General features: G+C 41.6%; 1 protein-coding gene across 2 annotated transcripts; it reads left to right on the top strand.

Moving 5' to 3' along the window:
* The first annotated feature begins 859 nt into the window (after window positions 1-859).
* On the top strand, window positions 860-37,786 carry PANK1 (pantothenate kinase 1). 2 transcript variants are annotated; one of them, XM_039481548.1, is made up of 7 exons: window positions 860-1,163; window positions 15,376-15,728; window positions 26,485-26,738; window positions 30,481-30,657; window positions 31,286-31,409; window positions 35,577-35,702; window positions 36,437-37,786. In XM_039481548.1, the coding sequence occupies exons 1-7, from the start codon at window positions 980-982 to the stop codon at window positions 36,494-36,496; spliced, it is 1,278 nt and encodes a 425-aa protein (XP_039337482.1). In that variant the 5' UTR covers window positions 860-979; the 3' UTR covers window positions 36,497-37,786. The 2 variants fall into 2 exon arrangements, with proteins under 2 accessions (XP_039337482.1, XP_039337483.1); XM_039481549.1 differs by lacking the exon at window positions 860-1,163 and adding an exon at window positions 1,768-1,958.
* Window positions 37,787-57,858: the final 20,072 nt, after the last annotated feature.

The raw sequence follows: 57,858 nt of genomic DNA on the forward strand, positions 1-57,858 counted from the left end.
TGGGGGGCGCGGGGGCTGGTGCCGGTGTAGCGGCACAAACAGCAGTGAGCAGCCTGGCCCCAGCCTGCCACTCCTTTCCCCAAGCCTTCCCGGTTTCTGCCTCCTCCCCCAAGCAACGCCGGGAGGTGACAAGGTGGAGTGGGGCAGGCTGGGGCCAGGTCGCTAGGCGTGAGGCCCCCTGCTAACCCTCCAGGCCACCCTGGACACCCCCCCCCCATCCTCCTGAAGCGCGGGGCCTGGGCGGTTGCCCTGGTCCTTCCTATGGATTGGATGGCTCTGCTTGGACCCCACATCTCCCTGAACTGCGGGGTCCCCCAAAGCACAGGGCCCGGGGCGGTTGCCCCAGACCGGATGGCTCTGCTTGGACCCGGTCTGGGCACCACCAAAAGCTATACCAACCTGGCACCCATGCGCTACACGCACCCTGGACAGCAGGCGCCAGAGAAACAGCGTGGTGCACAGAGCCCACAGCACGTGCCCAGAAGCAAGGCCAGACAAGCAGCGCACGGCAAACACGCCCGGACAGCTGAGGGCTGAGACACCCAGCGTCCAGACACGCCGCACAGCCCCGAGGTGCCGCCACAGGCCGGGCCGGGCGCTCATCCCGCCCCGGCACATCCCCAGCCAGGCAGGCCCCCGACACCCCACGCGAACGCGGCGCCGGGCTGGGCGCACACAGGGCCCCGGCTCCGGCCCCCTCCGCCCCGGGAACGCGCACGGCAGCGGCGGCTCCGATCCCGGGACGCTCAGTCCCCGCAGCGGGCGCCTCCACGCTGCCGCCGCTCCCACCCCCCCTCCGCAGCGGGCAGGACGCCTGCGCCGTGCGCTGCCGGCAGGAGCTCCGGCAGCGGCGCCGCATCCAGAGCAGGTTGCGGCGGGGACGGGAACAGCATGAGCTGCGGGCGCTGAGGCTCCGCCGCCCAGCCCGGCCCAACCCGCTGCGCGGAGACAAAGGAGCGAGGCCGCTGCCGCCGCCGCCATGGGGGAGCGGCCCCGAGCCCAGCCTGGCGCCCCGCCGGCTGCAGCCGCCCCCTCCGGCTCGCTGCTCAACGGGCTGCTGCACAACGGCTTCCACCCGCCGCCGCCGGTGCCCGGCCACGGCTCCCCGGCCAAGAAATGCAGGCTGCGGAGACGGCGGGACTCGGGCAGGCGGAACAGGCCGCGTAAGTGATGCACGCGCTGGGCTCAGGCTTGCGCCGCCCTCCGCACACCCCGCAGTGCTGCCTCGCCAGCTCCACCGGCGCGGGGAGAAGGGCTTGTTACACAGCGGTGCCAGCCCGGCTCCTGGGCGGGCACCCACAAGCCCTAGCCTCGCCGACTTCAGTTCCTTTATTGCCTGCCCCCGAGGTCCCCAGGCTCCTGTTAGTCTTTTAGGGGGAAAGGGATCCCTTGTGACCTCCTCCTGGAGAACAAGGACTTTGCCTATAAATGAGTCCAAGTCCTCTGTATCTGTTTCACTGTTTGAGGTCAGTGATTTTCTAAGGCCAGCTACGGGGGGGATGCCCATTCTTCCCCCTTTCGCCAGCTTGGTGAGTGTGCTGAGGATTTCTGCAGTGTGACTGACAGCCCCCTCCCCCCCATACCGCAAAATCAGTTCATTAATACCCATCTTATTTCAGCCAATAAAACTGTGTTTTGGGGACACACCTACTGATACCATGTGGGCTGGGTCAGCGATTGACCAATGAGGAGGCTGGAAGGTGGTGGGTTTGTGGATTGGTTTCTTAATTGCTGTGTCTGAAAGCTAAAATGAGAGATTTCCTAATTTACAGCTGGCATAAATGTGACCTTGTTAAAAAAGGCTTACAGTTCCGATACCTTGGGATGTAAATTTGTAGATGATATAGCCTCGGATTTTCAGTAGACACACCTTGAATCAGTTATTAATTTAGCTGCCTTTGACATGGTCCTCTGTGACTTAGACATTCCAATGAAGCTCATAATTGCTAAGAACCATTGTAAGTAAATGAGACGGGTATGAATTAAGGTCATTAGTAGACTTGTTAATGTTTTATTGCTGTTTTTACGTATTTCATTACTGAACAAAAAAGGAAACGCAAACCACTTTTGCATAGGAATAATATTGTACTTGTATATGTTCACCTGTAAAATGAAGAATAGTTAATCTGGAAATTAAATGTTTGATTAATCTGCTTTATTGGAAGCATTTTTATTTATACTGTTGATACAATCTGAAATTTGTATGTAAAGTGTATTCTTTGTGATTATTGCCTATTTTTTGTTGTTGTTTGGTTTTTTAAGGACTGGTAAATTGACTGCCCACTTAACATATTTTTTTTAAAGCTGCAAGTCCAAGTGTCTTCAAAATATTTGTACTATTTATGTGTTTCTTCATTACTGATAACATACTCTATTTGACAGGTTTCAGAGGAGAAGCAGTGTTAGCCTGTATCCGCAAAAAGAACAGGAGTACAAGTACTCCTATACTCTATTTGCTTAGTAATGGATGACTTTTAATACCTAGGTTCAATTATGAAAGAAAGCTATTTAATTCCAAAACTTTATATGTAAATCCAATTGTGAATTGACATTAGGAAACAAACAGCTCTACTCTTTGCTGCATGCTTGCTGTAGTGGTTGGAACTGAGATTTATTGACCTCATTCACTTTCTCCTTTGTATAGGGTTTTTAAGTTCAGCATATTCTGAGCAAGTAATCAGAAATAGTTAGAACCATAAGTACCCTATGCCAAAACATAATGTAGTTTAAACTAAGTACAAAATAGTTTGTGTGTAGATAGATATCTTGGATTTCTTCTGGATTCCATGAGATGTATTGTTTTGACAGTAGATGACTTCTCCAGTGGAATTTTTTGGCGTTAAAGTAAAGTTTCTTTCTCACCAAATGTGTAAAAAGACTTGTTAGAGATAAAGCTAAACCAACACTTTCAAAGATAACCTTGTTCATTTTAATACAGGCTTACTGGACTGGAGTTTGTTTGTTGTTGTTTTTTTGGTAGGTTAAAAAACCTGGTAGTTAATAAGGTGCAACAAAAACTTCTTGTTTATATCCTTGGTGGTGGTGGTGGTTCACCTCCTTGACTTGCCCAGTGATAATAGCTTATAGTGAAAAGATTTAAAAACAAGAAAACCCCTTCCTCTCAAACTAACTATAGGAACAGAACTGTTTTATTTTTAAAAATAACCTGTGTGTTGAGCTGTAATTTTCATAGGGCTACTTATTAAGAACCTTTTTTCACATATATGGTTTATTTTAACTTTAATATCTAAGTGTCACCACTCAATATCTTTTTGTTTTGTTTTGTTTTTGTTTTTGTTTAAGTATAAACAGTATGTCTGCATTGAATAGTCATTTAACCTCTGCAGTACCTGTACACATTCTACTCTGCATTTGGTAGAAGGAAGAGTTGAATGACAACAGACTAATTCTTATTTGCAAAATGATTGTGATATCTACTTTAAAAACTACAAGAATAATAATTAAGCCTAGAATGCATATTTGAGGTGCAATAAAACAAAACCACAGATTAGCATACTTGCTTGGTAGTTTTGATTATATATTATTAAGCTTGGTCTGCACTATTGTGTCAAAGTTTAAAAATATAATTCTGAGTGTTATGAAGAAACCGGAAGGATAAGATTTCTATGGAGTCACATAATCTCTTAAATAAGAGGGAATAAGGCATTTCATTCCTTCAAATCTTTTTCTGAAAAGACCAGAAGCATGGTAAACAATCCAGTAGTAAAGATTATAAAATTATTGGTCTGCAGTGTCCTACTGAAGACACCAGTTGATGGTGAAACAAACACCCAGTAGACTCAGTTCAGGCTCAAGGGAGTAGATGAGTTTCTTTAATAACATCGTTAATAACATCTCTAATAAATTTGGGGGTTTTATAGCTGTCTTGTACATAAGTATATTTACAGCTATGTATTACACTTCCAGGAGAATAGTATATTCTGGCACTTATTTTAACATGTTTCATATTGTTCACCAGAGAGCAAAGGTATAGAAAATAGTGTAAGATTGACAGGATCTGAATAGAGCACAACAATGAACAATCCTGTTTTTCTGGTTTTGTATGATGTTTAACATTGGTGCTTGGATATGTATGTGTGTTAAAGGGCACATTGCAAAATGCATGTGGTAACTGCACTAAGTCTTCTAGTATTGACCACTATTCTTGCCAATTTTCTTTCACAATGTGCAAAGCATTTCCTAGTATACCAACAAGAAAAAGTTGTCAAACTGAAGGTATAATTGCATTCTAAATCCACATAAGTGAAACATTTATTATGTATTGATTGGTATGGAGTCTGCCAGAACATGACAGACAGGAATAAAGACTGGAAATACAGGATTTTGGGAGGGGAACATTCTCACTTGAAACCAAAACTGTTTGCTAGTTAGGATATGGTATCTACTTTTCTGAAGCTCTTGAATTGATTCTATCATTGTTTGGGGATCCCCTCCCAGCCACTCCAAAAGGATAGTTTTATTTTAGCTTGCACTGAATGATCTGTTGGTGACCTATTGTATGAATTTCTTTTTTTTTGGATCACTTGTGCATATATCTAGCTAGCTTAGGCCCCAGCCTCACAGCTCTTTACAGAAAGGTTTCATTTACATGGAATAACCATGTTAAGTTTTTGTAACTATTTTAAAGCATCCACTTGATGAGCCTGTTCAGATGTGCTTTGGAGTGCAAGGAATTATGACACCCAGAAAGACAAGATGATGATCATCAGGGATAGTCTTCATAGCTAACTTTCTGTGTCAATTCCCATCAAATAGTGGTGTAGCCACATAGGTCGCCTCTTGTACACCTCAGCTAGCTAAATCATGCTTCAAGGTATTACCCTGCATACACTAGGAAAAAGGTCAAATTAGGTCAAGGTTAACCAGCATGTGCTAAACTTAACCACTTCTAGTCAAGACAGACCTTTTAAGGGTACTGATCAGAAACAGTACCTGAAAATCAATTGGAATCTCCTCTCCTGTCACAGAGAATGTGTGCTCCTGGCAAGCAGCATTACTTAATAGGAGAGCACCTGCAATATGCACTAGCTGTAATTTCTAAATGTTTCAAGCTGTAGCATCATATAGCATATATTGTTTTTGAGCCAGCTTGTAGTTAGATTGTTGCAATCATTCACATACAAGGTACACGTGCACACAGCATAGATTTTTATAGCGCTTTTACTCCCAAATGCTTTGCTGCCTGAAAAACACAGGGCTTATTCACCCACAGTGACATGCAGGCATCTGTAGGGTGGAAAGTTGCAACTATGTTCTTTGCCAGCAATACTGTATAAGTTTGTTTGTCTCCAACTGAAACTGCAGGGAGAACTTAAAGTAAGCAGGACAGAATTACTCACTGGATGTCACTCAGGACATTAGCGCTCCATCCTTTACACCAAAATGCTATTGGATCTTCTAATGATCAGGACCTCTTTTCTACATCTCATCGGAAGAAAACACCTCTGGCAGCACAGTGTCCCCTGACAGCATGCTGAAGAATTGTTTCAATATTCAGAGGAAAGAGTGGTGTCAAGCAAATAAGTGTGGCTGTAAGCAAATTCAAAGCAAGTGGTGCTTTGGGGCTCTGCATCCTGTGAGATGAAAAGATGCCATATCTCCTTCTGCAGCAGTAGAATCGCACATACTCATGCATTTCAGCAACAACACTGGAAAGTTAGAGAAATCGTGACCTGGCTTGATCCTCCTCACTTCCAGAAGCTTGCTTAATCACAAATCCTAAGACTGGGCCTCCTATTAAATCATCACTTCTTGCAGCATCTGTGTTTTCCATGGAGGTACCTTGCTCAAGAAATGACCCAGTCTGACTCTGCTTATCTTTTAAAATTACATTTTTAGGTAATCAGTCTACAGTATGTTTGGGGTAACACACCCAAATAAACATACCTGTCCTCACATTTATGTGAATAGGCGATCATACTAAACATCTATATGTGTTTTCCCCCCAATAGGCAGTAGGCACTCAATAAGCACCTACCATGTTAATGCCATTTTGTTTATTCTAAGATTATGTAACAGGATGGACTCATTGTAGTTCTTCAATGCGCCCGGGACACTCTGAACTAAGCAGCATTTGAGATGCTCACTATCCACACCCAGCAGAAACAGGATGTAAGGTTGGGGTCCTGGTGACAGATAAGCAGGTAGGCTTTACTTGACACAAAGCAAAACAAATATTTCACTTTGATTCAGTAATTGTTTTAAATTTAAGCATTTATGCAGTGCTCAAGAAATAATCAGTAAAATAAGAATGATTATTGCATCTAGATTCTTCGTAAGACCCAAGGCAGATATTTCACAGGAAGCATTTGGCAGAAATGAGGACGATGCCATCCACCTTTATTTTCTCCAATTGACGAGGAAGTAGTAGTTAGTAGTAAGCAGTAGTTAAATCTCACACAGCTACACTAGAAGTGCTCTATGCCAATGGGAGAGCGCTCTCCTGTCGGCATAATAAAACCATCTCTGCAAGAGGTGGAAACTATGTTGGTGGGACATAGCGCTGTCCATACCAGTGCTTAAGTCAGTGTAACTTACGTTGCCTGGTTATTTACAGGGTTATTTTCATCCCTGAGAGACAGAAGTTATACTGACATAAGTGGTAGTGTGTACAAGCCCACAGTTAAAGCAGTAGCTTTCCAGCCTGTCAGTCAGCCTAAGCATCTTCAATGCAAAAAGCCAACTGGGAACCAGATTATGTAACATTCACTGGATAATCACACTTTTAAAGACAATCCCTTTTGTGTCCTATTGTTGCTGTGAGACCATTTAAGAGGTTACAGTGGCTCCCAGAGCTATGAGAGAACCAATGTGGGATAAATTCTCCCAAGTGCTAGGTTTTAGCTGTAAGTCTACTCTATAAAGTCAGTAGGAACCTTGTGGTCCCCTGCCCAAAATTCTGAGTACATGCTACTCCAGAGCCATCCTTCTATATTTGAGGATTTTTTAACCAGATACCAGCTGGATGCAAGAGTAAAAGGAGCCACTTAAGGAAGCCATACTACCAGGGCCGGCTCTACCATTGTTGCTACCCCAAGCAAAAAAAAAAAGAACCTGCTCGGACTGCTGCCCGAACTGCCGAAGTGTGTGCAAAAAAACCCCCCCAAAAACCCCACCTCTCGGACTGCCGCTGCCCAAACTGCCGAAGTGCAAATAAAAAAAAAAAGCCGCCCCCGGACTGTGCCGCCCCAAGAATGGACGGAACGCCACCCCTTAGCATGTGCTGCGCCAGACACGTGCTTGCTCCGCTTGTGCGTGGAGGCGGCCCTGCATACTACTGTGTCAGACTCTGTGGAGTGGGTGTGACCTATGACAGATTACACAGAGGTCCATGAGTTTCCCTGCAAATCTTGGGACATTCATGATGATAGAGGCCTGCACCACCCACTTCTTTTGTGGGCTTTCAGGTCCCTCCCATGAAAGGGCATGTTGAGACAGACACTGAAGGCTTCAAGTCTTGCGGAGTTTTCTTCTTAAATTGTGGCCTTCTATGGATTTTTCCTCATAAGGCATGATCTGGCATCTGGATTTTGTTTTGGATTTTTAAACTTCGTGATGAAGTTGCATGTTCATTAATGTCGTAGTCCAGATTCCTGAAATTAATAGCTTTGAAACGGAGACTTAAAAAACCCCACCTTTCTACTTGCTTATCAAAAATGTAACATTGTTTTGTTCAGCTTTTAGTAAAGTGCATTACTTCTAGCTGGAATAATTTGAAAAATGTGAAAAGTACCTTTGTGTTCTAGGTACTCTATCTAGTGAGTCTGATTGCGTTTCTATTCCTAAGGAACACATTATATTTTGAGGTTCTATTATGTACTCTTGACAACTGCTAAATAAAATGCAAGAAAGTATTTCTATATTTAACTGCATGGTTTTATCATTTCATAATTCTGCACAGTAATGTTTATATGGGCTCAAGCATGTATGGATACTAGATAAGATGTATTATGGCCATATTAGTCTGTATCCGCAAAAATAATCAGTCCTTGTGGCACCATAGAGACCAACAAATGTATTTAGGCATAAGCTTGCCCAAATAAATTTATTAGTCTCTAAGGTACCACAAGGACTCCTGGTTATATTACCCATGAGTGAACCTTTCCCCCAGATACACACCAACAGCTGGGCTATCAGATTACTTAATTATGTAATCTTTTAGATACCTTCTGTGTGCTTAGTTGCATGCTTTTGCTTTGAAATGTCAAAGAATACTAGATGGATTTTTATATACAGGTAACAATCAGATAAGTTCTTGACTCAGTATCTAGCATTACCGTTATACATTTAAAAACTGTTAATGTTCACAGGGGGAAAAACGAATTTATCTAAGTGTGCACACCAGTTCTGCACCAGATTACTGTTCTGGTCTAATATGTTTACTCCATTCTCTTAGGTGTTTATGACTCATAGTAGGGCTTTCTATGTCAATGCTATGCTTTCTAGGACTGCATTTCACATTATTAATGTATCCTTTGTAACCTACTGCAATGCGGACCTGTAGCCAGGGGCGGCTCTAGGAATTTGGCCGCCCCAAGCACGCTGGTCCCGCGGCTCCGGGGGACCTCTTGCAGACGTGCCTGCAGAGGGTCCGCTGGTTCCGCGGCTCTGGTGGAGCATCTGCAGGCTCGTCTGCGGGAGCTCCACCGGAGCCCTGGAACCAGCGGACCCTCCGCAGTCATGCCTGCGGCAGGTCCACCGGTCCCGCAGCTCCGGTAGACCTCCCACAGGCATGACTGCGGAAGGTCCGCCGGAGCTGCCTGCCGCCCTGCGGGCAAAATGCCGCCCCAAACGCACGCTTGGCGCACTGGGGTCTGGAGCCGGCCCTGCCTGTAGCAGAGTTGTCTCCTCTCGCTCTTCTCCCAAGGAATGTATATTTGGTGTTGAGATTCTTTAGGAATAGATTTCCCTCTGCTCAGCAGAGTCAATTAGCAGTTTAACTATTCTCATCATGCAGTTTTGTTTAGCTAAGGATAATCCCATTATTGATAGATTAAAGAGTAATTTGGAAATTACAGAGGAATCAGTGACTTCCTTATTTCTTGTATAATAAATCACACCTATCCAAAATATTGTAGCAGTACTTATTATCAGCAAATAGATTTGTCAGCATTTGCACTGTAAATAATTTTTTAATTTTTGATAACTCAGTCACTCAGTTTAAATTCTGGAGTGCCTGTGACACACAGGTTTAAATAATTAATCCATTCATATTTAGTTTAGGGACAGAGTGTCTGGTGGAGAAATAGAAGCACAGTGATTGTATAACAGACTACAATAGGGAACACACCCTATTTAGTTTAGGGACAGGTGTCAAAATATTGAAATTAAAAGTTGAGTTTACACTTGTATTTTTTCTTCATGCTTCCCATTAGTGGTTGCATCAGTGGGGACATTACTATTAATTGGTTGAAGTCATTGTAACCACTAAGTTGTGAAAACCTGCATGTGCAGAAGACACAGTAGATAGAAGGCCAGCTATCTGTCTGCCTTAGTGCTCCTACTATTGGTACCATTGGATGTAGTGCTACTGTAAGAATTTGAAGAAACATGCAGGCATAGTTTTGGCAACTTAATAGTGCCTCATTTTTCAGATTTTTTTGTTTATTATTAACAATACCAGTAAAAGAGCAGTTTTGCCAAAAAAAGTTAATTTGTTAATTGCTAAATCCTTTATTCAGAATGCAGAGATGCTGATTATGATTCTTTACTGCCCTTTTACACTGCACGTTATTACCCATTAGTGTCACAGTTGATGGATTTTAGTGGGAGTTTTCAGACTCTGGAATTTGGTGTGTTCCCTATTGTAGTCTGTTATACAATCACTGTGCTTCTATTTCTCCACCAGACAACCAGTGCTAGACTCTGCAAAGGAAACAGTAAAGCTGTGCATCTGCACTATTGAAATATCAGTGGCTATGGGTTTTGTTTTTTTTAAAAAATCACACTTAAGTGTTTACTCTGCCCCAGAGTTGCAGGGAAACTGCTCATGTTCAGGAACAAACATTTGTTCGTTTTCTTCTACAGGTGTTAGCCTGGCCCATAGCAGAGGGAAAAGACGAGTGAGGTACATGGAGAGAAATAAAACCAATGACCTAATAAAAGAGAGACGTAGTCCCATTTAGGCTTTTTAAAAAGTGGGTAGACTACATAATTATTGCCCCCTGTATTATGTAAGTCCTGTCATGTGTAATTAATCCTGTTGACTACAATATTTGTTCACCTCAAATAGAACCGTTTTTTTCATTCTACCTGTTAATGATTCCGTGGAATTTCCAGAAACTGACATGATGTTGGGACACCTCATCACATGCACAACACTAGTCATGCATGAAAACCTTGTCACTGGTTTCTTTATTTACTGTTTGATTCAAAGCTCTCATGCGCGTGATGAGTGCGTCTTTCAGCGTTGGTATCAAGTGAGTGTGTTGCCCCTGCCAATCTTCAGAGTGCTGACTTCTCCATTGGCCCCAGTTCTCATGCTACGAGCTTCCTCACCAATAACTGAGGACATGTTGCACATCAGGACCTCCTTAGACAATTGGCTTCAGCCTTCGGTGTATAGGCTGAATTTGTGCAGGAGAAAACACATAAGCTAGTGGACATTCTTCAGTTCTTGATCTCAGGGAGCCAATGAGAGGTCATATCAAGGGAGGTATAAGTCCATGCTTGAGGGCAAAGATGTTGGATCTCATGGTCAGGAAAACTTAATGGACTGCCGCCTTACAAATGCAAATTGCAAACCAGCAGGCAGGGGAATAATTTTGGCAGTTGGCAGTAGTACTGCCCTCAACCATATTTTAGGCAGACACCTTACCAACTGAAAAGTGTTGGGAGGAGGCCCTGGGGAAGTAGCCCAGGGAATTGTAGCTGTTCCAGAAGGCACTCTAGACAGCTGCAGTCCACAGGGTTCTGGGCTGGAACCCGGGGTAGAGGGCAGGCCCGGGTTCCCCCCAAACCTCCCAACTCCTGATCCAACACAGGAAGATCTCTGAGGCTAGCAGAATCCACCAATAAGCGCAGGACCCACCAAGGTAGAGGAGGAACTTTATCACAGTAGTAAGAAGCAGATCCAGGAAGTGAGTCCTTAGTCATGTCCAATTCACATTGGACTGGGGATGATCCTGCACAAAGAAAAATCAACTCTAACTTAGGGCTGTTGCGTTATTTTTTCTTTTTTAAATTAATCGTGCAATTACAAAAATGGTTTTATTTTTGAGTACAGTTATGTAACAAAAAAATCTACATTTGTAAGTTTCACTTTCATGATCAAGAGAATGCACTTCAGTACTTCTACCAGGTGAATTGAAAAATACTATTTCTTTATCATTTTTACAGTGCAAATATTTGTAATAAAATAATATAAAGTGAGCACTGTACACTTTGTATTCTGTGTTGTAATTGACATCAATATATTTGAAAATGTAGAAAACATCCAAAAATATTTAATAAATTTCAATTAGTGTTCTTTTGGTTAACAGTGCAATTAATCGTGATTAATTTTTTCAAGTTAATCGTGTGAGTTAACTGTGATTAATCGACAGCCCTACTCTAAACCCAACCCAAAAATTCAAGTTCATTGGGGCTCTACAAATTCAAGGGCCTTTCTCCCATGTGAACAATTCCAGGCAGTTCAGTACCTATGTCTGGAACTCCAATCGCATCCTTCCACAACAGCCTGTGAAGTCAGATGGTTACTAGGCCATATGGCTGTATGCATTTACATAGTATAGCGTGCGAGGTTGCATCTTCGTACCCATCAGCAATGGCTGAGGTTAGTCTGTCATCCAAGTTGCCAATCATTGGACAGTCTTATGTGAGTGCCCCCAGAAATACTGGACTCTGTGCAGTGGTGGATGGAGCATTGTAAGAAATGTTGGGGGGGGGTCCCTTTGTCTGTCCTCCACCAATAAGAACATTAGTTACTGATGCCTACTCAATAGGTTGGGGGAGAAGCATCAATGTTAATTAATGATTCAGGGCTTGTGGGTGGAACAGGAAGCAACTGGTCATGTCAATGTGCTGGAACTTCAGGCAATATACAACACCTTCCAGGACCATATTTAAGGAGCAGCAGTGCATGTACTCCAGGATAGTACTACAGCAATGTGTTATGTGAACAACAGGGAGGAGCCTGGTACAGCCAGCTTGGTCATAAAGCAATGAAAATTTGGCACTTCAGCATACTGTGTTGAGGTCCATTTTCTGAGAATGAGGTGGCATCCCTTCTTCGATCGACTTATTTGTGACAGAGGACAACAGAAAGTGTTATCAGTTCTGTTCCTGAGCAGAAATCAGCCTGGAGTCCGTTTCCGACATGTTCCATCTGAATTGGGAAGAGAGCCTGATGTATGCCTTCCCTCATATCTCTCCCCATATTCAAGGAGGAGCAGCAATGCTTGGAAGTGGTTCAGGAAATTCTGCTTAGTTGTAGAAAACCAGCTACAAGACCCATCTATTTGTCTACATGAAAATGATTTTTGATTTGGGCAACGTCCGAGCAAATTCAGCCCACGTCAACTTGGATTCAGGACATTTTGGACTAATTGTTGCATTTGAAATCTTTGGTCTTTGCTCTTAGGTCCCTGAAGGTTCATTTGGCTGCGATCTCAGCTTTACATCATCCTATCCAAAGAAAGTCTGTACTCTAAAACTCCCTATAATGATTTTCAAAGGTATTATTCACCTTTCTCCTCCAGTGAAGGAAATGGTCCTCTTGTGAGGCCTTAATATGGTGTTGGCGGTGCTAATGGGTCTGCTTTTTGACCCAATAGCAACATGCTCATAGGCTGTCTGCTGGGAGAGGAGTGCCATTCTTGTGGCTATAACATCTGCAAGAAGAGTCAGTGTTATATAAGCCTTAATGGCAGATCCTCTATATGCTCAGTTCAAGAACAAGGTGGCTTTAAGATCACATCCAAAATTTTAGTTCCAAGTGGTGTCTGTTTCACCTTAATCAGGTTATTTTCTTACCTCACAGTTAGGGTCCTACCAAATTCACAGTCCATTTTGATCAATTTCACGGTCATAGGATTTTAAAAATTGTAAATTTCATGATTGCAGCTATTTAAATCTGAAATTTCAGTTTTGTAATTGTCGGGATCCTGACCCAAAAAAGGAGTTGGTGGTGGGGGAGGGAGCGTCGCAAGCTTATTGTAGGGGGTGTTGTGGTACTGCTACCCTTACTTCTGAACTGCTCCTGGCGGCGGCACTGCCTTCAGAGCTGGGCTGGAGAGTGGCGGCTGCTGGCCAGGATCCCAGCTCTGAAGGCAGAGGTGCCATCAGCAGCGGCGCAGAAGGATGGCATGGTATCGTATTGCCACCCTTACTTCTGCGCTGCTGCCTTCAGAGCTGGGCGCCTGGCCAACAGCCACCATTCTCCGGACACCCAGCTCTGAAGGCAGCACAGGAGTAAGAGTGGCAATACTGCAACCCCCCTAAAATAACCTTGTGACACCCCCCCTGTAACTCCCTTTGGGGACAGAATCCCCAATTTGAGAAATGCTGGTCTCCCGCCATGAAATCCCTATAGCAGTGGTTTCCCAAACTTCAACAACCTGTGAACCCCTTTCACTAAAATGTCAAGTCTCGCGAACTCCCTCCTAAAAATGACTATTTCCAGGGATTTTCTCCTTTACCTGAGTATAAATTATAAAAGCAGTGATCTTGGAAATATAAAAGTTGTTTTTATGACTTGCTTATTACACACTATTTATTATTATTTATCATTACAGTATTTTTATTACGTTATGAAAACAGCAACACTCTTCCAAGATCTCACTTTCGTAGCTTGTATCACTTTGAATAAGCCTGTTATAAAACAAGGCTCCTGTGTTTCATCAAGGAGTATCAGCTGTGAAACAGCATGAAGGTATTTAAGAAGACAATTCAGAGTTCCTCCTACACAAGCATTCAGGTCTTGATTAGTCCAGGAAAACAACACACATTACAACAAAGCTTAAACTTCTTCTTCATAATAATTTTAAAAACAATACTAGTTGCCTATTTAATTTTAAAGCTGCTGAAAATATCCACCTCCTTTTCCATTTCTTATAAGAGTCTTGAAGTTTAAATCTCCTCAGTGTGGTACATATGCTTACTTTGATCTGCTTAGCTCTTGGAAGTCAAGGGGCTGCTGGCCCCGTGCTGCCTGGGATCCCTAGGGACGACTCTGTCCCCCATTAGGGAACTTTTCCTGAGAACTCCCTGTAACATTTCACGAACCCCAGTTTGGGAACCACTATCCTACAGTATAGGGTAAAAGCGCACACAAGACCAGATTTCACAGGGGGAGACCCGATTTCACGGTCCGTGACGTGTTTTTCATGGCCATGGATTTGGTAGGGCCCTACTTACAGGTGGGAGTACTTTCTCATCCACAAATAGGCTGCTCTGCCAAATTGGCTGCCTGCTGTATGTAACGCTTAATGTTTTTCCTACTGTTGATAAAGCGAAACCTTTGTTACACTTGGCCCATGGTGGAGGTGACGGGAAGATGTGCTGCAGTCTGAATAGTAGTATTTTCAGTGCATACAGATCATGAGGGACAAATAGTACACAGAATCTATGTCCAGAAACGGGTTTGGTTTGAGGGATGGGCTCATGAGCTTTTAAGCACTAAAATAAAGTTTCACTAATACTTTTACTTTCTGATGATGTCTCAAGATCGTGGAGTTAAAACTACAGTGCTGGTGTTTTCTTCCTTTCTTTTGTCAAGAAGAAAATGTGCCATGCCAATGTGGCTACTTAGAAAATTTGGAGCAGCTGGCCAGTCTAGGAATCTTAGCTTCAGCACTTTTACCGATGTCAAAGATGGGAAGGCAGACACTATTTCTGGAGAGCTTGTTTCCCAAATAAGGAGCAGAGTAGGACAAAAGGGAGAGGAAAGGGAATATAGCTGTTATGCATTGCCAGCGTGACTCTTAACTTCACTCTCCTGTTCCTTTTTCATTTTCCCCCAATCCATTTTAATTCTCAATGCTAGGATTCAAAGTAGATGAAATTCAATAAGCATCCTATTTGAAGATGTGGTAATCTCTAGTGCCAAGTAAGATAGATGATTTCAGTAATATATTCATAACATCTGATTATATTTTTCTTCAGAGAAATATAATCAGGTTTGAGGAAGTGCCTAGAGGCTCGTTTTTCAGTTTCTCTGAGATTTTGTTTTAACTCTGAAGTTTTATGAATGAGCTCTGATCATGTCCAATAGGTGCAACTGTCCAGCAGTCCTTAGGATCAGGCTCTGATCTTGTAAACTTTGCTAACTTGAATTTCAGTTCTGTAGATACGCTAAGTAATATGATAAACTAAGATATTTATAGCACCTCTCTCTTTTTTCCCCTCCTTTCCTAGCATTTCCGTGGTTCGGAATGGATATTGGTGGAACATTGGTTAAACTGGTCTACTTTGAACCAAAAGACATTACAGCAGAAGAGGAACAGGAGGAAGTAGAGAACCTGAAAAGCATTAGGAAATACTTGACTTCCAATACAGCCTATGGTAAAACTGGCATTCGCGATGTCCATCTTGAACTGAAAAACTTGACCATGTGTGGACGCAAAGGGAATTTGCACTTCATCCGCTTTCCAACTTGTGCCATGCATAGGTTCATACAGATGGGTAGTGAAAAGAACTTCTCCAGCCTGCACACTACCCTTTGTGCCACAGGAGGCGGGGCTTACAAGTTTGAAGAGGACTTCAGAACGGTATGTGGGAAATGCACATAATCTCACTAAGGAGCATCTATCTGTGAGTCCTTCTCCAAAACCAAATACAAGAGAATCTTTCTATTAACTAAAGTTTTCAATAAAATTACCTCTTTGTCACTCCTAGACAGTCACTTTTTTAACTTAAAGAATTGCTAATTGGGAAGAACTATTTAGAACTTCCTTAGGGTGAGAGACTTGGTGGATTGATTTTAAATAAGCAAGCAGACTTTGATTTAAATAATGATAATCCTGTTTTTCATTTGTGATTTTTAGTTATTTTTTTAGTTATTAAAGAGAGCTTGATTCTCTTTGGTTGATAATCATTAAAACATGTCATCAGTTTGCAACTATGTATAGCCTTTAACACTGAATTTGGTATTTTTCTTGCTAACCAGGGGGATTTATTTAAGCAAATACATGTTCTTATTTACTAGATGACGATTAATTTTTTTTACGTGTGACTTGTTTCAAGGTCTGTTTGGATAGAAATTTTAATTCAATTAAAATGCCCCTGAAAGCATTTTAAAATTATTATTTAATGAGTTAAATAAGGCTACTGTAGATCTGCTAGATGCATAAGAAAATTTATCAAAACATGTTTTGCATTTAAAACCAAGTGATTTATTACACAAAGGAAATATCTGTTGTTAATGAATTGAACTAATTGTTTCTGGTCACCATGTCCTTCAGGAGTTTAGAATTAGATCTCGTCATCACACCTAGTTTTCTTTCTTAGATTGGAAAAGGAAAACAAGCTTTCCTCCTTTTTTTCAAATCCCAGTCAGCTTCTTAACTTTGAATGAACTATAGTCATTGATTTTTGAAGTAGTTGAATAAACTTAAATGAATAAAATATTCTCTCTCTATCTGAAAAAGGCTGCCAAAAGTTGTTAGAACTGCAACAGACGCTAGTTCCAGGTCATTAGCCAGTGCAAACAAATACTGCTTAATTTAAAAAAAAAATTATTTAAATGATTTTAATAGATTATAGTAAGTTTAGGCCTTTAACAAATATCATAATTTCAAATTAAATTTTAAATGAGTTTATTTTTTAAAAGAAAAATGTTTAAATTTTAAAAATCTGGTTTTGGTTTTTTTAAATTTTTAAATCATTGATTTTTGTCCAACCTGATGAGAAAAGGGGGAGGAGATATTTCTGTCCTACTCTACCCTTTTGCAATCTCTTGATAATGGATCCATTTGTTTTGATCTCCAGTGAACTGTACTGTGAGTCCGGTCATGGTCGTCACATACCGCTCATGAGATTAATATGTCTCAAATTTCTGAAACTTACAGGTGCTCATCTGGTGTTCTGGGCACCTATCCCATACACTAAAATTACTAAATAAGCAAAGGACTTCCCATAAATATGTTAATCTTGGCCCACTCTCTTCTCATCAGCCTTTCACAAGAGAAGAAGAAGAAGAAAAAAAGATGCCTTTTGCAGCCTCCAGGGAAGGCTAAAAAAATCTGGGCTCTGACAGCTTGAGTGGGTGGGGGAAGTGAGTTTCAAAACAGAAGACCCATCCCCTAGAGAAGGCCCTGCCAGCAGCTTTCTGTCATTTGTATTGAGGGAGCTCCAGTGCCCCTGCTGATCTCAACTGCAACTACCTGTCACAGGGGGAGAGCAATTAGGTCCTAAACCAATGAGAGCTTGATACATTAAAACCAACACTTTGAATTCCATGCAGAAGCTTGTTAGAAGCCATGGCATCCCCCAGAACACAGGTCTGAATTACTGCCAATGTGTAACATCACTTAGTGCAGAATGCTGCAGTCTGCTTATTCAGCTTCTGAATCATCCTGAGTTGTATCCATCTGTATAGTACATTGTGGCAATGTATTTTGAGCCTGGATAATAGTGGCAAGGTCTACATCAGAGAGAAAAGGTTGCACAGTGGCTTATTTTGTCATGGATCACAGTTTAAGAATCTGTGTCCTGAAGCATTGAAATGTCGTTCTCTGAGTTTCTTGCACACTTGATACTTTTACATGCACACTGTAATGAGTTGTAATGTATAACCTTACTATGAGGATGTATATAGCAAAAATTTAGATGCATCCTTTCATAGAAACAGTGTTTAATCTGATTGCATGCATATAAATCCATGGAGCTATGTATATTGGTAAAATGCTTTATTTAACTTCTGTAGCCTACTTTTGTATTTTTTCCCCTTGTAACATTCATTTTTGTATTTCATAACAGTATTTCTAAATATCCATGAATTGTACTGTCTAGTTTCCTTCAGGATTGCATAGCTGTAGCGGGAAAGTGTCTGCCCTATTATTGCAAAATAACACTTTCATATCCAAGCAGTAATGTAACTTTTAGTATTGCTGCTGCTTTCTTTTATTCCCCAAAGAATCACCACTACTTGCCTGTTTGAGAATCGGGTTCCAAATCTCCCTTCTAGCTTTAAATATTTTCCACAGATTTGATCTCAAATACCCTTTTTCCTTCCTATTCTCTCCTTTTCTCAAATATTAACTTTTCAGTTCCCCATTTCATATCTCTCCACAGTGATTGGTCCTGCTGTTCAGCCTACTCCTCCATCAGTTGGAATAATGGTTGCTACAGCCATAAAACAAAACAGGAAGCTGGTGAAGATTTCTTAGAAAGGGGTGATATGTTCTTAATTTCAGGTATAGGTGAAGTGGTGAGTGGATACATGTTACTATTATACAGATACAACATTACTACCCCATCCAATCCAGATGTAGATGTGTAATTAAAACAACAAGTGACTAAATATTGCACTGAAAATAAAACGATTCCCTTACCTCAACATCTTCAAAATGTTAGGAGCTAAAACATCATTTTAAAATCAAACTTTATTTTTGCCCAAGTTTATGGGACCCCACTGGAGAAGTGGTATAGTATAGCTTCTAGGACCTAGAAACACTTTTCCTGCATTATTGATCCTTGCCATAGTGAGTCTAAGCACTCCCCACTAGCTTCCACAAATCAAAAGGGACAAAGGACTGTTGCATGCGATTAGCAAACCTCATCCAGAATCTCTGTCTGCAAAACTGGGTGGCACTCAACTGGCAGAAATTACACACATGTTCCTTCTGCCTCAGATACTAGATTCAGTAGACCAGAAAAGCTAGAGCTACACTGAAGAAGGTTGCCTGACTGAAAGCAGTCCAGTACCATCACCAAATAGCTCACCATTTGGAGCTGTTCCAATTCTGAGTTGCAGAGGCAGATTCTTAGAGGTGCTAAGCACCTGCAATTCCAAAGAAAAGTCAGAGGGAACTGAGAGTTCTCATCACCTCTGAAAATGAAACCTTTAGTCGCAGAAACAGGGAGGCAGGTAAAAATCTCCTATGCCACAGTCAGCTGGATTTGCTGTTTAGTCTCCCTCTCTGATGTAGGCCATTTGTAAACCCTGGTGATTTAGGACAGTGCAGGAGAAAGGAGTGCCTGGGGATCATCCCGTGGTCCTGGGCAAAAATGATTGATAATTCCCTAGGCGATTGCTGCCATGCTTCTGGCATTTGAACATTCTTCCTTGGAGTTCTAGGATCCAGCTGGATTCATTCATCTCTTAAGTGAAATCACAGAAATAGGCTTATCAGCCAGAGGGCAATATATAATCCTCTGAGAGGAACATGAACAAGAATGAGTTAGTAATACGGTAGAATTTTGAGCTTGGCCTTTTTCCTTCCTTCCTGAATGATTTTACTGGTTGCATTTACTAGCAGGCAGCACTGTTGTTCCTGGGAGCTAGCTGTGCTGGCAGTTTTTCTTTACATAGTTTGTCGCTCAGTTCTGACCATTTTTCATTGGTCTGTATTACGTCAACTTCTTCATGAGTAATAGGTCGCAGGGTAGCTGGATCCTGTGAGTGGAACAGGCCCAACTCCCTGTTGTCAGTATTTATTAGGCCCAACTGAACCAATTAAAGGTGGGGAGGTCTGTACCTGGAGCGAAAAAGGCCTGTAAGAGGGTGGGATAAGGAGGAGTGATTGTGGCAGACTGTGCCTGGGGAGAGGAACCACAGAGGAGTAGGCCTAACTCCTGTGGTAGCTTCCTGGAACAAGGGGTCAGGTGCCTATTGAGGTCGCCCTGGGGGGGGGGGGGAACAGAATTGGCTGAGAGCAGAGCTGGATGTGAGAAGGGAGCTAGCAAGGACTGGGGTGCTGCAAGTGGCAGGATTACCTGAGACCCCACTGGCAGGATAGGCCATGAAAGACAAAGGGAGAGCTGAGGAACTGTGGGTTTGGGAAAAAATTGTGTGTGTGTGTGTGGGGGGGTCTGTTACATGCTTATGTTTGGATAAATAAATTTACTTAAAGGAGACTGGGTGTCAGAGAGTCCTTGTTAAGCTGTGGAGGAGCCCTGCCATGTCACCTATGGTGGAAAGCTGAGGTACTTTGGCCCTGGTAAAAGGGAAAAATTAGGTGGAACTTTGGTGCCCAGTGAAGAAGGGGAAGTCAGAGGCAGGGTGCTGCAGAGTGACCCTTTGCTGCGAAGGGGTGCTTAGGCGTCAGGTTCCCTATTTCAGGTTATGTCTGTAAAGAGGGCATGGGATTCTTTGCTTGCTCACCTGCAATATAAATCCTTTGAAAATTCTTTACCTTCTTCTGGAATACTCTGTCTATCCAAAATGCATGTTTCTTCCACAATAAAATGATTTATTATATAACAAGAAATAACTCACTCTGTCACTTGGCTTACGTTACAGAGAAAGTGTAGATGAGAGACACTTGAGATGTGGGGTGAGAGATGTGCCTCCAAATCTTTGACATTTCTATAAAAGACTGCCATGTTTCCCTACCATATTTATTTAGCTTGTGAATTATAAATCTGACATCAGAACCCCTCCCATTGCAGTTAGTGGCAAAATTCTTCTGGATTTCAGTGGGTCTAGGTGGGGACCTTGTTCTCTATTCTATAGAGAATCAATCTAATGAGATATCCCTGGAAGCGCTTTAGGCACTTTACCAGGGTGGGAGTGGGGAAGGTAGTTTCTAACCTTTTAAAATTGATTTGTAAACACTTTCTCTTTTAAAACAACCTTAGGCATTTTCAGGCAGATTCAAAGTGTCTGTTTCTAGGAGTGTATTGTTAGTCACTGCAATGGAAAGTAATAGGGTTAGACTGGTTTCTGACAGATGGTGGATCCTGTCATGTCCTGAAAGCGGAAATATTTCCGTATTAAATTTACACTCAAAGTGTAATGAAAACTTGTCCATATAAATTATATCTAGTCATTTTAAGCTGGAATGATATTTTTGTGTGTTCATTAAAATTGTGAACAATTATACGTCAATACACTCAAGAGGTGCAAATTGTCTTAGTGTACATCTGTTAATTTTATAATGTACATCTTACCTACTTTTTAAATAATATGAAACAGTGGAGCAAAAGTACACATAAATGAGAATAGGGAAAGTCTGCTCAGTGATTCACTACATAGTTGTTATTCTCAAAAGGCTGTTCTTTGTTACTGATGGAATCTTGATCTATACCTTCTATGCAGGGCTTGAAAAATCCCCTTGCTCACATACCCAGTAGGAAGATTCCCCAAAGAGTGCCATCAGCTACTAGAAAATCTGAGCTTTTGTTTTAAAAGGCCCGATGATTGCAAAGATAACCTTGATGTGAACAAATTGATGGGTACCATGCTGACTGCATAAAGGCAGCTCCCCATGTCTCTATTGCTGCCCATAGCTCTCCAAGATACAGAAGAATGGTGTCAGTTTTACCACTGTTATTCAGAATCCTTTGGGTAGCTGTGATACTGACAAAATTCTTGTTAGTTTTACTCTTCTTCTGCTTGGGAAGGCTAGAAGCTGTCACCTTGGGGCAGAGGAGTCAACAGTGGAATCTTGAGAAAGGTAAAGTAGTGAAAACTCTTACTGTCACCATCACCCTTAGCGGCCAGGAAGCTCTGGTGAGAACAGAGAATGCTCCTTTCTTTGCTCCAGCTTCCAAAGGAGGTTGGGGGAGAGAGGATCTTAAAACTTATCAGATACCTACTATCTTCAGGCTGATATAAAAAATGGATCCTCTCAAGTGAGGAGGGAGGTCCAGGTAGGTATCCTAGCCACCTCCCCTTTCTCTCCAGCTTGGATTGGGACTGCCCTTAAATAGTGGAACCCCACCCATCATTCATGTCAGTCTGTTGCTAGTATGGCTTGTTCTTAGACTTGTAAGTGTATGGGCAGATTTCCAAACTCAATGGGGGTGAGTAGGAATGAGGTAAACTAGAAGAGAAGTAGGTTCAAAGAGATTTTTGTGGGGAGGAGGCAGCATATTAAGGGAGGAAGTGGAGAACACCATTCTAGCGGGAAGTAGGGGAGAGGGAGATATACTGTAAAGGTATACTGTGATCCGTTATACAAAAGAAAATGGAAAAATTAGAGTGAGGCCTGGAAGAGAGAGAAGGCATAACAAAAACCAGAACTGTAGCAAGTGGGGCTATTGCAATTGATACAGTTGGTTTAAAAATGCACTTGCAAAATATTAAATATTAGAAATAAGTTTATGTATTTCCAAGAAAAGCCCAGAAAGGAACAACTGTAACTTTAAGCTATATTTAGATAGGATTCTAAAATTCAGATTTTATATAGAACACCCAAAAAAATTGTAACTGTTTGAATTGGTTTTGAAAACACAAATACAACTGAATTTTTATGTCTTTTTGACTTCATTTAAAAAAAAAATGTATACTCATCTCTGCCCTGGCAGGTCCTAATGAGACCATATATTTCCTTGCAAATATTTCAGATTTAGCCATTGATGTTCCTGAACTGGGCTGAGTCATCTTATTCTTTGTTATTGAAGTGTGAGGGCAGGTCTACATTTAAAACAATGTAGCTGCACCTCTGTAGTGCTTAAGTGAAGACAATCCCACACTGACAGGAGAGCTTCTCCCATTGACATAGCGCGTGGTGGGGTGGGAGGAGGGCTAGGTTGGTATACCTGTGTTGCTATGGGTATGGATTTTTCACACCCCTGTGTGATGTAGTTATACCAATATAGCTCTGTAGCGTAGACCTGGCCTCAAACACGTCATTTACTTGCAAAGAATTTTCTACTCTGTTCCAGCATGGTCAGACTTTCCTGTGGATAATTACTTTACTAATGTCAAGGACTTAAACCTTCCCAAAGATGCAATAAATGTTCCCCTATACTGGGGGGGAAATCAATCAGTAAAGGCCCCATTCACAGTGTCAGCTGCCACTTCCCTGGTGACAACTGTCTGGTGTCATCTCTTTCTCCCTGGAGTCAAGTCAACTTATACCCCTCTTGGTCTCCCTTTGTTCATTATTACACCTGCCAGAAAGGCCTTAATGAAAGCATTTGAAAAATATACTCTTTGAGCAGATGTACTATATTTGGAGGTGGGCATGGAGATGGAGTAGTGTCTGTCCTACAAACAGTGGCTTTTGTAGAATCTGTTGACTTCTCCAGCACACCACTGTACCCCACTGTCTAACCCTGGAACCTGCCTATCTTTGGAAATTACCTATTTTAGGGAAAGCATAGAATACGGCATTGCTCCCTCTATAATCACACTAGTTTCCAAGCTTGAGATAAACTTGTCCATAACTTCCTGCTCCTGATGGTTTTTCAGGCCTTCTTAAGAACCTCTCTGTTTTGTGGCCATCATAACTGTTTCCAGAACACTCCAATAAAAATGTAATAGGAGGTCCCAAACAAAGCCATTTGTGCAATGCAGTAACAAAAAACAAGAAATGGCTCCCACTTTAAACAAGTAAAACTCATTGTAAATTTCACAAGCTCCAATCTTTCCCTTCAAGAGTCCTGCTTGTTTGTTCAGCTGTTTCATCCTCCCAAACTAAAATTAAATTTGTGTGTGTGTTGTGAGCTGGGGAGACATTACAATGGTCAGCAGAATTCTTGTTATCAATAACTTCCTGGGGAGGGCAGCTTCAGCCAGAGGGGAGCTGGCTTTGTACATTCACTTTCTCATGTGAAAGAGATGATAGAAGGCTGGAAAATATCAGTGAATGCACTGACGTTACAGGAGGCCATCCTTATTGTAAAAGCTTTCACATAAATCTTTGACCTTTATCATGCATTGTGTACGAAACTTTGGTTCTTTTTCAGCAAAACTGGGTCTTGGAAGGTTGAACCCGGGGTGGATCAGAATGTGGCAGGGTAGAATGATGTCACCAGAAAAGAAATAGACCTACTCAATACCATGGTTGAGATCTAAGGCAACATCTATTTTCTGATGTGGGCAAGCTACTTGAGTCACTTCTATGAAGGAGGATAGATTTTGGTTAATGAACAGACCTGGTTCTCTTTCTCACGCTACCACTGACTTATAGTATGATATTGGGCAAATAAAGCTTTCTGTAATTCAGTTCCCTCACCTGTAGAATGTGAGTAAGTAATACTTACCTCATAAAGGTGTTCAGAAGCTAAAATAATTAACGGTTATAAAGAACTTTCAGCCTGCTAAATTGAGGGGCAAAACTTGTGACAAAATATGTTTTGTAATGAGGTTAAAATAATTGTTCTCTAGTAATTTTTTTGCTGGGAATATTTTGTGAGAAAGAGAGCAGAGGAAGGACTTTTTTCAGATGATTGTGCAGCAACTGACACCAGCACAGACACCTGAAAGCAGGGCAAATTCCCATTTCCCTGTTACCATGGATTGAAACTTTTTCATCCCCTGGGTGCAGCGAGCGGATCTGTTAGATCTTCCTCTATTTCCCCTACATTCCATTTCTCTCTAATGGAGCTCTTGATGGATCCCAAGAGTCACAGAAATTAGAATTTTTGCTGTCAGAATCATAATTTTGTTCCCAACATTCTTCTTGATACTGATACTTCAGGTTATTATTTCATTCTTAGGGCTGTGTTGTTATACTTTTCATTATATGAAATTGACTTATTGGAAAGACACAAACATTTACAGATGATGATTATGGTGCAGTGTTGAATGAGATTTCAAGTCCACAAGTTTTTGAAAGTCAGAATAAAGGGTCATATAACTACTAATTATGGCCCCTTGTTAATACATATTATATCAAGATGTTTATTATGCAGCATGTTCACACAGCACTGAACTATGTGTGATGTGAGTTACAAATAAAATGTATTGGAAAGTAACTATATTTCATTCCACTCCTTCAGTAATAGAGAAAAGTGAATTTTCCTTTGCTATTTGTGCATATTGCATCTGTCTACAGATGCATCTACAGTATGTAGTATTTTGCCTTCCTGCATCTGTGGTGTGTGACTATGTGAGGAAAGATCCTTATAATATATGTACATATTGGGAGAGGGTTATGGTTCCTGTAGGAAACTTTACTCTGAATTTGGAGCAATTAAAAGTTAACCCCGGGGTTGCATTTAGCAAAACAAGAAAATTATTTCCTCTGTAATTAATGAGGCGTGGTGGGGTTCATCTTAAACTGTCTCAGGATGAAGCACATCTTTTCTGGTTGCTGTTCATTCAACTAGAGAAGTGGCAATCTAATAACTGGGGATTGTTCCAAATCAGCATGTTTATAAAGCAGCTTTAAGGCTACTTTTATAAAACTTCTTTAAAATTTTAGTTTTTCCAGCTCCTTCTAATTCTCCTCATTCATCATGTAAACAGTGCAACCTAGTGCACCTGAGCAGGGGATAGTTATATTTTTTTATCTCTGCATCTTTCCCCCATGTTGTTTATTCCCCTGATATGGACTCAACCCCTGTGTCATCTTGAAAGAGATACTTTCCACAGAACTGTCCTATTATACAAGCGGGAAGCAACAGTCAGTCTGAGCCTATTAAGTAATATGTTATGACAAGCTTGAGTCATGGGTAGCTTCTGATGTTTCATAGGAAAACATTCTTTTTTTAGACAAAAGTTATTTTATATCTCTTCTTGCCATATTCTTTCATTATCAAGGATTATTTCTGTGCACATGGGATTAGTTTCTTACATTTAAATCATGGAGATAATGACTTCCAATATGTTTTCATGAGACATCCTAAACTGATCCACCTGTATAACCTAAGGAAGAAACAGCTTTTTAAAATCGGTGAATAAAAAGGTGCTGTAGAAGTGTAAATCCTTACTAATAATTCTGTATTTTGTAATGTGCCAATAGCACATCTTACACATTTAAATTTTTTCCCTACTTTCTGTTTCATAAAGCCTGGACCGGGGCATGGTGGTATTTTAGCTATGAAGTTACTTAAGTTTAGATTTCAATGAAGTGTTTGATTTGAATGTTGGAATAAATAGATAACTGCATCCTGGGAAATGCTGCTGTCTATGCATGTCAAATACTGTTAAACAGCTGCAGAGTAGGTTTCCCTGCAGAGTTTTCTGATTAACCTGAACTCTGACTTGGTGGCAGCAGTTTGCCATGCAAGTAGTCCAGAAAATCTCTTTAAGGCAAAGGGAACCTGAAGCCTGTACTGCAGTGATTTTCAGCCTTTGGTCCGTGGACCTCTGGGGCTGCAGTCTGTCTAAGATTTTCAAAGAGACCCGCACCTCCATTCAAAAATTTGAAGGGGTCCACAGATGAAAAAAGGTTGAAAACTGCTACTGTACTGTATAGTACTGATTATTTTGTGATATGCCTGTTGTTGGGCAGACAACAATCTATTTTTACTTGACTTCTGGCTTAAATAGAACTTTGGCTACTTCATTAGTGACACATTATGCAACTCAAACAGTACAAAGTGCTTCATCAGAGCCTTTTGCCCTTCTCTGTGTTGCATGTGTTGAACTAACAAATGTTCATTTATTAACTTCTTGGTCTCTTCCAGATTGCTGACCTGCAGCTCCATAAACTGGATGAGCTGGACTGCTTGATCCAGGGCCTGCTGTATGTTGATTCTGTTGGGTTTAATGGCCAGCCAGAGTGCTATTATTTTGAAAATCCCACAGATCCTGAACAGTGTCAGAAAAAGCCTTACTGCCTTGATAATCCATATCCAATGTTGCTGGTTAACATAGGCTCAGGGGTCAGCATCCTAGCAGTGTATTCCAAGGACAACTATAAAAGAGTTACAGGGACCAGGTAAGGATGCTATATATACGGGGTCAGATTATTGCCACTTCCCTCACCGTCCCTCCATAGAAGATAGCTTGGAGATACATCAATCCATTGCAGCTGCTGGGGAGCCTTTGCCAGGGACCTAGGGACCACAACTGAATTTTTAAGTTGCCCTCTCCTCATAGAGATGCTTGCATTGTCAAAACCAAAATACTACATTATTTCACTTGCTGTTGACTATTTCAGTACAGCAGTGTGTAATTAATTTTTTAATTATATAAAAAAATTACAAGAATTATACAAAGTATCATAGTGGTAGCTATGTTCGTCTGTATCCACAAAAACGAGGAGTCCGGTGGCACCTTAAAGACTAACAGATTTATACAACATATCTAAGCATAAAATATTATAGCAATTCATACATTAGGGAATGAAAATATTCCTATATGTGATGAATATTGGAAGTAAGATTAATTAAACTAAAAATTTGGTGGTGGTGGTTATAAATTATTGAAGCATTTGCTAACATCCTTTTGATTTTTTTTCTATTAATAGTATGAAAGAAATATGAAGTTTGGTACAGTAGTTTGCAGCTTGTTTAATTCTCTAGCAATGATAATTAGATATCTCTTTCTTCAATTTTGGGGGCGTAGGGGGTTCGGCTGGGGCTCGTCCCACTCCGGGGCGGCGGGGAACCAGACGCATCGCTACTTCAGTCAGGTGTGTCGGGGAACTAGCCTGGCTGTGCCGCAAACGGTCAGCAGCTCAGGTCCTCAGGCAGGGGCTGAGCAAACAGTTAAATAACAGGCCCTGGGTCAGGGCAGGGCAGTAGAGAATCTGTGGCTCAGGCCCTCGGGCAGGGGCTGCACAGACAAATAAGTTTAGGAGGCTCAGGCCCTGGCTCCGAAGGACCTGGGAGAAGGGGAGACTGCCACCCGCACGTTGGGTGGCAGTGGGGGCACAGGCCCCCTCCACTTCGTCCCAGCCCGGGGCGCTAGCAGCAGTAGATGGTCCGCTGCTGTGTCAGTGGGGATCCTGACTGCAACACTGACATCGTCTCGAACTCCCCCTCTAGAGGTACCTGCGTCGTGATGGTGTCCTCCACGGAATCAAGCACCATAGGCTCCTCTGGGTACCCGATGAGCGGCAGGCTTGGCAGCTCCTCTGGGTAACTTGCCACTGGCCGGCTTAACAGATTCTCCGGGGTCTGGTCGGCATCAGGCCTCAGCTGGTCTGGCCAATCCTTGAGTCGGTCGCCAACTGCAGGAGTCTCCTCACCGGGAGCTAGGCCACAAGCGTCTGGCTTCTCCGGTAGCCAGGCCTGTAGTGAGCTCCGTGGTTGGGCTTTTGTACTTCCTGGCCTGCGCCCTGACCTCTGGGGAGTGGGTGCAAGCGCCACTGGCTCCGCCCACTTTGGCGTCCAGAGGGGCTCGTCCCTCTCCAGGGCGGCGGGGAACCAGACCGCCTCGTTACAGGGGCGTTTGGCAATATTTCTAATTGTATTTGTTGTTTTCTATGACTCCACCTTCATTGTCAGTCCATCATTCATATGAAAGCCTCCCAATATTGCATCTTTTCTCCCACTCTTTTAATGGGTAATCTGTGGCAACACTCTGTTGCCTTCCCCACTCCTCTTTTTGATTAATGTAGGGGATATGTAACTCACTAATGTTCTGTTCTTTGTAAAGCTTGACTGTATATTCAGACCTATGGATAGATTACTTAAACACTAAAGGCACACTGAACATTTCACTGTTTTTCATTACACATAAGATATAAAACATGTTTTTGACTTCAGCCTATATATATAGATGTGTGTGTTCTGGTTTTTTTCCCCCCATAAATAATATATTTTCAGTCTGGATGCACAGGAGACCTTTACCTTGAAAACTCCTTTGACTTTAGCATTCTATAGTCTTGAACTATTTGTCTGTTTCTCAGTATACAATACAAACAACAAACTGATAGTAAACACCCTTTAAAGCTGTCGGGCTTGGATGTCTTGTTACACATCATAGCTCCATTGACTTCAGTAGACTTATAAGAGGAGAATCATGCCCACGATCCTGAATGTTATGTGAATAATATTTAACTAATTCAAAAATCTGAATGATAACATGTATATTTCTTATTGCTTAAACATCAAACATGCTGTAGTGGTACTTCGTTGTGAGTATTCAGATCTGAGATTATCTAATTGGTTCTAAATTGACCTAGATCAGCAGCAAGTAACCTTTTGTGGAATGAATTAATAGTTCATTTTCTAGATGGACAGCTGTCCATTCCATAGAAATACTGTCCCACCTTGGACTCATTGTCACTCTTGTTTAAGCAAAGAGATCAAGGAGTGAATAGGCCAATCTACTCTGTTGTTGCTGTGACTTAGGCATGTTGACAGGAAAGTTTGGAGAAGTGTGTACATTCAGCTCAGTTGATGTAATATATGAGGATTGTCATCTCCAGGGCTCTCATACTGTACTGAGTCAGGGCCACTCAGAGGATTCAGGGGGCCTGGGGTCTTTGGTGGCGGGGGGCCCCCGCGGCCTAATTGTCGCCAAAGACCTGGCACTTCAGCAGCGGGTCCCGGGGCTGAAGGACACACACACACACACACACACTCCCACCGCCGAATTGCCTCCGAAGACCCGGCACTGCGGCGGGGGGGTCCTTCCGCCCCGGGACCCACCGCCGTGGGTCTTCGGGGCACTTCGGTGGCGGGTCCCAGAGGGGAAGGACTCCCCCGTGGAAGATGCTCTGGGGGCCTGGGCCCCGCAAGAGTTTTCCAGGGCCCCCGGAGCGAGTGAAGGACCCTGCTCCAGGGGCCCCGAAAAACTCTCGTGGGGGCCCCTCTGGGGCCTGGGGCAAATTGCCCGACTTGCCCCCCCCCGGGCGGCCCTGCACTGAGCTCACATATAAATTCAACTTTAAAAAATGTTGGAGCTCAGATCTGTTAAGGCTGAAGGTTCATCAATCTCGAGTTGTTATGCAAATATTCAACATCCTAAAATGCATGTGATAAATATGCATTACTTTATTTACATAATCAACAAATGTCCTGATTATCTGAGCTGAAGCCTGACAAGGCTGCAGCACGGAACAAGCTTAAGACATTTAAGAGTTGCCATGACCTTTGCTGGCTTTGGCACCTGTAAGTAACCCTGGCTGCTGCTTGTGGCTTTCCCCAGCTACATCTTGCCCAGGACTGGAGAGCTGCAGTTGGTTTCTAGGATTGTTGCTTGCCCTGGGCTGGGAGAGTATCTGGCTGTTTCCTGTTATCAGCTGAGGGATGCTTTGGCTGGGCTGCTGGTCGCTTGCTAGGTGCCCAGCTCTGGCTGCTCCTTGCCCATTTCTCCCTGGCTTGGGAGTGCTTTGGTTGTTGATTACCAGTGATTTCCACTCTGACCCCTATGACCAGGGAGAGATGGCTAGAGCGCTGCCCACAGGTGCTTGAGCTGTAGTTTCAAGTCTGTGGCCATGCATGGGTTTGCGGGAGACACAATATGCTGTAGGCTGCATCCCTGTGATTTGAGTCCTCCCAGCTGGATCTTCATAATTAGAATCCCCGGGCTTCTAATCTTGGAGATTCTACTGGGCATGGCTCGTAACCATAGATGCAGCCTAGAGTGTGTCTCCTCATCGTTCCCAATCAGGAGATGTGAACGTCTAGACAGGAGCTATGCAAAGAGCAAGTAAAAGCAGGAGACAGAGAATGTGTGGATGACGCTTCTTAGAGCTGCCTGATGCCTATGAACTCTTCTCATTTTAGTCTCGGAGGTGGAACGTTCCTGGGCCTGTGCTGTTTGCTGACTGGCTGTGAGACTTTTGAAGAAGCACTAGAAATGGCAGCTAAAGGAGACAGTACCAACGTCGATAAACTGGTAAAAGATATTTATGGGGGAGACTATGAACGATTTGGCCTTCAAGGATCTGCTGTAGCATCAAGGTACATATTTAACTGGTTGTTTTCAAAGAGCTTAGTCGAAATTTGCTGTGCACACTAAACTGAGCGCTCAATGCCTACCCTGTGTCCTCTGTTTGTATATAAAAGTCACCTAGCTGTATTATGCTGTTTTTACTTAAGATCTCTCTCCTGTTTTTGTTTTCTAATAAAGTATAAAAATATTCAAAGTTTAGCAAATACAATGTATTTTAATTTAAAATACAGTAATTTTGAAAGAAATACCTTTACCCATTGTAACTGTATTCACCTATTGTGTTTTCTTTATTAAGAGATCCTTTCTCACATGTCCATGTTATGTAGGGTTGCCAACTCTGACTGAAGCTATTCCAGGAGATTTTTTTTCCCCCCCAACATGACATAATGTCATTTTCTTAAAATAGCTATAAAAAATCTCCTGGATTGCTTTCAATACTCTCTGGAAGATGGATGCTGATTCCAGGAGACTCCAGGCCAGTCCTGGAGGGTTGGCAACCTTAATGTTATGTCCAGAATCGTCAGCATGAAATCCAAGTAAAGCTGTTCATATTGTAAGCTTATTAAAGTGGATTTGTGGAAATTTAACCTTTCTGAATAACTTAGAATAAAAAGGATTGTGATATTTCCAACACAGCTTTGGCCACATGATGAGTAAAGAAAAAAGAGATTCCATAAGTAAAGAGGACCTGGCCAGAGCTACCTTGGTCACTATCACCAACAACATTGGCTCCATTGCTCGCATGTGTGCATTGAATGAGGTAAGTCTGCAAATTCACTGTAAGTTTCATTGCGGCCTCTAGCATTAGTGCAGTACAGATAACAAAAACAGCAAGTGCATAATGCTTATACACCTATTCTGTGACTTCCCCGCTAGATAGATGCACACATTTAATTTTGGCTCCTAACTTCTTTGAAGTCTACTATTAACTCCATTATAAGGTACTCTTTGCTATGAGGCACAGGACATTTGGATTTAAAAAAACCCAAGGTTTTATAATAACTGAACACTCCTATAATTAATGATCCCCAGAGCCATTCAGCTGTTCCGACTCTTTAGATCACAGGGACATTAATATCAGTGCATATAGCGAATCAGTTCTTCTAATTATCTCTTGGTTTAGTAGCTCTTGTTGTTATCCCACAAGCAATAAAGTATGACTGCAACATTCTCATTGCATTGGTTTTTGTGTTTGTTTCATGACCTAGTGGTCAAGAACTATTCATGGAGTTAGTTTTTAGCTCTAAGTACTCTCCATTTTCTGGAAAGTCATCTTCAGTCATGAGGGTTTTCTACATTCTTTTTGCTTTCAGCTTCTTTACAGTGTTGCCTTGTGGCATGGAGTTCAAGCAGCATTGTACAGGGCTATCAAAGCATCGAGAGTTACAACAGAGATCCACGTGTGTTGCATTAAGAGGAGAAAAAAGATAACTAATGACCCTCTGCAATGTTTTGCGCCTCTACAAAGACATTTTTTTACTCTTTTTTGTTTAATGGACAATTTCTTTTAACTGGATGATCTGTAGAACTACTAGGGAGAATGGACAGATGTGATAAATAACTTTCATTTCATAGAGGACATCTAAATAGATTTTTCCCCACCAGCACTTCGATCATGTTTTGTTATGCTTATTTCAGTTGTATGACACAAAGGAAGAATAATTGTTCACAATGTGTGATGGGCTAGGAGTACAGAGAAAAATTCTAGGCTGAATAATTAATAAAATAAATATTTTTGTTTTAGGAGCAAACTGTTTGCTTTATGTGAGTCACTGGTTGGGATTAATCCAATAACCAGTTCTTGATCTTCTCAGAGAAAGGCAAAGCTATACCCCCACCAGCAACAATGCACATAGCCTGTTGTGAAGCATTGTGTGTTAAGTCAGGGCCATGATGATGATTCCTTTGTGACTTGCTGGCGAAACCAGTTTAGGCCCTGAAGCATGAGATTTGATGAGTCTTATGATTGTAGCTTAAACATAGTAATGAAAATTATTAAATATGAAGATGAAGAATAAATAAATAAAAGATTCTTCCTCCTGGACTTCAAAGCTGGGGTGGCTTGCATAAAGCTGGCAACAGTGTGTAAATTCCATCACCTGGACATTTTTGGGTACATGTCAATGAAACACTGTCCCATAGATTGGCACAAAGGACCCCCTCTACTGTTCACAGCTAGGGGAACATCTTCCCTAGCTGCAGAGCACCTAACAAACCATATAAAGTATACAGCAGCCCTCCATGCTGCACCATCAATACAGATTTCACTGTACAGCTAAATTGGCCACACACACACACACACATACATATATATATATGCTATGTAGCCTTCTACAGTTGGGCTACAGTTGTTAATAGTTTAATGAAAAACACTACACAGTGTACATCATATGTCATTTTCAGGATGTCATAACTTGATCAGATCAGATCTGAATTTCATCAGAATGCCTCACTGGTTGAAGGCTGCTATGTTTCAACTTTCATTTTGTCTGTAGAACTGTTAAAAGGGTAGCAAGAATTTTATACGATAAGAATAGTGTGTTCTTATTCTCTTTGTACTCAAAAGTGGCTGAATTCTCTTTACTTAAACTTCCACACAAAATGTATCACTGGGCAGAAGCCAGGCCTAGAAAGTTTTATACCAAAAGGTGATCATTCCAGAAAGTTACAAGTCACTGAAAATAGAAGGTTAAAATTGAAATGGTCATGCCAATTTCATTATTGTAGCCATATTTCCTTCTGTTAGTCCCTATGGAATCTTTAATGGGATTTTTAATCAGTTGTCCAACCAATTAATTGGGTTTCTTTAAAATAATTTGCCATAAATCTTGCATACTTGTGATAGGATAGTGAATGATATGTATGAATAGTTTTCTTTTAGGTTTAGGATCTTCAGTAAAAAGTGTGTATGTCCATGTCAGATACCATTTGTTTTGATTTTCTAATAACGTCATGGTCATATTTGGGGGAAAAAAGGAAAGTTTATTAAGAATGAAATTAAATTTGGTTCCTAAACAGTTTGGTAGTGTTGCATTAGCAGAAATGTATTGCATATATCTTTGCTGTCCGTTTGCAAGAAATGTGTTTTACGGAGTAGAAAGCACTGTCTGCTTGGGGAATGCAGAATGCTGCCTATTTTTAACCTTAACCTGTAAAATACTGACTTTTTCCACATCTCCAGCCAAATAAGTTCATAGGAGGATATGTGAATGTATGCTTATGTGGCCACAGACTCCAGAGGGTTAATTAGAAGTTTTCTATCCTCTATCACTGTAAAACTGCATTATCTAAATAAAGCTGTTGTTGCTAAATATAGTCTCTGCGCATTTGACTGTTCTTTTAGCCATGTTAATATAAATAACTAGACCATGATGTGCTTCAGCACTATCCAATATCTTACACATTTTGAGTGTGACATCCTCTTCAGACTACACCCTGGACAGTGCTAAAGGACACCATGGTCTAGTTATTTATATCAGCATGGCTAAACTACTCGGAAAAGAACAGTCAGGTCCGCAGATGAGACTATATTTAGCAACAAAAGCTTTATTTAGATAATGAAGTTTTACAGTCATGGAGGATAGAAATCTTTTAACTGACCCTCTGGAGTCTGTGGCAAACACCAGCATACGTTATCATTATCTTTAGAGATAATTCTGTGGATATTCAGCAGAGACTGTTAATGAAATACATCATCATCCAAGCTCCCAACATGAGTCTTATGAACTTTTGCACATTCAGGTACTCACTTGCTGTTGAATTGTTGACTTGCTGGATGTGAACTGTTTTAAAATGACGAATGCTAGATTCCATTTCTCTTTGTACATCATCACCAGAACTGGATTCAGTGGGGTAGCATAGGTGTAACTGAAGGCATCATGGGCTACAGGAACTTTAATTACAGGTGGTTATGTGTGAAAAGGGTTGTCTTGACCTGTGGTTGGCTCTTAGATTGAAATGGGAGAGGTGTGTTTTTGTTGGTGTTTCAATGCTTTCCCATATAAACAGAGCACAGTTAACATTGAAACCAGTGAGAGACAATAAGTGTGGAACCTCACACTGCCATTTTACAGTCACTTTTCAGAGTGGAACCACAGTTTGGGAATGATGTTTATAGACGCCTTCACCTGTATCTCTAGAGCAGTGTTTCCCAAACTTGGGATGCCGCTTGTTTAGGGAAAGCCCCTGATGGGACGGTTTGTTTACCTGCCACGTCCGAAGGTCTGGCCGACAAGGCTCCCACTGGCCGCAGTTCGCTGCTCCAGCAGCTGCTCCACTGCTTCCAGCAGCTCCCATTGGCCTGGAGCAGCGAACCACAACCAGTGGGAGCTGCGATCGGCCGGACCTGCAGATGCAGCAGGTAAACAAACCGGCCCGGCCTGCCAGGGGCTTTCCCTAAACAAGCAGCATCCCAAGTTTGGGAAACACTGCTCTAGAGTAATCCTTACCAAATACTCTTCAAAGGTTCTCCTGGAGTCAGGTGGATTTGTTGATTATCTTTACTCTTCAAAGGCTGCGTCACTTAATAAATGAAATATTAATAAAATTCATATGTAATAAATTACATATGAGATTTCATGGAAGTAGCATTGCTAACTAACACTTCAGTTTTACCACATCAGAGAAATATCTCCTAGCATTATACATCCTGTAAGTGCCATTGATTATATTTATGTAACACATTAGTGACATATTTTATCCTGTCCTGCAAATAAATCTGCCTGCCTGCTGCCACTTGTCTCCTTAGTAAACACAGCTAGTTACTGCATTGGGAGTTTCAGTTGGGGGAATTAGGGATGCATTGCTATGATATATAAAGTTGAAAATTCCCGAGTTTTTTTTCTCAATAGAAATAAAATTGCATGTCTAAAGCAGCACACATGCTGAATTTAGTTTTATTTTTCATCTTTCTATTGTTATTTTACAGAACATTGACAGAGTGGTGTTTGTAGGAAACTTTCTCAGAATCAATATGATCTCTATGAAGGTGCTAGCATACGCTATGGATTATTGGTCCAAGGGACAGCTGAAGGCTCTATTTTTGGAACATGAGGTAGGGAAATGTATCCATTAAATTCCTTATTAGTTATAGGAAACTATTTCTGTGATGTTTGAGTGTACAGAGTTGCCACAGAGAATGTTTCTCTTAAAAAGCCAAAGGGTGCGATAGACTAGGTTCTGTGAAAAAGGCCTTTAACTCAGGAGGTAGTTGAAGATGTAAATCCCTGAATTGTAATTAGTTTGAGTGCTCATCTTGCTGGATTCACTTTCATTTAATAACCCTCAGACATCTGCCCAAAACGTTCTCTGGCATAAGACTATGCATGCAAAATTTCAGGCCCAATACTTGTTTTGGTTGGTTTGGATTTTGTTATTACAAAATATCAAATTATGCATGCAAAATTTCAGGCCCAATACTTGTTTTGGTTGGTTGGCATTTTGTTATTACAAAATGTCAAATGGTGTTGAAATTAGATTAATAGGGTTAGAATGGAAACTGCCTTACCATAAGTGTGGAGCCAATATAGTGGTTCCATAACAAGTGCTGTTTTGACCTTTGGTTAGTCACAACAAGCTGTGTAAGGCTTATAATGATACAACTGGGCCCTTTTCTTCTCCCACTGAAATCATTTAATTACAATTCATGTGTTGAACACTGGTATAAGATGACTGCTCTGACAAGATGTATGTCTTTTTAACTGCCTTATCAATGCTGAGAGCATTATGAGTATTGTGCTACTTGGTTATACTTCAGAATTTCTGATAGTTCTTGTTTCTGTTTTTAAGGGTTATTTTGGAGCTGTTGGAGCCCTTCTAGAATTGCTTAAAATGCCAGAAGATCAGTGACAAAGCCAACTGGAAGTAGATACCTGTCAAAGATGCTGCTGGATAGAATGAAAGTCACTATAAGGATGGAAATGAAGCCATTATGGCAGTTCTACCTGCTGGATTTGTAAATAATTTAAAATCCTTTTAGCTGATCTCTAACTTTTGGGTTTTGACCTTATACTTCAAAATTCATACTGGGAATAAAAAGGTTTTTTTCTGTATACTGTATTTTTTGGGGAGGGGGGAGGGGAACTGTGCAACGTGGCCAAACATACAGATTTTATGGATTGATTTTAAAAAGTGCATACTGTTTAAAAAAGGACCTATACTATGAGAGACCTACGTTTCTTCTGGGGTTTACTGATTAGTGTGGTAATTTTAACTTCATCTAGTAATCACTCTAGGAGATTTTTATCTTATATTTTTCATGATGTTTCATGATTTACTCTTGGTTTCAAATGAAACTACAAAGCTGGCACATTTTACTGTGAACACTAAACTAATTGATTTTGTTGCCTTCACTTTTTTTATTTAAAAAGATACTCTTCCCTCTCATCTCTCCTGCAAAAAGATGCCCTTTCTTTGACTACATGTGTTTGTTAACGAAGAGACACTAGCAGACATGCTGAGATGGGGATAAGATTTGTGTAGTCACTGGCACCTTTTGAAGTCATGAACATGAGTTAACTGCTCATTGTGGCACCAAAGCCCCTTGCATTTTGGCCTATTCCTTTCTGAAATTTTTGATTACTGGGTCAAAACTAAAACAAAATCTTATTATGGTAAAACTCATCTATAAAAAGAGCTCTACGGTACAGATGTTATTTATACAGTATATACTTAGCATTAGAAAATAACAAGGGAGAGTAATTTCAATATGTCTGAGGACTTTACTGTAGTAATTACATAACTTTTTAAATTTTGTCTTCATCAGATTTGTTATTGTTTATTCAAATCATACTTTCTAAAATTAAAACCAATACTTATTGTATCATATATTGAATTAGGAACTAAAGTTTAATTTTGCCTCCAGGACTTGGTAAAGTCTGAGTATTTTTTCCTAAATCATTCTGTCTTACAAATCTGTATTTGAAATACATCCTTTTTCATGTGTCACATGATGTACAGGGTCCATCCGAGGGACAGTACAATTTTAGGGAGCATGTGTTCTCTGATGTATTTTGATTTTGGTTTTTTGGTTCTGAACACAGTCATTAATTTCCATCTCTCTCAAACCTTGGATAAATTGATACTAACAGAAGTGTTGACTTGTCTGCTATAAATAAAACCCTTTACTGTGTGATGGTTTTTAATGTATCTGTAGAATTCATTTCTTTAAACCGAACTATATAAAGTACATAGTAGTACTTAATTTGGTTACATTTTCCTGTTGTTTTTACGATCTGTTCCTGGTACTTGTTTTTCCTATGTTACATCACTTTGACATTTCCTACTTTGAGTCATCCACTCATCTGAGACTTTGTTGAATTGCTTATTATGTGACAGGTTTAAAGTTCTGCCATTTTACATTTGACTTTTTTCATCGTGGTTATAGAAGGCATACAACATGTGAAAAACTTTTAACATAATTAACTGTAACATTACTGAAGGAGTTACAGCTGGGATACATTTGACTGAATGCTTCTAGTGCAATATGAACAATATAAGTTACATTAAGCGTTTAAGTTGCTAAAGAGGACAGTTGTATAATCTTGGACATTGTGCGTATGCCTACACTTCAAGGGCTACTACAGCACAGCTGCAGTTCTGCCGCTGCAGCACTGTAGTGTAGACACTTACACGTCAATGGAAGGTGATTTCCCATCACTGTAGTAATTCCACCCCCTCAAGAGGTGATAGACTGTAGACACAGCTCGGTCTATACAAGAATTCTTCCAACGACCGAGCTGTCTCTACAGTGTGGGTAGGTTGACCTAACTACATCGCACAGTGCGTGGAATTTTTCATAGCCCTGAGCAATGTAGCTTCGTCGACCAGGTCTTAGTGTTGGCTATTTCAAGCATTGCAGGCCTCCTGAATTTTTAAAAAGGCAGCAATTATAATGGACATACCAGGTTTACTTTTCAAGCGTCAGTGCCAAGAGGGTAAATTTGCACATGCAGAATCACACATGCAAGTATTTCTGCAAATACCAGAAAATGGCTGGAGCTGTGAGCTTGTAAGTTGTGCTCAGGAGGGAAGATCTTCCACAGTCACACTGATTCAAGAGAATTATAGTTTGTATGACAGACAATTTTTTGGACTTCTCTAAGCAGCATAACGAAGTCAAATACTAAAGGGCCGTCCTTTATCTGGAGTAGATTTAAAAAATACTAGTGTATTGTACCTAACTTTCAGGCAAAAGACTTACTGAACATAGCAAGCACTTAGAGATATTTGTTACTCCCAGGAGAAAAGTCTTTATGTGCTTTTGATTTGAAGTTATAATAGTAAGCCCTGTATGCATTACAGGTGACAGGACAAGACTCAGTTCTGTGTGTTACAGTGTAGAGCACAACTGTATTTGAGACCTGCAGCAGTGTCTTTCCTTAATGACTTACTTTTAAGGCCGTGAGTCTGTCATATGGGTCATGGAAGTCGCTGATTCCTTGGCTTCCTGGACCTCTGTGACTTCTGGAGCGGCCGGTGCGGCTGACCCCGGAGCCACCCCAGCAGCTGGCCCTATGGCCAGCCACACTGGCCTCTGCTGGGACAGCCCTGGGGCCACTCAATCAGCGGCTGGTGCAGCTGGCCCCAGGGGCGGCCCCAGAGCAGCAACAGTCCCAGAGGCAGTCAGCCTCCGCTGCCAGAGCAGGGGCCAGCCGTAGCCCCACCAGGGCCTCCCAGAGCAGCGCCCCCGCCCCCACCCCACCCCACCCAGGATCCCCCAGAGCAGCTAAGATTTAGTTACAGGCTATGAATTTTTCTGTATTGCCTGTGACCTGTCTGTGACTTTTATTAAAAATACCCATGACTAAATCTTAGCCTTACTTATTTTCAAACATCGTGCTTCAGGTGTATGAAGTGTAAATCCCCTTGTCATTTGTCCATTCTTCTTTTCTCCCCTATTCTGACTCTTCTTGTGTGCTACTATGGGAAAGCCAGAGACAAACCTGTCAGTCATCCCATCAGTACTTGTTTCTGACCCACTTCTGCCTTGAGCCATGGAGCCCACACAACCTGTTTGGCTCTTCTAATGTTTCTCCTACAGAGAAAAAGACAAGGAGAAGAGATGAGAGAACTCATTAGCGTTCAGGTGAGCAACAAATCCCCACCATGTCCTCCAACCTGTGTTGGTTCAGTTTGGCAGCAGCCTGTGAAACGGACTCTTCTGGCTGGGAAAGTAGGATCACCTCTCCCATCTGGAACATTCACTACAGCTCCAGTAAAGCCATGGGTTATTGCCCTATGAGTTGTTCTGCCAGAGGATTTTAGTGCTATCTACCGTCTCTTGTTCTTCGACTTCAAACTTTCTCTGGCCATCCTCTGTCCTGTGCGCTCTTCTTGCTCAGAACCTGTCAGCTTTCCCGGTTCCTGCATGCCTCAAGCTGGCGAGTAGAAGAAACAGGTTAGTATCAGAGGTGTTTCTTGGCTACTGCTTAGATACTGTGGGGGTAAGGACCATATAGAGGTATTTCTAGACTTGCTGATACAAGACAAATAATACTATAACCCTTTAGAGCTAATATTGACCTTGGCTTTAATGTGACAGAAATCATGAGAAAATGGTCTACTTTTAATTAGAGTTCTGTTTAACATTATTTTTATTCTCTTTATGAAGAAACTCAGTAATTTATCAGTATTTATAAACTGCATACAGCATCCTAGTGTATTTTAGTTGTTTTCCTTCTCAAAATTGTCATATGCAGAACCATTACAAACTATTTTTGATGCTGTTATGAACCACAAATGAGCTCAAATATGTTAGGTGGTTGCAATTGCTATAGTAACAGTAGGGGGACCCATAATATCAGTAATGAAAATTCTGATCGCAGTCACTGGCTGTGCTCTGCATAGCAAAGACATTACACATTTTGTTTACATTGTTACAGACAAAAATCTGTTCTGTCCTCTTTACTCCCCTTGCCTTTTCCTAACAGGTGATTGTTTGACATGAGAACATCCATCACCTTGCTTAATATGTACTTTACTTACTGTATTGTATTTTCAGTTTTCTCATGACTGGTGCAAGAATAATACAAACATAGAAACATAATGTAAATTAACAATGTAAAAAAAGTGGAAAAAAACTGCCTGGTCCACAAATAAAACAAGGCTCTTGAGGAGAAAGCACTTACCTCAATAGACCTTGTAACGTTCCAGGAAGGTCAACAAATTCAGGCTGTCAGTGCAAGAAGGGAAGTGAACTGGAGTTGGAGATCCTCTCTGAAAATAACCCAAGTCCAGCTATTATATACAACAGCCCCCAGAATTATTCTGGGGGCTGTAAGCTCAGGTGTCTCTGCTGGTCTCAACTGATAGAGCCTTATTTTGCGCTTTTCCCTATTTTAAAATGGTGTATGTATTCTGAACCTGAAACTTAAAGGGCATAATAGGTTCCCTGCTACAGTGATTAAATGTTTTTAATACTCTCTGCATAGCTGTTTGTTTGCATGGATGTGACCCCTTTTTGTGTTCATTTTTATCTCTGAGATTTTTTTAAAGGAAATGTGTAACAAATCACGACAGTCAAAGCTGCATCACAATACAAGAGAGGTTTCATATTTTTAGCAAACATATTAGTAAAATTGGGTTGAACAACAAATAGAAAAAGGAAGAAAAATAAAGAGCAAGAAGTAATAAAAGGAGGTTTGAATAAGAAGATAAATAAGTAAAAATATATATGTTGCCAAAGGCCAAAACAGTCCCTATAGTTCTTTTGTCATCTTGAAATCTACATACTAGTCTTGCATATGATGTTAACAATGTGAGTCACTGTCTTATTCTAGGATTGGCCTGATTTTTAATGCCTTAACATTATTTTTGCTGTCATGCATACAAATAAGACACTATATGAATATTATAATTAATCCTCTGAAGCACAGATTGCATTATTTTTATGGTAAAATATTTGGATACAATGTTATTGTAGCCCTGTTGGTCCCAGGATATTAGACTGGGGTGGATGAGGTAATATCTTTTATTGGACCAACTTCTGCTGGTGAGAGAGACAATAGAAGTTGGTCCAATAAAAGATATTGCCTCACCCACCTTGTCTCTCTGCAAAATATTTGTGCAGTGTTCACCAGTGTGAGAGCATCACCAACAGACCTGAATCTCCTAGAACAAACCTATATATATAATTTAATTATTGAAGTTGATATTACAGGATCAGGGCCCTATTGTATAGCTTCTAGCACAAATGTGTCAAAACATGTTCCCTGCCCTACCTGTGGGCTCGGCTACATCCAGTAGAAACTGGGATCCTGAGCATTCTAGACTCCATTGCAACAGTGGGAAGGAGTTGTTACAGGGTTCCCAACTCCTCATGACAGCCTGAGGAAGGGGGGGAGGAAGTAGACTGCCAGGTGAGGAGATCAGCTAGTTTGCAGATTGTTAAAACATGTTCAAAGCACCATTTCAGTATTAATTCCTGGGACATCCATACAAAACCAGGCTGTGTTGATCACCTTAGCCTTCCTTTCTGAAATCTGCTGAAGAGTCTCTCGTTGCCCTAAGGCAATAATTCATCTGTAAAATGAGCAACGTGGGTGAGATCCTCGAGTTTCACTTTGGGCATATTCTGTTTCTTCTAATCCCATCCCCACTCTCCGTGCTCTAGAGAAACACCAACCAATGTGGGCCCCACTTTATAATGGCCATTTTAAAAAATAACAATAGGTGGTTTGTGTTTTCTCATCTGATTAATAGCCTTTTTAGGGAAGGTCAAGTCTGTGCCTCATCAGTTCATAGGGAGATAGCTAATCTGAAGTGTAATTTCAATAATAAAGACCTCTGAGTACAATATTAGGTAGAAGTTATGGTTGGCTGTGGAGGGTGGTGAGGGGGGGAAGGTACTGAGAGTAAAGTTTGTTTGTTTTGTTGTTGTGTTTTTTTAACTCAGATCTGCTCCTTATGAGAAGAATACACAGGTTTCAATTTAGATGGAAGTACATATGATTTCTTGTAGGATAGCAATACAGTACATATTTGATGCTCCAACTTTGGCAAGGCTATTCCAGTTGTTATCTTCTCAGCATTCATGTTCCTTCTAGACCGTCATGAGGATAGTCACAAGTGATTTTTGGCAGGACATAATTGCAGAGAGGAAAACCATGTGGGGTTGAACTGGTGACAGAATAAACAGCCGTGATTGTTCCTATTTCATATTGGTTGGTCCCTCATTTAGGAGTTGTCTTTTAAACATGCAAAGAGCCTTTGTATCCAGAGGAAAAACAAGATAATACAAACTGTAGAAACTATGCCAGTCATTTGCCCCTACCTCCACAGCAGTACATGAGAGCTAGAGGAGCTGTATATAATATATTTAAAGATGTAAAATGTAATCAAATAATTTCTAACTTTTGGTGGTTGGAACAGGCGAGGGGAGCATGAGAGAGGTGCCCTGGGGCTGGGTATAACAGGAGTGGCCTGAGGCCCTTTAGAAAAATCCATGCTCATGAGCCCAGTGTGAGAAGAGACACCAAGAGGTGGTCTGCAGAATTCACACCCATGTCCCAGACGATACTGGAATAGAGGCCAGTCCATCCTCAAGAGAGAGGGGTCTGGAAAAAGAAATAGGAAGGGAGGGAAAAATGTGAGGACCATGGGGAAAAGAACTATGTAGTCAATATAGGGGAGGGAGAGTTGGGAACAACATGAGCCAAGGAGGAAAAAGGGAGAGATGGGGGTCGGGGTAATAGAAGAGAATACTGAGGCAAAAAATGGAGAAAGCTAGGAATTGGGTAGGAAAAGTGAGAGAGCACTGGAGAAAGGAAGGGATAATGAAATAAAAGGAAAAGAAATACACAGGAATGAGATATGGTATAAAGAGGACAGTGGGCAACAGAAGGAGAGAAAAAGAAAAGTCTAGAGGAATGGACGGGAAAGGAGAGAACCAGATATGAGGCACTGCTATAGGGGTAGAATTGTTTTATTCATTGATTCTGTTCTCTGCATTTTAAAAAAAATTATATACCGAAAACCTACCGACCGCTATGCCTACCTTCATGCCTCCAGCTTCCATCCCGGGCACACCACAAGATCCATTGTCTACAGCCAAGCACTGAGGTACAACCGTATCTGCTCTAACCCCGCAGACAGAGACCAACACTTAGAAAATCTCCACCAAGCATTCCCAAGACTACAGTACCCACACGAGGAAATAAGGAAACAGATCAACAGAGCCAGATGTGTACCCAGAAGCCTCCTACTGCAAGACAAGCCCAAGAAAGAAACCAACAGGACCCCACTGGCCATCACATACAGTCCCCAGCTCAAACCCCTCCAACGCATCATCAGGGATCTACAACCCATCCTGGACAATGATCCCACACTTTCACAGGCCTTGGGTGGCAGGCCAGTCCTCGCCCACAGACAACCTGCCAACCTGAAGCATATTCTCACCAGCAACTGCACACCGCACCATAGTAACTCTAGCTCAGGAACCAACCCATGCAACAAACCTCGATGCCAACTCTGCCCACATATCTACACCAGCAACACCATCACAGGACCTAACCAGATCAACCACACCATCACCGGTTCATTCACCTGCACGTCCACCAATGTAATATATGCCAGCAATGCCCCTCTGCTATGTACATCGGCCAAACTGGACAGTCTCTAAGGAAAAGGATAAATGGACACAAATCAGACATTAGGAATGGCAATATACAAAAACCTGTAGGAGAACACTTCAACCTCCCTGGCCACACAATAGCAGATTTTAAAGTGGCCATCCTGCAGCAAAAAAAGTTTAGGACCAGACTCCAAAGAGAAATTGCTGAGCTCCAATTCATCTGCAAATTTAACACCATCAGTTTAGGACTAAACAAAGACTGTGAATGGCTTGCCAATTACAGAACCAGTTTCTCCTCCCTTGGCTTTCACACCTCAGCTGCTGGAACAGGGCCCCATCCTCCCTGATTGATCTAACCTCATTATCTCTAGCTTGCTTCTTGCTTGCTTATATATACACACCTGCCCCTGGAAATTTCCACTGCTTGCATCTGAAGAAGTGGGTATTCACCCACGAAAGCTCATGCTGCAAAACATCTGTTAGTCTATAAGGTGCCACAGGATTCTTTGCTGCTTCCAAAAAAAATTATGTATTTTGTATACTTTCCTATATGGGAAAAAACTAAGGAGAGGTGGGGTGTTTGGTGTGTGTGAAGAGGGTAGCTGAGCTCACCATGGCTCAGGACCTAAGTGAGGGGAGCAGGAGTACTGAGAAACACTGAACTGGAGGTGAACCATGTTTTGTATGAATCATAGAATATCAGGGTTGGAAGGGACTTCAGGAGGTCATCTAGTCCAACCCCCTGCTCAAAGCAGGACCAATTCCCAACTAAATCATCCCCGCCAGGGCTTTGTCAAGCCTGACCTTAAAAACCTCTAAGGAAGGTGATTCCACCACCTCCGTAGGTAACCCGTTCCAGGGCTTCACCACCCTCCTAGTGAAAAAGTTTTTCCTAATATCCAACCTAAACCTTCCCGACTGCAACTTGAGACCATTACTCCTTGTTCTGTCATCAGGTACTGCTGAGAACAGTCGAGATCCATCCTCTTTGGAACCCCCTTTCAGGTAGTTGAAAGCAACTATCAAATCCCCCCTCATTCTTCTCTTCTGCAGACTAAACAATCCCAGTTCCCTCAGCCTCTCCTCATAAGTCATGTGCTCCAGCCCCCTAATCATTTTTGTTGCCCTCCACTGGACGCTTTCCAATTTTTCCACATACTTGTAGTGTGGGGCCCAAAACTGGACACAGTACTCCAGATGAGGCCTCACCAATGTCGAATAGAGGGAAATGATCACATATGGGATGGGACTAGACTAGGATTTTTTCCTCTGTAAATCAAACAATGCACACAATGGACCAACCACATCTCCAAGGCTGATGGAGTTACACTAGGAATGGATTTGATTTACTAGTCTATAACTGATTGATTTAGTTTTCACACAGTAATTCTGCAGACAAACAGTAGGCCATAAAGCACTTGGTTCCCAAAGAAGATAGTTCTTATATGGGTTATATCACACCCTATAATGCAGAATTTGAGCAACACCTACATATACAAACACTCTGTTGATAGGGCAGGGGAAAGAAGAAATCTTCTCTCCCTGCTGCGTATAGTCTTAATCCAATTCCCACTGAGGTCAATGGGAAGATGTGATGGGATCTGACACCGGCATACAGACTGGAACTGTGGGACTGCTGTGCCCCCTTAAGTCTCCAGCCTGGGTGGTGTCTCACAAAGCTATGCCAGTGACAAACAGCAACCTCCTCCAGGCGCTGTGATCACTCAGCCATCAGCATATTGGGACTCACAACCTAAGCCACTCATGAATAATACAGAGAGGGACACCAGCCAATCACCCAGCCCCTAGCCTTGCACTCCAGAAATATACCATCTTAGGCTGCTCAAGACTCCCTTGGACTGTGCAAGCTAATTAATTAGTTCACCACTCTAACAAAGGGTAGTGGACGTGCAAGTCTTTGTTAACCTGAGCTGAGATTCCCCAAGCACTTCCACCAAACCCACACTGTTTTAGGTAAAATAGAAAATAGATTTATTAACTACAGAAAGACAGATTTTAAAATATTATAAATAGCAGGCAGAGAGATCACAGTTGGTTACATAAGAAATAAAAATAATTTTCTAGTCTAAATTCTACAAACTAAGCAGGATTTGAATCAAGCAGTTTCTCACCCCACTAGATGTTCCAGGCAGTTTACAGCTCTTAATACACAGGTTGGATTCCCTTCCCAGCCTGGGACCAATCTCCTCAGTTCAAAATCTTTGTCTTCTAGATGATCTTCCAGGTGTTGAGATGGGAGAGGTGAGAGGCCCAGTGATAATGTCACTGTATCTCTTTTATATTTTATTCCAGCTGCTAGAAAGATCCTGGCTGTGATGTGGGGGTTAGGCAGCCCTCATTGGGTATGTGCCCTCTCTGAGGAATTTCTCGGGTAGTGGATTCTTCTTAATGGGCCATCAAGACCTGTCTAGGTGGTGCCAATGTAAATCTGTGATGCTCCTTTGTTGCCACTGAAAGGCTGGCTGTGGGCATCTCCCAACCTCACAACATATTTCAGTCTCACACACACAGAAATACTTCATAACTTCAGACACAATGGTAACACACAATTCAACAGGGCAGTAATGTGCAACAAATCAAGACTTCTTAAGTGATATCTCACAAGGCATACTTTGTACAAAACACATCGTAATCATATCACAGTGGTGAATGCGGGGGTCTAGGGTGCTACTTTGAGGTACAGAGTGTCACAGAAGACTCCTATAGATTTCAGTGGGCTTGAAATCAGGCCCTATGTGTGTCAATAAAAAGTTAAGCTAATTTCCATTTACAGTAAAAGAAAATTATTTTTCTTTTTAATATTACTTTTGTAGTAATATTTATTTATAAGCTGTTTTTTCCATATGTGGGTGTGTCCTCTATATCATTAGTAGTTACCTCCCTAACATTGCTTATTCACAGTACACAAGAGAAGCAGCAAGGGGTGTAGAAGCAATTACATCATATTGACCGAGACTCTCAGTTCTTTTTTGATGGCCACTACTAGTTCATTCTGTTACATACAGCTGTCCTTGGAAGCTGGTTGCATGGCTGGGTCAGCTGCCCATTGTTATGCTCATACAAAGCACATGGGATCTTTTCAGGAGAAGGCAAATACGCTGTATTTATTGAAAATACAACAGTTAGCATATGCTTTTCAGTCACACACATACACACACACACACACACACAGTCCTGCCAGTTGATGTTTATCGTTACCAGTCTGTTGTAGCTTGAGTCAATCTAATGGCCAGTTAGACTGAGCAGGAGTGTGCAGCTGGGTTCTGTCGGTGGTGATCTGATGGTCCAAGGCTTTGCAGGACTGAACCCAGAGTTCCATGGCAAAACACCCCAGATTTATAGTTGTAAATTCCCATTTGAGTTCATGCATTTTGCAATATCATCCTGTAATCATTGGTCATTAAGTGGTGTTATCATTTGATGGTTATTGTTGGGCTTCCCATCATTATCTCCTATTTGTTGTCTTTCCTTCGGGTGTGCCTGCATCACCTCTGAGGTCGTCAATGCTGCTAACATGTTTAACATCGGATACAATGGATGTTTTCCAATTGTTCCCTGGTTTTTCCAAGTCTCTCACTTTTTCTTGGCCATCTGGACATTTGTGATGGCTTTCACACCTTATTTTTTCCTGATGCATGCATTCCTCATTCACACAAACAATCTCTTATAGAAATCTTTGAAGATATACAGACAGAAGTATTTTATATTCATCAGAATACATTGTAAATCAAGCCTTGCTAAATTTTATAACTAAAACAATTCACATTGGGGCTTCAGGCTCCCAGCGTTCCTCTAATCTCCTTAACATAGATACAATACAAGATCCTGTCTCTTCCTTACTAAAACCTTAAAACAAAGAAATGTATATTTAACTAGAGTGCCTAAGTTGTAATACATGTAGGAAACCATAGTAGACATTGTAACTTATCCTAAAACAAAAGGGTGACCATAATCAGTCATAAGGATTGTTCTGGTCTGTCATTCCTTTCTGCTATTCAAAAAGGGTGGCTGGCAGGATGAAATTAAATCATACATTAATTCTCATAGTACAATTATAAAATCCTGCTCCTACACCATTGCTTTCACTGAACAAAACTCTAGAGGAACTGGGTATATGGCACATCCTTAATGGGCACCAGCGTGCAGCAGTTAGTCTAAAAGAGGTGGCTTTTGTTTTCACATGGTGTTTTCTTTCTAAATACCATTTAAAAAACAATAAATTGAGTTAAAGTTGTGATTTAAAGCAATGAAGGAGAGAAAAGAAAAAGCCAAATTTGACACCCATAATACCAAAGCAATGTGTCGCTCCCTAGCCTGAACTCTTATGCCTTTTTGCTTGTTTTGTTTCCACAATGGTCTGAGATACAGATGCTTCCTGACTCTTGTGTCTTTCCAAGTTCATCACATCACAGTTTTCAAACTTGGAAGCAAATCTGATTTTAATAGTGTGTGTTCTGCTGGAATGTTTACATGGCACTAAATGGAGTAGTTGTGGCGTCCATACTGCATAATGGGAGAGTTCTACAAATATGTATTAGAGTCAGATCTAATGCCCATTGAAGTCAATGGGAGATTTCAGTGGGGCTAGCTAAAGCCTTAATTCATTAGATAATTTCCATTTGTAGAGTGAGTCTTCAGGATAACTTTTTCAGTGACACACACAATTTTGTTTTATACCTTTGGCTGAGTGGAACTTCCTCCCAGGTGGAAATACTACCTGTATTCTATTCATTTCTGTTCTCAGAGAAGCAAGGGGGATGCTTTGGGCAAAAGAAAAGGGATCCAGCATGCTGGGAAATTCAAAATGCAGATTGGTTAGCATCGGAGTAATTACTTGGTGGTTGCAATAGTGGTGTCAACAATACACTACATTGGGGTCAGCAACCTTTCAGAAGTGGTGTGCCGAGTCTTCATTTATTCACTCTAATTTAAGGTTTCACGTGCCAGTAATATATTTTAATGTGTTTAGAAGGTCTCTTTCTATACAACTAAACTATTGTTGTATGTAAAGTAAATAAGGTTTTTTTAAATGTTTAAGAAGCTTCGTTTAAAATGAAATTAAAATGCAGAGCCCCCAGACCGGTGGCCAGGACCCGGGCAGTGTGAGTACCACTGAAAATCAGCTTGCATGCCGCCTTTGGCACGCATGCCATAGGTTGCCTACCCCTGCACTACATCATTTAAGCAACAAGCCAAAACATGGTGTGTTTTGATTGGCTATTGATGCATCACTATTTGTTGTTTTTTAGCATCCACGAATGTGCTAGACTGCACAGAGAACAAATAGACTGGTCCCAGCCCCTAAAACCTCAGAGTGCAGATGCCGGACTTGGTAGAAAGTGAGGATATAAGATACAGTGGGGATGAAAAGGTTTAGTTCATCAAGCCAGTGGAGAACTCTCCGATCTAAACTCTGTCCTCTCTCTCATTCCTGCCTTCTTCAAACAGTTAGAGGAAATAGCTCAGGACTTTGACCTGAGTTACGGTGTCATGCCTGCCAGCTGCTGGCCAGTCTATAAAGCAGACTTAACTACTCCTTGGTCTCCCCTGCTGGTTGCACTCTTTGCTAGCATTCCAGATGTAGACACATCCTCAAGCTGACATCTCACTGTTTCCCCTGTAACTCATTTTATTAAATGTATGAGTGTATTCATAACGGGGCACAGCTGGCCTAGTACTGTTATAGCAACAGAAACACTGGGGGGGGGGGAGGGGGAAATATAATCATTTCTTCAAAGGAAAAGGCTGTTTCTTGCTCTCTCTTTGGGCTCAGTTTGGAAATTACCTCTCAAATAAAATGGAAATAAAATTACTGGAGCTGAATGAAAACGGGAGACATTTTTCACTAGAAAGTCTGTCTCCTGCCCCTTTTTATTTGTGGTTGAAAATTTTCAGCCAACTCTAAAATAGTCTAGAAGAACTGACTTCAGATTGGAGATGGGACCCTCCATCAGTCTAACTAGGTGGCAAAAGGAGTTTTGATAAAGAATATATTTAACAGAAATGCCAGTATCAGTTACTGGAATCCTGTTAGCTTTTAGAGCAGCCTCAACTCAAGTGTGTTTGACTAAGTAAACAAATCCGTGTTATTCTAAGAAGATAAGGCATTTTGAAAAGGATCATGCTGTTACTCAGCTAGAGTTCAACATATTTGCTCTTGGCTACAGCAGACAGCTCAGAATTCAGATAGGTTAAAGTTTAGCTGAAGTCTCCTGAGTTAGTATACAGCTTTCACCAAAAAAAAATCACAGTGACGAATAATTCTGAAATATTCATCAGACACAGAAAACAGAGATGAGGATTCTAGCCTTGATCTCTGTTTTTCTCATCATTTCCTTTTCTATCTCAGCCACTGGCTGCAGGTATAAAAGATCCCTCTGTTCCTTCAAGTACTGGAGATAACTGGTATCATTTCTCCAGCAAGCATTGCTGTTGCTGTCTACCTTTGCACAGCATGGACAATTCTGCAATGCATGATCAGCCTCTTTAAGGTTTGAGTAGGGAGGGACTATGCTGGGGAGACTAAGGTTTTTTGTTGTTTGTGAGAGCCCCAGGACCCAGGCATTGACATCATCTCACTTGACAGCTTGCATTCCTCATTTTCAGATAGGCAGGAGTTAATGGACATCCATAGTCTCCTGTGGTGTTCTACCATGATTTTTCTCCATTGTCAGAGCTGGAACCATGTTTTAAAAGTTGCCTTTTCTCTAAAGATGATCCTTTTGGATGACTTGGACTTTGATCTGGGTGAAGAAGCATAAATGTAAGTTGATTTTCTTTCTTTCAGTGAGTATTATTCACCTTTTCCCGGGCAGAGTTTTTGAATCTCTTCCATTATTTATTTAACATCTCTGTTCTATTACTAGGTCATTGAGAAGTAATCTTCCAAACAAAAGTTTGTTACAAAGCAGATATGCAAAGAGATTGTACTTTCTTGGACAAGTCTAAACAGCTTTCTCTCTTACAGTATAGTGGTGGTGACATTTTAAAAATGTTTATTCTATTTACATCTCATGTGCCTTTTTCCTGTAGTCTATCAACCTCACATCTTGAGTTATTAGCTCCTTTACTAGGCAGGGGCAAGAAAGATCCCTCCTGACATCACAGTGTGTGTGTATGAGGGGGGTAGTCGTGTGAGGACATTATACAATAAGTGGCTTCATAAGCTGTGAAGTTGGTAACACTGGGACTTTTCAGCTTTGAAAAGAGATGACTAACAGGTTATGATAGAGATCTATAAAATTGTGACTGGTGTGAAGAAAGTGAACAAGGAAGTGTTTTTTTACCTCTTCATATAAAACAAGAACCAGGGGTCACCCAAAGAAAATAATAGGCAGCATGTTTAAAACAAGTACTTCTTCATACAATGCACAGTCAACCTGTGGAACTGGATGCCAGGGGATGTTGTGAAGGCCAAAACTATAACAGAGTTCAAAAAAGAACTAGATAAGTTCATGGAGGATACGTCTATCAGTGGCTATTAGCTAAGATGGGCAGGTATGCAACACTATGCTCTGAGTGTTCTTAGCCTCTGTTTGCAGAAGCTAGGAGTGGAAGACAGTGGATGGATCACTTCACAAGTGCCTGTTCTATTTATTCTCTCTGAAGCATCTGGCAGTGGCCGCTGTTGGAAGACAGAATACTGGGTTAGATGGTCTGACCAAGTATGGCTATTCTTATGTTAGTGTTGGAGACAGATCCAGAGGCTGAAACCCCTTTATCCACAAAACAAGCAGGGAAGAGCAAGTTCCCCCTCACCAGCCTGCTCATTTGCCTCAGCCTGCTTTTTGGAGGAAAGAGCCTAGTTTTGTTTCTGTTCCTTTTCAGGCCTTGACTTTTCTGCTTAGCCTGCGAACAAGATTGCCAGGTGTGGTGGTCAGGTTAGTGATGTAGACACTTGCCCATTAGGAAATGGACTGAAATCTACCCACTCTTTTTTTTTATAAAGCACAATAAAAAAACACCACAGAGAAATGCTCTTCATTCCATAACACCCTATTCAGGCTTGGTTTGAACCAGCAGCCTATCAATGAAAGGAGTTGTCTCAGTTACCAGTTTCCAGATCCATCCATTCCCTGCATGCAGTGCATGTTCTTACAGATGCTAGAAGATATGGTTCATATACCAGCGAGAGACAAGACAAAACAGAACATTCTTCACCAAGGGCAGGCTTTAGGCTTCAGGTGTGTAGATGGTGACTGGTACATGTCATCCAAGAATTGTGCAGGATGCCTTACACAGACCCAGATGGGAGCAACTGCAATTCCTCTTTCACCAAAAGCTGAAAGAAGGGGGGGACCCTCTCCAGCATAAGATTAACATCTCATGTTTTTCAGGGCTCCTCTTACATGCTTGTGCAGTGGAAAAACTGTATGAAAAATTGTTGATACAAATGGAAACATTGATTCATGCTGACCTACTAGCTCTAGGTTTTTATATATTTTTTTCCATGGATGGAACTATGACACCTAAACCCTCCTCTTTCTCCTCCTCCTCACATAAAACCACGGTGATATGTCTGATGTTCAGCGCTCCGGCTGTGTGCCACTTTTACCACTAGATGGCATCATTACCCCGGATTTTAGTTATTCATGCTGGTAAAATGTTGAGAAAAGAGAAGGGTGAGTCAGACAGACGCTCCCTCATCCATCTACTTTCCCAGAGCTGAGTGAAACAGTATGCCATTTCTTTTGCCAGTTCATTTTGTATGATCCCCCTTCACTTGAAATGTAGATCTTTTATTAATGGGTGGCAGTCTGGTAGCTAGTCTCTGAATGTTCATTGTGAGATTGTCTTTCGTGCACACCACCTCCCACACTGAAAGTGGCAGCTTTGCTCTGTGCAAGCCGGCCAGTTGGTGGGTACTTCTCAGAGGAAGGCTGGTCATTAGTATTATCAGCATTTTACAGATGGAAAACCAGAGAAGGAGGGAGTTCAAGAGCCTCAGTTTCCCCATCTGTGAAATGAAATTAATGTCCTTAACAACACCGCCAGCTTTGTGAGCCTGTGTGGAGTGGGGAGAGGGCCATGGCTTCACCTCCATCTCCCCCCTCTGGCGACTTGGGTATTGCACACCCACTAGGGAGTATGGTAAGAGCAGGCCTTTTTTGTCCTCAGCAGTGGAACTGCAAGTTTGCCTCATGTTTGTAAAGTCCAGGTGAAGGGAGAGAGATCCTTGCTCTCTCCTCCCAGCCCCCGCTCTGTAAGAGCCAGGCAGAAACTTGTCTTGTATCCGTAGTGTTGTGTTATTTTTTATACAGTATGAACTACTAATTCCATGTGTGTGGAAGAACATGCCAAGCCATGTCACAGACTACCCCAAGGAAGAGCAAAAAGCAGCGACAGTGCCCCTGAGGCTGCCAGCCTTCAATAGTACAAAGCAACACCTCAACCTGATCATGGAAATGGGCTGTATCTAGCCTTTAATCTGGGGTTAACTGGTTGGAAATCCATGAACTGGAGTTGTTCTTTAAGGGGCCAGTCTTGAAATGTGATGAGCAGCTCTTGGGCGTACTTCACAGGAGGTGGTCAGCACCTGACATGATCAGGCCCTAAGTATCCAAGAAAAGTGTAACAGTGTCTAACATCATGTTAGTTAACACAGTTTCTAACAAGATGCATTTTCCCAGTGTTGACAATGCCTGGAGGATTTTCCCTTTCAGGCTTTTTGGTATTCAGGCTTGCACCAAGTGAAAAGAATAAGAGATCACTTCTGTACTTTCTCATATCCAGTTTTAAAGTATGTAAGCTGGTAATTACTGAATGGAAATGGATATTTTTGTTAAACTAATATTAAAAATTGATCTGCCTATATTTAGCCTACCCGATCTAAAAGGCTCTAACTGGTAACTCTTTCAGAGATGCAGGAAAGTGGTGCTGAGATGTATGTAAAATGGTCTGTGAAGAGACATGCAGTGATTTCTAATCCCTCAACAACTATGGGGGTGTAAATATTAAGCTCTTGTTAATTTCTCATATTTCTTTTTTCCCCCTCTAACCAAGATTTCAGCTAGCACAAATAATTGTCTTCTTAATTAATTCTATACTATGGCTATTTCTTCCTTAAGCTTTATTTTTCTAAGTTTTGTTTACAGATCAACTCCTGTACATTTTATCTAAATGTATCTAATGGAACTGGAGTTGTGATTGATGCATTTATGTATTTTTGAGGCTGAGTGTATTCTGGTGTTGGATTTAGACTATCTTCTGATCTCCCACTGACATCCAATAAATAGCTAAGAAAGACTACATGATTTGGTCGCAAAAGCCTTTCCTTACTGGTCTTGAATGTAAGGAGTTAAGAATTGCATGTTCCAAAGGTGTCCAGGTTTGGGTTATAGATGCAGATAGGGAATTCTATTTATGGATGCCCAGCCTGAGAGCTTGAGCCTGACTTTCAGAGATGCTGAGGACCCAAACACTCACTGATTTCAAATGGAGTTGTGGTGCTCAGCACCTGTGAAAACTACAGACATTCCTCGACTTTACAATGTTTGAGTTACGATGAACGACACTGATGACGTTTATAAATTAACACCCTGTTTTGACTTTCTGACGTTGGTTTCAAATTTACGATGCTCAATCCGACGCAATGCTATGCCAGCAAACAAGTTAATACGTTCATACGTGCGCACTGACATTCTGCGCCGCCCATCTCCCTGACTCAAGATGTTCAGTTGCTCTTCCGATGCCATTTTTACATGGTGAATCTTTGTGTTTCCAAACTTCTTCTTGTGTTTATTTTCCCATAATAATGGCAGAAAAGAATAAATCTGATGTTTCTTCTTCTAAGAAATGTATAACAATTACTATGGAAACAAAAATGGAAATAATTAAGAGGTTCGGAAAGGTGAGACGCCAACTGAAATCAGTAGAGCTTTGGATAGCTCCTGAATGACTATAGTGACCATCCTGAAAGACAAGGAAAGAATTCAAGAACATGTTAAGGGCTCAGTTCCTATTAAATCAACTGTGATAACTAAGCAGCGTGTTGGACTTATTGCTCAAGTTGAGAAACTGTTAATCGTTTGGCTGGAGGATCAAACTCCATGTAATGCAAGTAGGGGGTGGTTTATGTGTTTTAAAGCCAGGGTCAATTTGCATAACATCAAGGTATCAGGTGAAGCTGCCAGTGCTGATGAGAAGGCAGCTTGTGCTTTTCCTGAGACATTGGCTGAGATCGTTGAAGAGAGTGGGTATTGTGCTCAGCAAGTTTTTAAATGTTGACAAACCTGGTCTCTTTTGGAAAAAGATTACACCGAGAACCTACATTGCCAAAGAAGAGAAATCCATGCCAGGGGAGAATGCTGCTAAAGATAGGCTCACTCTTTTTCTTGGTGAAAATGCTGCAGGTGACTTTAAACTTAAACCTTTGCAGCTTGTGTACCATTTGGAAAACTGCAGGGCTTTCAAGGGATATTCCAAGACATTTCTTCCAGTGATAAGGAAATCCAATCCTAAGGCATGGGTCAATAAGAACATTTTTGAGGATTTGGTTTAATCATCATTTTGTGCCAAGCATCGGGGATTATTGCAACAAAAACAGTCTTGCATTTAAAGCATTGTTAATCCTCGACAATGCTTCTGGTCATCCAACCATCCTTGATATGCATCCTGACATTAATGTAGCTAAATTGCTCATCTATAATTGATTGAGTACAAAAATCTGGGTTATTTGGGTGCAAATAGTGTATCTGGCCTTAGTTCAGGAACCAGTCCCACATTTATAACATTGTTCCTATGGAAAAATCAGTTCAGAGATACAAAATTTTGACTTAAGACGCGATTTTCAGGAACCAATTGTGTCGTAAGTCCAAGGACTGCCTGTAGTCTCAAGGTGTCACAGACTGGGCATCCAAAAATGGAGGCACCTGAAATCAGTGGCCATTTTTTAAAATGTTGGCCTAAACACACCATTAAAATATATCCCTTAATCTTGGCCTGGGGAGGCTTAATGGGGCAGGGAGAGGGAGGTGGTGCTGTGCTGCTTTGAGTTTATCACAAATAATTGCTGTAGGTGAAATATTAACATTTGTGTACAGTTATTTGTGTGAGAAAGCTAATGATATTATATACTGCAAGCATTTATTGCCCTCCCAAACTTTCCAAAAGCATTCTCCTCACACATCTGGCAATTTCTAGCATCATGGTTTCTATTTGTTAGGTGTTACATCACACTGTTTACGGAAGACGTTTGAAAAACTTGAAAGTTTCATTTTCTGTCCCACATGGACAGAACTAAACAAGAGCTAAAAAATTATATTCCAGGAAACGCACTTCTTCACAGCCAAGTATTCCAGGTAAATGAATGTGTTCCTTTGATATTTTGATATGAACAGAAAATTTTAAGAGAGAGCAGTGAAGGGATCAAAGTGAATTCCATGTCCATTATTGTTTGATAAACTGCTTCATGTAATATCTCAAAGTACTACTTCTCATGCAGCAACAAGTGAAATGTACATAGGCAAAAAGAAATGTCCATGAGTAACATGGGGAAACCTGTCAGAAAAACATGAATGTAGGACAAGATCCTGCAACATTCTTAGTGGCATGGAGAATTTCTTCCAGTTCCTGAATGACTCAGTGAAGTCATGTATATTACTCTAGCCAGTCAGATCTCAGCCCCTACTATTACTGACCACTATGTATACATGATGTAAACAAGTTACATGATTTGTTAAATTGTCATTTTCCAGTGCAGCAGACTGTAGTTGCATTACAAAATGTCCATGTATTCCCAATCCTTGCAATGTTGTTGCTTTATTTATTTGGTTAAGTATTTATTTATGTATATGTTTTTCTATGGTGCTTACCACCTTCATACCTGAATGTATCTTTACAACACCTCGGAGAGGTAGGAAAGTATTATTACCCCTATTGTATGAAGTAGAGAATTGTGTCTTGTCAACACAAATGAAATAGCAGCAGTTGGCTAGCTCGCCACCATTATTGTTGCCATTGAGGATAAAGGCCAGTGCAGGGATAGGCGCTGACTCTGTGTGTTCCAGAGTTTGAGCATTCACAGAAATAAAATAGTGCATACTCAGCATCCACCAGCAGCCCCTTGGATCAGCTACTCCCACCACTCCACAGTGCCTCCCACCCACTGGTGGGCCCCACTGATCAGTTTCTCCCCTTCCCTCTCAGTGCCTCCCCCTCCCAGCGATCAGCTGTTCAGTGGCATGCAGAAGGCATGGCGGGGAGGGGGAGGAGTGGGAGCAGGAAGAGGCAAAGGAAAGGGGTGGAATGGGGTGGGAAGAGGCAGGGTGGGGGCTTGGGAGAAGGAGTGGGGGTGGAGCCTGGGGTGGAGTGGGAGTCCAGCACCCCCAGGGGCAACCACAAAATCAGCTCCTCTGAGTGCAGGCACTGCCTAAATCATTTTCTGAAAGATACACAGGAAGTGTGTGGTAGAGGCAGGAATAGAACTCATATCTCTTGAGCGGCAGACCAATCTAAGAAGAGCATCTCTAACTGTAATCAAGTGTTCATCACAATACAGTATTAAAAAGCTGGATGCCCAACAGAGGTGCTCTCACACACTGTATTAACTCTACTACTAAATCATGAGTTCCCTATGTGGAAAGGCTTTTAATACTAAGACAACATGATAGGGTTTTAG

This window comes from Mauremys reevesii, linkage group 7, assembly GCF_016161935.1.
Source record: "Mauremys reevesii isolate NIE-2019 linkage group 7, ASM1616193v1, whole genome shotgun sequence".
Lineage (NCBI taxonomy): Eukaryota > Metazoa > Chordata > Testudines > Geoemydidae > Mauremys > Mauremys reevesii.

Bases quoted from the DNA above. Each gene is read 5' to 3' on its own strand.
- PANK1 (XM_039481548.1), top strand. From the start codon at position 980: ATGGGGGAGCGGCCCCGAGCCCAGCCTGGCGCCCCGCCGGCTGCAGCC. The intron at 31,410-35,576 runs GTAAGTCTGCAA...GTTATTTTACAG, and splicing joins GCATGTGTGCATTGAATGAG to AACATTGACAGAGTGGTGTT. The intron at 35,703-36,436 runs GTAGGGAAATGT...TCTGTTTTTAAG, and splicing joins CTCTATTTTTGGAACATGAG to GGTTATTTTGGAGCTGTTGG.